The 60,948-nt window shown below is 39.6% G+C and overlaps 1 protein-coding gene across 2 annotated transcripts; it reads right to left on the reverse strand.

The window, feature by feature from the left end:
* Positions 1 to 23,738: 23,738 nt before the first annotated feature.
* Positions 23,739 to 49,519, reverse strand: LOC122662706 (junctophilin-3-like). Of its 2 annotated transcripts, XM_043858414.1 has the most exons (4): positions 49,497 to 49,519; positions 25,221 to 26,111; positions 24,195 to 24,423; positions 23,739 to 24,100 (listed from the first exon to the last, which is right to left on the reverse strand). In XM_043858414.1, exons 2-4 carry the CDS (start codon positions 26,087 to 26,089, stop codon positions 23,936 to 23,938), a joined length of 1,263 nt encoding a protein of 420 aa, XP_043714349.1. In that variant the 5' UTR covers positions 26,090 to 26,111; positions 49,497 to 49,519; the 3' UTR covers positions 23,739 to 23,935. The 2 variants fall into 2 exon arrangements, with proteins under 2 accessions (XP_043714349.1, XP_043714348.1); XM_043858413.1 differs by lacking the exon at positions 49,497 to 49,519 and having other exon boundaries at positions 25,221 to 26,296.
* Between the last annotated feature and the right edge of the window lie 11,429 nt (positions 49,520 to 60,948).

Below are 60,948 nucleotides of genomic sequence, written 5' to 3' on the forward strand. Positions count from 1 at the left end.
GTGCTTGTACTAGGTTCCAAGCCAAACCTATGCAATCTCATTTGAGTACTGTAAAGAGAATCTTTAAGTACTTGAAGGGAACTCCAAGCATTGGACTATGGCACCCTATGAACAATGACTTTGACCTTGTTAGCTTCTCCGACGTCAATTTTGCCAGATGTCATGTTGATCGTAAGAGTACAAGTGGAACTTGTCACTTCTTGGGATCGTGTTTAGTGTCGTGGTTTAGTAAAAAGAAAAATTCAGTTGCTCTTTCTACCACTAAAGTTGAATACATTGCAGCCAGACAGTGTTATGCACAAGTGCTTTGGATGAGGCAAACTCTCCAAGACTATGGAGTGAAGTTTGACACCTCCTCAATCCAATGTGATAACACAAGTGTAATTAATCTTAGCAAGAATCCGATTTTACACCTTTGAGTGAAGAACGTTTCTGCTCTCTTAGAAGAGATCTTAGGTTATGTGACCCTTTTATCTAAGCTAAAAATGTTTTCTCAAAGTTATTTCTTTCAAAATTGTTGTTTTTTCTACTGTTCTTGCTTGAAACGGTATACCGGTTTGCCAAACGGTATACCGGATCAGCTTCTCTGACAGTTTTTTAGCCGTTATTGTTTGAAACGGTATACCGGATTGGGAAATGGTAAACCGGATGTTTGGATTTCTACCCGTTTTATAACTGTTGGACCTCTTCTCAAGCCTATTTAAACCCCATGTCTTTGTCCTTTTCTGATTCATTGTTCATCATATCATCTTCCCTCTATCTAAATTCTTTCTATTACTTTAAAATCTTTTTCGCTTCTCAAAACCTCTCTCCACCATGAGTAGAAAAGGGAAGGACCCTATACCGGAGAGACAACAACCCTCCAACAAAGAAAGAGGAAGTGGATCAAGACAACCATATGCTGAAGGAGAAGATCGTTTGTTTCGGTCTAGGGAATGCCGAGCAAATTGACATCTCTACCTTGCAATAAAGATTGAAGAAGGACGTGAAGTGGATGTGTTTTCTTTCAATAGCATTCGTCTCGAAGACTGCTTTAAGGACATTGATTGGGAACCCATTCTCAACATGGATGACCCTTGCTATCCAAACCTTGTCAAGTATTTCTACACCAACCTCTACTTCAGCGGAGCGGAACAAGACTTGAAACTTCATTCTTATGTGAAGGGAACTCACATAGACCTTTCTCTTGATGATCTTGCTCGCATCCTTCACATTCCAAATGATGGCCCCTGCATCTTTTGGACTCCAAAGAATACCAATTTCGGTGATTTGATCAATCATGAAGAGATATACTCCTCCATCCTAAAACAGTTTGATCTAAATGCTGGAACTGTTGTTGTTGGTCGCCTTCGTCTTATACCTCATGTCATCTCTTACATAGTCCAACACAACATTATTCCTAGGGGTGGTGATAGAAACAAGTGTCTTACGCCACAAGCTTATATCACTTATTGCATCTACACCAATAACCCTACCAATTTTCCTTACTTCATCATGCGATACATGGAATCTTGTACTCATCCTCATAGGAGCACTAACCTTCCCTATGGTAGGCTCCTCACTCGTATTTTTTGGGAGTACAACTTCGATCTTGATCGTGAGGAAGTGGCCCCTGTTTCCTCCCAATACATCACTCGAAATAGTTTTCATACAATAGCTATTCCTCCTCCTTTCGATGTATTCATCGAAGAAGAATTGGGAGACCAAGTGCCTCCTCCTCCTATTGCTCGAGAAGGGATACCGGCATCTCTACACGATTGGGTGTCAAGCATTGATGAATACATGGATGAAGCCAACACGCGTATCATGGAACTTGAACTTGGACAACAACGGATTCAAGATGATGTCGCATCTCTCCGTGATGATGTGAAGATCAGATTTAACAACATGTATCTGCTCCAAGACAAGATTCTTAACTCATTCAAACTCTTGCTCTCAATCTTGGACATCTTTCTCTTGATACACCAGGAGCCACTCCACAAGGAGTTCCACCGCCATTCGTCGGTGCATCCAGTTCTATTTCACCTCTTCCACCCTTTGATCCTCCTGTTTGATATGTTTTGACTTTCTTTTTGATAATGCCAAAGGGGGAGAAGTATATTATATTGTATTTGAAAGCTGTAATGGATAATGATTATGGTCTTATAAATAAATTTGCTTGATTTAAAGAATTATTATTATTCTTGTCTCTTATTCCTTGTATACATTATTGCTCTCCATTATTTATATCTTTTGTGGATTATTTGTCATCATCAAAAAGGGGGAGATTGTTAAGAAAATGGTCCTACACTCTACTTCCTCCAAATCATCCCTATGATGATGTTTTGATGATAACAAATAAGACTTGGACTAATGCTTGTGTTTTAAGTGTTTTAGAGTCAAAGCATAGCATCAAGTGAGGGGGAGCATATACAAGTGTTCAAAGACCACTTTCAAAGAAGATTGAAGCTTGGAAGTCAAAGACATATGTTTAGAAGCTTAAAGCTTTGAAGAATTGAAGACTTTGTCTACAAATATGTAATTTCTATTGTTTCTTGAGTCACATTCGATGTAATGCACACACACACGCATGCATCCATCTAGAATGACCTTAGGAGGTTATTCGAACTCCTGATCATGTGACCAATTGGGTTTGAAATACCCAAAACAACCCCTGAGCAAATTAGACTAAAATTACATTGTAATTGGCCAATCCGGCATACCGGATCCCAATCCGGCATACCGGATTAATGGGTGTCTCAGAGAAACACCTCCAGTAACCCTGTTACCCATGCTGGATAAGGATCCAGCATACCAGATCCTCTCTTTGGTGTATTTTTCCCTGATCCGGCATACCGGATCCCAATCCAGCATACCAGATCAGTGCTTGACTAATTAATTATGACCGTTATTCTCCTATCTCTTAAGGAAAGTAGGTAATCCGGTATACCGGATTCCCATCCAGCATACCGGATTACTTATAGAATGTGGGATTCTCTTCTTAATTGGATTCCTAATTTGTTCTAAGTCTCTAGCCTATAAATACCCTCTTAGTTAGTGTTCTAAACACTACAACAATCATCAATCAAGAGTTCTACGCAATCAAGCACTCCCTTGTGAGATTATTCTTTCAAGATCAAAGAAGATCGAAGAAAATTCAACCTCATTCTTGCTCCCTCATTGCATACTTGCATCCAAGCTACATTGACTAAGAGGTAGCACTCATTCTACTAAGTTTTAAGGTAATCCTAAACTACTTAGTACTTTACTTAAAATTGTTATTGAGTCCTCTTGCTCCAAATCAAGAGAAGGAGTCCTCTTGCTCATTTTCTCAAGAGTAGTCATTTGAGTCATCTTGCTCATATTTTCAAGAGTAGTTGTTCGAGTTCTCTTGCTCACTCAAGATTCGTTATAGTGAATTCTCTCTAAGGTGAGAGGAGTGGACGTAGGCACATTTTGGCCGAACCACTATAAATTGTTTGTGTCTTTTTACATTGCTTGTCTTTACTCTTCTCTATCTTTATTGTTTGATTTTATTTCCGCATAGTTATTTTATTTTTCGAACCTACACCTATTCACCCCCCCTCTAGGTGAATTCACAATATTGTTTGAACAGATTCTATGAAAGGCACTATACCATCGCAGGTGTTTCTATTGGTCATGCGTACTAGACTTTTCGCACAGCGAAATACGGAATCATATGTTACATATAGTTGTGTTTTGGTATATCTATAAGTACTGTGTGTCACATACAAATCCCGATTGGAGGAATATCTTTGAAGTTGATCATGTAGACCATGTGCTCCCTCTCTGGTGTATGGTGCATATACGGAACCTTAGAGAGAGATTCTGTTTTCCTAGCTTCTAGCAAACCCTCTTTGCTTGAGACAAAATCAACAAGATCTGGCAGTTTTTAATCAACCCGAAAATATAAGCTTAATCGGATGGTCTAGAAAAGACCCTCCTATGTCGTGACGTACATAAAGCTCGCCACCGCTTGGTGAACGACGAACTATCACAAAACATTTTCGAAATGATCAAAATGCCCCTAGATTGTAGGGTTTCAGTAAAACAGGGATATCCCTTATTTTAAATTGGAATTGTGTTCCGCGAAGTGTTGCGCATTCACTGAGACGAGACCTATCTTTCTGAAGAACAAAAACAACATGTAAACTTTTTGGAGAACACTATTTTGCATAGAAGACTTATTTTTGGTGGTTTTCTTGATTCGCGTACACATGGAGATGGTGCAACGTACTGACCACGTGTCAGAGATACAATGGAATGTGGGAATACCCAGGGTGAGGTATTTCAAAGTCAAAAACCCTTGTCTCATGGTGTTGAAGGTTTTTCGTTTTTGAGGAGATTGAATACATTGTTTGTGCGTGTTCAAGCTTGCAAGTGCACATCAAGCAATTGGTCAATGGCAGGAATACATGGGTTTGTTGAATGTTGTGAAACCCTAGGTTTTTTATGTGATGGAAGGGATTTAATCTTTGAATTTATATTGTATTTCCTACCAAGTTGGGGCTTGTCTAGGGTTTCGGGTTGTTGCCCTTGTCTGAGTTGCACCTCAGATTGAAGCAGGGAATGGAGTTCCTGGGTTGTTCTTGTTGTCAAAATTTTGAGTAGTATATTGAACAATATACGAAATCCCGATTAGGGTATTGCTCGTGGACATAGGAAGTTTGGCCGAACCACGTAAATTTAATGTCTTGTCTACTTTACTTTCCATTGCATATATTAGAGTGTGTTTGTTCTGTAGAGTGGGGTGCATTATCTGGTAGACTTGGCCACACAGTGGTTGCGAGGTTGACGTGCATGTGTTTTGGGATTGATAATTACGGGATTACCTCTGCCAATTAAGTTTGCTTGGAGCCTTCTCCATTGACATCAACATATGGTTTAAATTTAGGGACTATTTTTGAAGAAATTTGAAGAACATTGATTCACCCCCCCCCATCTCAGTGTCAACCTGGGATCAACAACTTTTATAGTTGAAAAAGTCATTTCTGGTTACTTAATGCTTTTTCAAGTTACTACTACAATAGTATATTAAAGACATAATTTGAATAAGATCTTGTGTCTCCATATTTAGCGTAATCTAAATGAATAGTGCGCTGACCAACTCTAAATGATATATGCTCCAATAATGTGATCTTTGGTTTCCTTGAGGTAGTACCTTTTACGCTCTAATATAATGTGGTATTTCTGAATTCTTGCAGTATCTCCTTAATAGTATCACTGTTAAGGTAATGTCAGGTATGATATAAACCTAAGTTTACATTAAATTGTCCATAATAAACATAAGTGTGATTCATTGTATTCTTTTAGCTCCAAATCACCCACTGGACAATATTTCAGACAAGATCTATAACTTTTAATATATGGATGCTACATTTAGTAATGAATCCGTCATTTAAATGGATTCAAATCTTGATCGACATTTTTCTTTCTAAGACAGTCATAAGTTTTTATTCGTCTTGTCTATGTGAATTTTCATGTCTAATACATAGAAATCCTCACCCATGTCCTTTATATCAAATTTCCAAATCAGAAACCCTTTCGGTTCCATGTAGTTGACTTATATTTTACTTGCCAATTAACAAAATACTATCCATGTAGGGGATCTAAATAATGAAACAGCTTCATTTCAAACTTAATGTAGATCTGCATGATCCTTCAAAAAAAATTCCAAAAGAAATAATCATGTGATCCATTAGGCATTATTTCTTAGAAGCATGTTTCATTTTATACATATTGGTGTATATATATAACATTTATGCAAAGTGATTTCCATTGTATGATGAAAAATTCTCAATTTATTTCATGTGTACTTTCTCAACTATTTAATTATTGAAGAACATTGTCTTGATGTTTATTTGGTGTAACTCTAAATCATAATTAACCATCAAAGCCATGATCGTTCAGATTAAATCTTTGCCATTAATTCTATCATATCCTCCATAGCATTATAACATAAGATAAAACATTGTTGCTGATGGCATATGAAAATGATAGTGGATTCACATCAATTCCAAAATCAATTTCACTTTTCTATAGATACACATGATAGCAAGAAGAAATTGTAGATTTTCTTATTCTAGTGGATTTTTCATAACTTTGGTTGTTCATCTAAATTTTCCTTGTTATGAACACTTGATTTCCCAATAACCTATGTTATAGCCTCATGAGGAATTTCTTCCCAAGTCTCAAGTACAGAACTAGGTACATAGGGTGAAATCAAAATTCTGAACCTTTCACCACCTGATGTGGAAGTTTCTAATAAAATATCAAGTTCTTTGAACTCTATATTTCTAGTTCTCAGACTCCCACAATTGAAAGTACAAAATTGTGCTTCTTTAATTTAATCTTAAACCGGTTCAATTTTCATATTATAATCATAGTATGGATGCCAAGAAGATCATGATTCTTGGGAAAAGGTATGATATTGTGTATTAATCATTATGTTTGTTCATAACAGGATGGTGTGGTGGTTCTTATAATAACCCTTTCTTTGAAGGGTCTAATAATAACTCTTGAGAGCCTATATTTCAACCCACTTTGTTTCATAGGCATCTAGAAATCTTAGAATATTAGGGATTGCTTCATGTTCGGGTCATATGACATCTCTATCCATGAAAAGGTGTCCATAATAAAATGGATGACTCATGCTTTTCAACAAATATTAAACTAATTCTAAACTTCGTCGTTGAGTTTGACTATTGCATTTTTTTTTTTTTAAATGGAGGTCTTGATGAATGTTTATAAAAAGCAGAGATATAAATCTTGTTTTAGTCTTACTTTTTTTTCCTTCTAGACTAGGAAAGTGGTTTACAATAAAATTGTAACTGTATTTTTTAACTAATATAATTTTTTTAATGAGAATAAATTTTTTCTCCTGTATTAGATAATATAACAAATAATTTTTGGAAATAAGGCAAACATCAATTGAAAGAAAGATACTACTTCATAATTCATCATTTTGGTGACAACAAGTTAGACCCTCCAAAAATGATAGGACTTAATCACATGGACACTAGGGGTGCAAGTTTGGCCCTGTCGGCTCGAAACCGCCCAAGCCTGCCCTGAGCCCGAACAGGGCCTGGGCTGAGATATGTCCCTTAGGGCGGGTTAGTGCTGAAAATTTCTGATCCTGAGTCACTAATGGACCCTGTTTTAGGTTATACTATAAAATATATATTAATACAATATATATATTATAAACTTTAAACGTCACACACATTTTGTTATATAATATATCATATATGAAGACAATAAGTGATATAATACATTTTATTACAATGTTATTTTACGTAAAATTGATAATTTTCTCTCTAGTCCATTCCAGTCCATGCATTTTCTTCCCCTCTCCATGATTAGGGTCAATCAGGGTCAGCCCGGCCTGACCCTGAGGGCGGGTCAGGGTTGGATTTTTCTAGCCCTGAGTCAGGGTTGGGTTGGGCCTGAGCCCAACTAAGGGGACTTAGAATTGAGCTAGGGTTCTATAAAACCCGGCCCAACCCGATCCTCTTGCAGCCCCAATGGACACCACATTAAAAGAAGAGAGAAAAGACATTGATTGGATGTTTTAGTAATTTTAACGTTTCAAGTTCTATTGATTAATTAAAATACCTTTTGTTGGCCCTTCAGGGTTTTTTTTCTCTCCGCCTCAACCCTTTGAAAATTGATTATCCAAAAAGTGTACATCTAAGAGCTCCAATTTGCAACTATTGCATGCTCCTGAATTCCAAAAGACCCCCCCCGGCCAGTTTCCTTTCATCCCGAGGAAGAGAGAACCTCTTAATCCAAGAGATCTGATCCTTCGATTCAATTGAGAAAGGATAATTCACTACAACCAATCCAGGAGATCTGACCCTTCAGGGTTTTTTTTTTCTCTCTCTATAAATTGCTGATGCAAAGAAGCCTTAAGGGTTGGGAGAATAAATTACTTCATTCATTTTGAAGGTAATATTGCAATTAAGCTTCTAATCTCACAGGTTATTACTTCACTAGTTGGGCAATGGAGTCAAGCCACGGGGATCTAAAAGCTGGTCCTACCATAATCTTGGTACTAATTTATCTTTGGACTTAATTAAACAAGTCTCTTAATAAAGAAACTTACTTTAGGTACAAGTTGATATTTAACTCATGCCAAGAATGACTTTTGTGGGTAGTGAAGGAAAAGAAGAAGAGTCCTTTACTATCTTTTTCTCCTCCTAACTTCATTCTCAAGCCACTATGACTCTCTTTTTAAAATAAAGTGTTAACTTTCAATTAAAGCAAAATACCTGATGTAATGATGTAGACCAAGATCACACACTACTTAGTAGAATTCAAATGAACCTCATGAATATGTCTATTTCATGAATCTAATGTCAGTTTCATAGAGATTACAAGCATAGTAAGTGTTAGCTAATGATTTGACTAAACTAAAAATAAATATTTATAAAATGATTTGACAAAAGTGGCACCATGTCACATCTCTTTCAAAATTGGATTGGAATTCACTTAATTCACATAACCAATCTTTATTAGCATCAATCCACTTAACATCAATAACCCAACTTCAAAATCATGAATTCTTCCCTACAAACCCAACAGTTTTATTGAACATTGTTGTGATGATACCAAATTGGATCTCAGAAAAACAATTTATTTAAAAAGATATAATAAAAAATAAAAAGGGTTATTGTTTGGTTTAACCAAACTTGGCACTAAGACAGTTTTGCTGAAACTCCGTGCAATAAAAGTATTTGGATGATGACAAAGTTAACCTTAGGGACATTGGTCTTGTTTTGATTGGGACCATTGATCGTAGTGGTGCTTGAGATATGTTGGTCTCGAGTTTGAGACCCCTCCTTTCCTATCGTCTGCACAAGTCAAGTCTTTTTTGGAACAAGCTAGTGTTGGTCCTTCGTAAGACCCTGCTATCCCCTTGCAAGTCTGTTGTCCTGACCCCTTCATGGGTCTATCCCTAGTGGGCCCCTTGTGGGTCACCCTTAACTCGTTAAGTTCTAACATCAAAAGATAAAAAGACAAAACTACACTTATTAGTGGGTTTTATCTAATTTAGAATGGTTTGTCTGTTGTGTGACACATGGGATGGTGATGATTTATTGTCATACCAAGATTTACCTATAAAAGATAATAACAGACACTCCCTCTTGCTTTGATTGGAAATAGACATGTTATGTATTGCAAAGAGGATTTTTTTTTTTTTTTTTTTGTGAAAAGCAAAATACCAAACCTTAAAAAGGAATAAAGTCACTTTGTGATATAATACCCCCACGTTGAAACTAATATGCAGTAAATGATAATCTAAAAACTTTGGAAATGACTGGACAATTGTTTGGACAATTGTTAACACCTATCTTTTTTTTTTTTTATTTGGTAGAAGTTAACACCTATCTCAAGAGATCTACATTTAGATATTGTTTCTGACACATAAAAATGAAAGAGATTAAAACCATGGCTAACAGATTTTGGATCAAGTCCTCACATGGACACTTGGAGGAGAGACTGGAAAAAATTTGGCTGCGACTTGATGCTCCTGCTGCCGCCACTCGTAGGTGCAAACTTGAAATAATCCCTGTTGCGTCTGGAAATCTTCGCAGAGTCTGCTCGGTGATGAGCTTGTAAAAAATCGAGTTAGTACAAGAGAGCTGGTGTGACTCTAGTCGAAGACTCTTCGATGCCTAAGTTAGGTCTCCATTTTAGCATCAATTCAACTTAGTGAAAAGTGATCCCCCGATTAGAGTGCATACATGGGTATTTATAGAGTGCCCCTGGCATAATAAGGAGAGTCCTCATATGGCAAGAGTCGTATTTTAGGTGGGAGTCTTCTTAGCGGAGTAATAGTAGGAGAGTGACTCTACGTTTGCTAAGAGTCCTTCTTTGGATGTGATACGATCCTGCTGAAGGACAACGACCTGATCTGGCTGACACAGCTAATCCCGAGAATGTCAAGTTGAGCCCACGTGGCCCCACGATTTGCTCGGGTTATAGTTATCACTTTGGTTTATGGGTCAGCGGAGACATCCGAATCTATAGCCTAGGGGGAGATACCCGACCCTTAAGCCTCGGCGAAGACATCCGACCCTTTGTCTGAGCGTATTGGGTTCGCCTTCATGCCCGAGCCTAGATGTCTCGTCCCAGTCAATCGAGCATACTCGGTTTGGCCCATTGTCCGAGGGTGCAGGGCTCGGCCTAGTCACCGAATGTGCAAGACTCGGCCTGATGCTCAGGCTAGGATCCAAACTTAAAAGGCTCAGCTCGGTGAGGCCTTGCATCACCCGACCCTGGTGGGTCAGCTTCATCACTCGGATGTTGGTGCTCTTTAGTGGATCCTCCGACCCTACATGGTCGGTGCCTGGTTCTTTCGCAGATCGGGTTTTTCTATTCGATTTTGGATCTGCCACGCGTCATTCGTTGATTGGCGGTTGTTTTTATGACTCATCAATCCTTTTTCCCTTTGGGTTCACAAATACCCTCTTAGGTTTTAGTATTTTCCATAATACCCTTATGGGTTCAAAATCGGCACCTACAATTGGGACAGAAGGAACATAGCTACAACTCGGGTAGGAACCAATTTTTGTCCCTTGAAGGTGGGGATCATCCCATGGAAGGTCTAGATCTGTCCCTAGGTGGAAACCTGATTTGGAACTCTCGTTAACATGCGTGATCATCGTGAGTACTAAGGTTGCATTTAGTAATATTCTTGTTCGGAGAACGTACGTTGTTCTTTGGCAAGATCATCTTTCCTTATTTCTATTCTAGAAGTGTGTTCTTTGTCTTTCGAGTGTTTGATAAACCTATTTTAGAATGCGTTCCCTAAAAAAGAAAAAAAAAAAAAGACAGAACAACAATATTGGTGTTTGGTAATCCTGTTTTGGAACATTCATAAAACTTTTGCCAATGTTTAAACCTCATATGTAACCCAAAAAAGTCCCTAAATACTATTAATATCCTACTGATGAACCACAAAATTACATAAATGTCTTTATATAATGATTCACATAAACTTTTGAATGTAATTAAAGAAATGATTACAAGGATGGAATAGAAGTACGAATTTTTATATTTTTTCGGTTAAGAAGGTAATAGAAGTACGATGAGTTAGATAAATATTTGGATTGTAGATATTATGTTTAAGTGTTTAACGATTAAAGATCTTTTGCTGGAGCATGATTCTGATATTTTGGTCTAGCTTTTCGTGCATGGAGGGATACTTTTTGGTCACGTGTTAGGTTCCTCTATAGCACGATAGGAAATATAACGTACATCCAACGGTCCACGGTGTTTGAACACACTCAATCCAACACACCTGCGTGACACATAAGTTTTAGAGATATTAACTATATGGAGAACACCCCTTGTATTTAAATTCTTCCGAGCACAGTAGTCAGACTTTCCTGCTTTAAATCACAGCATTTGAATCAGAGCCAACATCTCCCCCATCATTAAAAGGGTTTATAACGTTAAGGTCAACAAGTTAGGTAAGGTGGATTAATATGGTCACGAACTTGTTCATTAAATAATACTCACAAAAGAAGTCTGGAAGCCTTAAAGAGGGGACAAGAAGAAAATTATTGGTAAATATTGTCGTCCATCTTCTTATATATATATATGACTGGATGGAGCTCTTAAATAACATTTGGCTGAGTCAAATGGATGATATATAGAGGCACTTCCCTAAGCTAAGAATCTTCAGTTATTACATCCTTGGTTGCGCCTAAGAATCCTGAAAATTTTGCATTCAAAGAGAGGGAGAGAATCTTGAAAACTTTGCATGGAGAGAGAGATATTGCACCCTTAGTTGTACCTATGTTTTGAATCAATCATCAACCCCGTGGGGTGGGGTGGGGTGGGGAGGGGAGGGGTGGGGTGGGGGATCTTTAATTATCTTCTCCAATGTTCTATCCGGCCCAGTTCCCCAATGCCCCTAAGAAGGGGGCACAATGACCATTATAACCCTATTTGAACACTCTGCCCAGGTGGAGTCCACCACCCCCTTATTAGAGGCACTGGGGAATTGGGCCAGACAGGGAACTAGAGGAGATAATTTTCCTTGGGGTGGATGAGTCTGGATCACATTCATGTATGTACGTCTTTTAATCGATGCATAGATTCCACCAAAATTTGAAACCTATGCTGCCATCTTTCTCTCTTCTTCATTTGTTTATTTCGAATCGATGGTACAATAAATAGGACAGCAACATATGGCAAAAATTGTACTAATAAAGATTACAAAAATGATCAAATTTCCATCATTCTATGATCATAAAAGTCGGTTAAACTTTTGGGATTGGTGTATGGTTTGTGTAATTACACATTTTCATCAAAAAATAAAAAAAGATAAAATTTTTAAAAAAAAATTAATGTCGTTCCCAATCAATACCAATAAGAATCCCCCTCAAAGATTATATGGCAATATGGTCTTACGACACTATGATGCTAAGGCGATACGATGATATGACGCTACACAATGGTGCTATAATGATATGGTGATATGACGCTATGACACTATGGAGATATAGTGTTACGACGCTATAATGATCGTCATGAATTGGTCTCGGATCATCTAAATCAAATGGTTCGTATCATTATCAACTGGGGATGAATGGACGATATCAATCTGAGACCAATTTTTAATAATATTTTATTATTTGTAATCTTTATTGGTATCAACTGAGACCGATACCTAAGACTATTGTGCCAGATTAAAATAAAAATAAAAATAAAGAAATAAAAAAAATTGATAAGCCAGATGAAAGAGAGAGAGAGAGTAGTAGTAGGTTGATGCAATGGGAGAGAAAATGAGTGGAGAATTAAATGGATATGGATTTTTGACCATATGTATATCCTTAAATTACATGGATATTGAGTTTTTACCATATGTATGTCTTTAAATTTTGGGAAAGATTATTTCTTTTGAGAATTTTAATTTAATTTATTGATTATCTTACTTTTTATAAAGTTCAAATTAAATGTATGCATATGTTGAATAACAAAAGTATGTTAAAATATTTTTTCAGACAAAATTCAAGCAGAATCCATCTAACAGACTCAGGGTAACCAGACAGTTTTTCATATGGATTCAGGATGAATCCAACTGACAGACTCTGGGTAACCAAACAGTTTTATGGATGGATTCAGAAGGATTCCATCTGACAGACTTCGGGTAACCAAACAGTTTTTTTTCTCAACTACGAATCCACATGAACCAGATTCTTAAGAAACTGGTCCAAAATCAGAATCCAACTCTGCCGACACCTCCAACCAAACACGCTATAAGGGGTGTACGAGAATCGAAAATCAAGTTCTCATACGAACTTGAATCGAACTCACCTGTGGGATTGGGAGCCAAACAAATGGACAAATTTAGATATCAACATAGTACGGTGAAGTTTGAACATTCACAACATATAATGAGGAGTACTAACAAAGAGTGATAAAACGTATAAAATCTCTTTTTGCACGATGCTAACTATGAAAGCTTAGCTATTTAAATGATTCTTACCAAAAAAAAAAAAAAAACTATTTAAATGACGCACCATTTTCTTAACCATAAGGATGGCTTATTTTTATGACTCAAAAGCATGGACCTTAGAGCAATCCAAAGGGTAATTATTAATTCAAAAACTTTGTGGTTTATCTTAACTCTGTGGTTATCATTTAATGGTCAATTCTGATCCAAATCGTCTATTGAATCGATCAGATTCTGATTTTAGAAACGACCCCATCATGTACATTTTGTGAATCATCTCCAAAGACACTTGTGAGTCCATGTAGATATGAGAATCAGGGTTGGAGGTAAAGGTATCAAAATCAAATTGAAACAGTTTACTGAAACCGAATTGCCAAACTGAATCGTTTAATAAATGGTTGGGTTATGGTTTTAAAATTGAGACTGTTTAATTAAACGATTTAAACCGAACCAGACCATTTAATCACAATAGACCATTTAACACTCTTAGATGTACATAAATGTATCAAAATCAAACAAAAACCGTTAACCGAAATAGAATCAAACCGTGAAATTGTTTACTAAAAGGTTCGGTTATGATTTGAAAATTGAGACCGTTTAACTAAACTATTTAAGCGAGACCATACCATTTAACACCCTTAGTTGGATCATTTATTATTTGTGTCCGGTAGGGATGTAAATGGATCGGATTCGGCTCGGATAGTGCTATATCCGCATCCGCGTTCGATTATCTTTCGGACGGATTCGGATGGTGCTAAACGGATACGGACACGGATACGGATCGGATATTTTATCCGTTTACATGTAAATATAGCTTTTCGGATAGCTATAGCCTACCGTATCCGTATCCGTATCCGTTTAATTTTCGGACGAATTCGGATAGTGCTAAATGGATACGAACACAAATACGAAAAAGGATTTCGGCTATTCATTTACACCCCTAGTGTCCGGTATATTTGGAATTCATTTATACACTCATAAGCCCATGTATTGTTATTTCCATAAATGTTAATGTTCATTAGTTCTAGGGATGACGAAGCAAACAACTGAGTTGCTTAATTGGTTAAACGCTTATCTCAACATAGCAGATATGGACCTTGATTTCGAGTCAGAGTCCTCCCCCTGCATCCGCAGTGATAGATGCTATTGCCGACCTCTTTGGGTCCTATCCCACCTTTGACGGCCCTCTTGGGATGCCATCCTAGTGGCCTATGGATCCTTGAAAGTAATGCCCTCAAAAAACCAATTAAGAAAATTAAGAAATTAGAGTATCATTAATTTCTTATTTGCTAGTAGGTGGCAAGACTCAAGAGCAAGTACCGGATTTGCTTTGTAAAGATGGGCATTGTTTGGAAAAATATATTGACAAGCCTTACAAAGGTGAACACGATATGGAGACCATGTAGAGTTTGACAAAGAGAACAATTGGAAGAGCCCATCTTTCAAATTCCCAAAGTCAAGATCAATGATCCACTATGTATTAATCTTTTTCTTAAACATCTAAATATTGACTTATATTGATTTTGAACTTGGGCTGATGTTCTTTGTGCCGCAGTGCAGCCTGTGCCCAAACACATGGACCTGCCATTCAGGGGGGTAGGGTGATCATTTTGTCCACCCTCATGTGTTTGGGCGCAGCCTGCCTCCCCCGACACAAAGAACATTTGACCTTTGAACTTTTATGATTTTATATTGAAGCTTACCACTTAAGTCAAGGGTAATGTTGACAATATACTTTCAATTTTAAGGATCTAACTACTATTCAATTATTCAAATGATAGATTTCAGGTCCACTTAGGATCTAATCTCTCCTCTTTAAAATTTAAATATCTATATCATTAGTATTTTAATGTATCACCACCGCAACTTTGATATTACATGTGGGTCCGCTAAATGGATTACTTTGCATTCATTTTTTTATGGATACTCTGTTGGAAGTGTGTTCATCAAACCCATTTATTTAAATTCAATTATGTAATTTTTTTAATTAATTAATATGATTTATTAAAGAACCAAATTAGTCCGTGAGTTTTATAACTTAAAAATGTTCACGACTAGGAACACGGGATTGGACACCTCATTTATATGGTTGTTACATTATGCATATCTAAGAATGAGGATTCCAGGACACAATTGTGAGTGTATATGTTATATATACATTGAACCATATCATTTGAGAATTTCTAATGTGGATTATTATTGGTTTAAATGGAATAATTAAAATTCTCGTTTGTAGTGTATGATCGGTCCCTTGACTTGTGAGATCCTTAAGAATGCGATCACGCGTTGTGAATTTTAGCGCACCACGGTTGATGTCTCTTTGACTATATATCGGTGTACTAGGTTCGCGGTATTTGGTCGTATTCAAAAGGGATGTCCAATATGTATCAACTGCTCTAATTGGAAGAATATCAAAGAGAGATTTTTTTTTTTAATAAATTGGACAAAAATCCGGATCCGATGACATTTTAATAAAATGTTTTGAATTGTTTTAAAAATTAATTGAATTTATTAATTTTTTTTTTCATAAAAATATTTTTTAAATATTTTCTTTTTCCAATCAGAATTACAGAATCTTTGTGATGACATCTCCAATTCATTGGGGTCTTGACAATAATTTTACACATGCCCCATAGTGTACCATATGATACTGTTCAATCGAGGATAGATGCATAATTAACTACATAAATTGGATATTAGTGCTTACACCTACTTGATAGTTTATGTAATTGTAAATATTGTATTAAGAATGTGGTATTTAATCTACACGTGGCATGCTAGGTAGAATCCTAATGGGATCCATCCTACCACTTTCCAATTTGGAATCTGTTATTATGGTACCACTTATTTGGTTGGCCATTGTCTTTGGGAGAATATTCCTTGGATTGGATTATTTGATAGATGTGATCTAATACTAAGCATTATAGAGATTTATTATTGTTCATTGGATTGGAATCTATAGACCTTGAGATAAGATCTCAAGTTTATATTAAGGTCTTAACTATGTGTGCTTGAATTTTAAAATTCAAATACACCTAAAATCTTGCCAATATGGGATAAAATGTTAGTTGTTGGTTACTTTAAGGAAACCAATAAAATTCTAATAGGTACCCATCCCCATGACTGAAGGAAAACTCTATCCTTTGCTTATAATCATTTGTCTATTATAATTAAGGATGCAAGTTTGACCCTGTTGGTCCGAGCCCGTCTTGAGCCTAAATAGGGCCTAGGCTGAGATACCTGGCCCTAAGGGCGGGTCAAGGCTGAAAATATTTTATCCTGAGTCAGGGTCGGGTCGGGTCAGGGTTGAGGTCTTGGGCTAAGCCCGGCCCGGCCCAGCCTGACCCTATTTTAAGTTATATATATATATATATATATTATAAATTTAAATGTCACGCATATTTTATTATATAGAAGATAATAAGTGATAATATATTTTATTATAGTATTATTTTATATAAAATTGATAATTTTCCCCCGACCCAATCCAACTCAATCTAATTCATGCATCTCTCTCCCTTACCCCACCCCATGATCAAGATCCATTAGGGTCAGGGGCTCAGCCTGGCCCGACTCTTAGGGTGGGTCAAGATTGGATTTTCTAGACCCTAAGTCAAGGTCAGGTCGGGCCTGGCCCAGCGAAGGGGACTCAGGGTTGGGCAGAGGTTTTAAAAAGCCCAGTCCAACCCGACCTTAACGCAGCCCTAATTACAATATTAGGCAATAGAGGGTCGAAATAACAAAAACACCCCTATTTGATGCCTCGTAACCCTCCCCTGCCTAAACCCTCCCCATGATAGTATTTTAGAACTTTTTTATTAAACTTTGACCAAACTTTTTTAACTTACTTTAAGCTTAAAATTTACCATGCATTGAGATGGATATATGGTGTTTAATCACATGGATCTAACCTATATCTATCCATGTGGTAGATAGCAAAACTATTAGATTAGAAATAGTGAACACTTTCCTAGATCTAAAATCATAATAATTAAATTATTTAGTCTCTTGTTGGTATATGGATATCAAACCAGATTAGAGTTAGGGTAGATCTGAATCTAAATTAATGTAGGGACCTGCCATGATTAGATCCAAACCGGAATGTATGTTTTTTGGATTTACTCAAACATTTTAATGAGGCAAAGGTTCATTTAGACTTAAGCCTAATGTCCAGATCCATGGTTTCAGGAAACATATCAAAATTGGCTCGATCAGTATAGGCCAATCCAGATCCCAATTTCGATTCTAATTTCAATTCCAGCTCTGACTCATGGTTTGAGGAATCGGTATCGGATTGGTTGGATTGGCCAATTTGTATTCGAGACTGATACTGATTCTTGGCTGATCTCGATCATATCGGTGGATTAGTACAGACCAAGCGTAAAAATATTTAAAAAAATATCCAATTTTAAGAAAATAGGGGTAGATCTGTCAGATCTAGACCGATACAGGACGATCTGGAATGGTATCGGCTCAGACCGGGCCGATACCAATTACTAAATCCCTCGTCTGACTAAAAAGCTAGGGTGTACGTGTACCAAATGCACGAGGCTCTCGCCACTGCGGGGTCTGGGACGGTCATAATGTACGTAACCTTACTCCCGCTTTCACAGAGAAGTTGCTTCCATACTCTAATTTGTGACCACTTGGTCACAATGGAACAACCCTACCGTTAGTATCTTAATCAGTTGTTAATCGTGTGAACACAAGTGCTAGAATTCTCCCTTCCTCCTTTAAACTTGTTATGATTGCAGTTGTACTCACACGATTAACAATTCCTTGGAACATTTTTACTGTGATGATCGGGAGAAAACTATCAAAAACATATACACAGGAAGGGTTGCCATAGAACATATAAATTTTAAGATATTTTTATAATGGGAGAAAGCACACCTCCGATCGCGCCAGAAACACTGTCCCTATGCCCTGATACAGGGGCGTGCGAAATAATTGTTGCATCCCTGGTCATTATCGGGGTTCCAGTGGGTGCGACAATCATTTCATGTGCCCCTATGTCAGGGTGCAGGGGCGACATGCGCTATGCGATTGGGTGGCATCCTCTTTCCCTTTTATGATATATACCTTTATTTTTTGAGTAATTTGATTAAACTAAGAATTATGTGAAGTAATTTGATACATTAAAGCTAATTTTTGGGTAATCTGATAATTTTCCCTAGATTTTTTAGAGCATCTCATCTTCAAAAACTTTGGAACCCTAGAAATTTACATCAAACAGATGCAACCAAGCCATTACTTGGATCCCAACGCCCTATAAGTATATAATAATAGCAGAACTTCCAATGTCATTGGGGACCAATATAAACCTACATCTTTTAAGGACAGTACTTTGAAACCTAACCATGTTGACTCAGCTTTTGGGTTTCTTTTTACTAATTATTAATTAAGATATTAATTATGTCCGAAATCCAAAGTCTTTTCAAACCCTACTCTAGTCTCTAAGACCAAAAACTATTTTATAAATTCTAAAGATGTTGGAATGACAATAATAGACATGCTTCCTTTTTTTTTTTTTATTATATGATATCAGACAGCATGCACAATGAACGATGAAATAATTACATGTTTATTAAGAAAAATCAAATATTCTATTCCATGAGAATTAATTTTTTAATAATAGTCATAGAGTATGATTCTTGTTACATTTCTTTTTAATAATAGTAATAGTATAATTTACCTAAGCATGATAAAGAAATTATAATAGAAAATTGCAACTATACTGATAAAAAAAACTACATTTATTATACACTCAGTTATTAATTTTTATAATAAAAATAATGAGAAACAAATAACAAACATCATAGTTTATTTGAATTAATTATTTGTCTTAATTTATTAGAAATAATTTATTTGATTTATTAGCATGGATAAGAACAATGATAGACGATTACATGTATATATATATATATAATCAACATGCCTTCATCCGGAAGTAGAATAGTGTGTCTTCCTATAAATCAAATAAGGGAGAGAGAACTTTGTAGAGGAGTGTGACACTTGTGCTTAGACACAGAGGAGGGCGAAAGACCACTTGCCCCTCATGAAAGGTGGAAATGTCCGTCCTGTTGATGCTTTCATGAGTGTTCTCATGGACCATGCTCTCTCACAGAGAACTCTTCCCTATCTAATAAACAGTACACTCTCGTCACTTGTAAGTGTATCTAAAGTCCTCTACCCATCTATCAAGTTTTTGGTTTAATCCAAGTTAGTAATATGGCATGTAAAATATGCTAATATTGAAGTGAAAATTTACTATTATCTTTTCATTAATTTTATCCATATTTGTATATAAGGTGTAGTAACGGTTATATAGCAAATCCCACAATTAGTTCCCTAATTACAGCTGTCTAATCAGTTTTGCAATCTTAAGGACCATATAAGATTATAAAGAATCAATTCAAAATTTTAAATTCAATATACAAAAGCTATGTACAACTATGGATGGGATAAGGTGCCAACTTGGATCCCTATCCACTATCCATAATCCACAATATGACAAAACATGGTATTGAAAAAATAGAGACTATCAAAAGACTATGATGGGGGTGCATGTACATATACAGAGAAGGGTATGCCTACTACATTTGAGAAGATATAGTGAGTTTCGATATAAAATTTGACATGTTGTCAGAGGGTGTACCCAATGCACAAGGCTCCCATCATTGGGGGATTTTGGGGTGGATAAAAATGTACGTAGCCTTACTCCTTTTATGTGAAGAGGTTATTTCTTGCCTCAAATCCACGATCAATAGGTCACAATGGAGCAACCTTACCGTTACGTCAACATATACCCTCTACATTTGACATTTTACCAATCAACATTATTTCTTAATCATCCAATGGTTAATCCTAATCTATTTCTACGTTAGGGCATGCTGAAATAATTTTTCCCTTTATGTGTATTATTTATTTTATTTACATTTAATAAATACCTAATAATATGAAAATTCAAGATATTTAGTTAGCAGGAATTAAAAATACATACCTTTGTGTATTTCTTCAAATCATGAGTTCTAAAAGTTAATATATGGTATGGTAATACTAACTTCGATTTCATTAATTATATAGCCATACCTAATATTCTTCAAAATTAATTTGAATATAAATTTTTATAATATATGACATTGTAGTTTATGTATTAGGTCTTGAATAAAGCTCCTTAGAGTTAGTATCTTGTAACCTTCATCTTTTCAACACATTTTGATAAGATTACTTATTTTCTTATCTTTTTTTTTATTATTGACTACTTTGTAGAATAATTACCATAGATTATTTGACAAAATATTTAGTTGTTCAAATATGATTTAGGAATATTATTAATTTTATTAAGTAATTTCAAAATAAGAATTATAAAATAACAATTTAATTATTATTACTAGGTTTTTTTTTTTTTTTTGCAAGACATGAAATGGTTGGCACAATAGGAATTGACACAGAGAAAAATCTTGAAATCATATTCTCTTCAACAACAATTTTAATCTGAAAAGGTATAATGTGAGAATACCTAAGGGGAATGTTTTAGAGCTTTGGTTTTTAATAATGTAAACTTGAATTATAGAAAAGTATAAATTGAACGAAAATAAATGAACCTCTATTCAAAAGAAAATGAATACAAATCTACATATATTTTTCAAAAAAATTGTTATTAACAATAGAAGAATTTTTCCAAATCACCTCTTACTCTATCCTTTTGTATTTTGCTTTTGTTTATGCCTTGATCAACAATACAACCCTAAATCATAGATTAATAGGGTAAATATTCATTATAAGGCCCCATATCGGAAGATTCTTTATATTGTCTGCCTTTTCAAGATACAAAGACAGCTTCTTTTGTCTGAATTAAGTAGTTTTGATACACTTATGACCCCATCATGTTAAGACATTTACCCTTGTATTTTAGCAGTTGACAATAGTTGAAATTTATGTTTCAACTAATTTTGTAATATTTATATGTGCATATAGAAAAACGAGACTGTGGTAATTTGCAAGATAAAATGATGATGTGAGTAACATATTCCCAAAATTTGAACTCCAACAAAACTACGATATGACACAATTGAATTTTTTTTTTTTTTTTTTTTTGGGGTAGAAACATAATTGGTTATCTATGAAAAATGAACCCATTTAACAATCTATTTTTATTAGTATACTTTGCTTAAAACATTAATATTAAAAAACATTATTTCTATCTAGGGCCCATAAGTATGGAAAGGAGGAGAGAGGGAGCAACAAACCCAACAGTACATGAAGCAAAAGCAACAAATGCATCACTTGAATTATATAATAGCAAGTAATAATTTGGTTTGGCACCTCATAACAATAATCATAGCTTGAAAATCTTTTTTTTTTTTTTGTTTTCATTTCTAAAGTATAAAATAGAAATTTTATGAGAAAAAAGGGAGGCATAAAATAGAAAACAAGGGGAATAAATTAAAAGCAATTGAGCTTTCTCATGTTGTACCCAAAAGGTCAAATTGAATCATATAACCTGATACTTCAAATGGGGAAGGAAGAAAAACAATCAATGCCACAAAGACAAGGCCTAAATAACAATACAAGCATTGTTGGAAACTTATCAAAAACAGATGAGAAACAGTAAAAAATAGAAATTAACTCCTATGATTAATCTTTAACCTTCAAGTAATTTTCTTGGAGACTACGCACTCTAAATGTTTGCTAACACAAAGATAAGGCCTACAATAACAATACAAACCTTAAATATATTCCTTTTCAAAGAAGTACCCACTAGTAACCAAATGGGAAAAAGCAAACCTTTTATTTTAGTAATAGAGGTCAAATAAACAAGTGTATCCAAAATAAAAAATTACTCAAAACCTATAAATTTTTAATTATAAGGAAGTTGTAGGGACATGCTACAGGACATAATAAAAAACAAAGAATAATATGAATGCATCTCACTAATTTTTTTTTTTATTATTTTTTTAATTCATTTGGGAACTATCTATGGAATCATATAACATGCTGGGCTTAGTCATGGTGAGGTCTTCTTCATCTCTAGGGTTTTTTCAAACCAAACCCATCTAATCTTTTAATCAAACACCCCTCACTAGTCACTACCCTTCTCTTCTTTCCATCTCCCCATTTTCCTGAATTATTATTTTGAAATGTAGGTGGGAGTGGTTGGATTTTAGAAGTTAAGAAGTTTAGATTGGTATGGCAAGATAGTCTTGGTTTCCATTTAAAGGAACATAATCTCATAGTAACTTGAGAAAAAGTAATAAAATGTATAAGAAAAGGGAAAAACCTAAAAGGCTTTTCAAACACCCAAAAGATTTCAAAATGGAAACAATGGTTGGTGTGAAAGTGGATCTAAAACATGCATGAAAAGCTACTGTTCACCCACGTAATCCCACACCTCACACCCTTAAAAAATAAACACAAAAACAGTCACTCCCACTCCATGTTCTTCCATAAGTGCAGGACTAATGCCAACCCAGAAAGAAAGTATATAGATGGCCTTCTAACATTAGTTAAACTCAGGGAGATTGGAGAATAGAGTATGTTTTCCTGCTGGTTTATGGTTCAGATCCATCCACATGATTCTCAATATTTTACATTTTCAGTCAAGCTAAGGAAATAAACTATTCATTAGTTTGACAACTTGATCTTTCTCCATTGCCTTTTTCAAGTCTGATTGCAAAAGGACTCTCCATATCTTCCTCATTTAAATAAATTTTTGTGGCAAGGCAAACCCAAACATGAGGACCCCATATTCAAAGATTGAGAGATTTGGAGATCAAGGAAACAAAGACAATTTGGCTTATATCCATCTATGGACAATGGTCTTTCCTTATATCACTTCTGAATAAAGGAAAGGAACTCCATAAAAGCTTCTTTCAAAATGCCACTGTTTCTACTAAAAATGCAGTTTTTGTTGTCATCAATGTAGAATCTTTTCTCTCATTTGGTCGATCCCAATTCCCAAACTCAGAAGAAAGTGTGAGGATGGAGAAGAGAGGGTTGGGACTTGAGAGGAGGGTTTTGTCACAAATTCAATTTGCAAAATGTATCAACTTTTTTGCTTTTCCCAGACTCAACAACCTTTAAATGGAAGCACAACCCTTTACTCATGAAATGTATAATTATTATGGGCTAGTAGTCATGAGTGAGGTCTATGGTAAATCTCATTTTACACCCTTGATTCATGAGTTCTTGAGATTTGCACCATATTGAATTTGAATTTGAATTTGAATTTGAATTTGAATGGAATTGGGAGAAGCAGACTTGTGCAGAAACAGCTCTTGAAAATTCATTTCATTGATATACATATGGATCTATGTACATGTTACAGTGTGATCAAATAGATCAGCATCTACTGTTGTTAACCCTCTCTCTCTCTCTGGGCTAACTTTGCCAACCAGGAGAGGAGATTTGTCCTCTCAAATACATAATTCAGTCAAATTACAGTGCAAGGGGGAGACTTGCATCTTAAACACCCGTATCACAAAATTTCCCGTCCATTCTGTTCTGAACAGCTTTGATGGCCGCAACTCTAGCAGCAGTGGCAGCTCTGTTTGCAGCCATGACGGCCTTGTTCATTTGTTCATCCACTGGGGAAAGATGAATTGAATTCTCTGCTGCTTTTCTAGCTGACTGAAGTTCCAACAGAAAAGTTTACAGAGTTAGAACCCAAGCATTCCAATGCACAGAAAAATGGTAAATGAGACATTAATGTGATTGATTATACCTGAACTGCTCGGAGAACGGCATCTGTAAATGGGGGTAAGGGGGTTTTGAGGACGCCAGAGTCCCATTCTCCACATCTGGCATCGCCATTTCGGAAAGTGTATATACCAAAACCTTGCTTTCGACCTTCGTGCCATGAACCCTCATAACAGTGGCCATTGGCAAATTGATAGACCCCAAACCCATGGATCTTGTCTCCGAAATACTCTCCAGCATACCTATCTCCATTTCTGAATCACAACCAGATGCAGTCATTAATAATTCGTTGCTTAAACAGATGTTTTTAATTAAACATAATACAGACAAAGATTCATTGAATTAGTACATTGATTTCGACGCTGGATTGAATTCTTCATTCCAGCAAATTAAAACTGCTCTAACAAAGTTCTTAAATAAAAAACCCAACTGTTTTTAACAGAACTCTTCCTTCACAGTGTTAGGAATCCAAATTCAGTCACAGTTCCTCAAGGCAACTCAATAGACTACTATTCCATCATTACTACTCTGAGGTCTAAACTATACCATGTCATTTCAAAGAGGATCAGGTGAAGCACTAATGAAACTCCCTCAGCCTCCAAACTTAAAAGATCGCATAATATGATTCAGTAATCAGTCAATAACAAACCAGAATAAGTATAAGAAACCCAAATATAAAACAGAACTTATCTTATAACTAGAAAAATAATTACAAATCAAACACTATAATCCATTGGGGTGACCAAGAAAATAAATAGGAACCCTAATTGGATAACAAGCAAACATTTTACAGCTCTATCCATCTAGGTACAGGATGAAAATCCAACAGCAACACAAAAATAGAATCAGTTTAGCCTCCAAGAAAACAGATTTGCTATTTTAATCCAACAAAGGACACCAAAAAAACAAATGAATCAAAATCCTACTCTCAACCATCATTTTCCATAACTTCTTCAACTGATTCATTTAACAGAATTGAAAGGCGTTACTAGGGCTAAAAGCCTATGTCTTCAAGATTAAAGAAAGATACCAAAAGGCAATGAAAATTTACCTGAAATGGTAACAACCAAGGCCATGCTTGACACCACACTTGAATTCACCAACATAACAGCTCCCATCAGAGCAGGTCTGAACTCCCATACCATGGCTCTGCCCATTAAACCATTCACCTGCATAACTATCCCCTGTATAGAACCTGTAAACACCATATCCATGTCTCAAACCTTGCCTATACTGTCCTCTGTACTTTCTCCCCCTTGCCCAGCTTTCGATGCCATACCCATCATATCTCCCATCAATCCAATCTCCCTCATACCTTCCATTCACAAAATAATAATAAACACCACTCCCATTAGATCTCCCTTTGTGAAATTCACCTTCATAGAAATCACCATTGCTGTAAAACTCTACACCTTCTCTAATAATCTTCTCATCTTTCCTTTCTTTCTTGAAAGAAGACGATCCTCCGTTGCCTATAAACCACTCAACTGATTCGTTTCTCCCCTTTGAAAGCCCCAATTTCCTGTTCTTCTCATCCCAACACTGTTTCAGAATCAATGAGGTTTGGATGATAAAACTCTTTTTCTTTCCACCAAAATAAAGGGCAACAGCGATGAAAACAAGACCCAACAACAAGTTTTCTGAAGTGGGTATCTCTTTCCTTCTGAGATAGAAGTAGAAGAACAAGAAAAAAGTTAAGCTCAAGAACGTCATCCCTAGAACAGGGACGAGACGATTCCAACGATTCGGATAACGAGTCGAAGCTCCTGAAACCGATTTGTGGGGTTTCTCTTCCTCTGCTGCGGCTTCTTCGTCACGTATAGAAGAGAGACTATGGATTGAAGATCGAATAGTTGGCGGAGAACGAAGAAGAGAAGATTGGGTTCTCGTAAGCTTCCCCTGGCTTTTCTGACCTTCCATGGCGATTTTCGTTTCTGGGTCTTCCTCTTATGTGATTTCTTTCCACCCCCCCTTAAAGACTTTCTCTGTAACGTGAGATTCTTATCAAGATGATTGAACTAGTGAAGGTCCGAGACATGGCAGATGTGCGCAAAATAAGCAGTCACAGGTGCGCAGGTTAAGAAGAAGCTAAAAAGGGAAATAAAAGAAGATCAAGAAGGCTAAAGAATAGAGTCTCTCTCTCTCTCTCTCTCTCTCTCTCAGAGTCTGTAAGAAAAAATCTCCCAAACAGAACCGTTTTTATTTCAATCTTAATAGGAGCGATCTTCATAAATTAGTGATTTTTTAATTTTAACCGTTCGATGAAATCTAACGTTTATGAACCGTTGGATTGATTGAAGGCTTTGAACAAAAAGCGTATTTTGAACGGATATATTTTGATATTATTTTTCATCCGTTAGATTGAAATTGAGAATTTCGCGCGTTTGACGGGAAGATATGGTCGTCGGATCTAGATTCTGATTCTACCTTTCCCGTTTCTTTTCTGCAGGCCGGCACGTGCGATCTGATCAAAGACTTAGTTTTTGGAAATGATTACATGTATTGGGATCCTTGTACTATCGTAGCCCGTTGGTCTTGTTTTGATAGGCTTTTTGAATTGGCAGCCCCCCCCCCCCGCCCAACGGCAACATATTTCTAGATTATCATTGATCGAAACTTTCGACTAGAGTCCCACCATGGTTTTAGTGTACGGTATCGGATCATGTATTGATCATCTTCAATATCAATACAATACGGCCATATCGAACAAATTCAATTCACTGCTTTTTTTCCTTAAAATGGGTTTTTGTTTTTTGGGAAATTTACACATACTACCCCTAAGGTTTGACAAAAGGATATTTTCACCCCGCAGATTTGGAAAATTCTGCGTACCCCCTGAGGTTTGCAAATGGTAACAGATAGATCCATTCCGTCAGTTCATGACTAACACTGTTAAAAAATAGACTTGAACTGACGAAATTGCCCTTACAAGAAAAGAAAAAAGAAAAAAGAAAAAAAAACCATCTGCAACTCATCTTCCCCAAATCGATTGGGGAAGATGAGTTGCAGGTATCCCTTTCCCTGGAGTGTAGATGTATCATCGATACCTGTAAGAAAACAAAATGGGTTTGATAAAAAGAGAAGATGAAATATCCCTAGTATCGATTGGATCTACGTCTTCTCGGTTAGATGTTCTTAGATTTTAGGGGTTAAGCTTGTAGCGATGGCGGTCATTACTCGTGGATTTGGGTTTGGTGTTCCTGTTATTTTTTTTCGTAAATTGATTCTCTTTGGGTTTGCAGAGAATAGATTTACAGGGGAAGAGAGAGATTTAGGGTGGAGTGCTTCAAGGAGAAGGGTTTTGGGTTGCAGGGGATGGTTCTTTTTTTTTTTTTTTTTTTGTAAATTGATTCTCTCTGAGTTTGTTGTCCCCTCCGGTGGGTTCTCTTCTCCTTCTACATCCACCACCACTGGTACCGATCCATCTCCCTCACCAAAGATCGACAATTTGCAGACTAAACTACAGAAAATAAAACCCTAAGACTCCAACGAACTAGGCCTAGAATTGATTAGTGATTAGTCAGACAACCCATAAGCATGACATCTGGAGAAGAGGGTGGTCGAAGGAGCAGGAGCCGGCCAAGTGATAGCTGCCGATGAGGAAGAAGAAGAAGAGGAAGTGGGGTGGGTTATGTTCCAATAGAGGTTGGGGCCGGGTGGTAACAGTAATATCAGATCTGGCAGCAAGTTATGAACCACTCTGGTTTACAGCTTTGTTTATCTAAATGGAAGAGGGTTTCAGATCTCTGCTTTGGGGGTTTGATTCGTATGTGAAAAAACAATCTATGCTTCGGTATCCTTGAACAAAGCTTCGGTATTCAAAGTTAATCAATCCAATAGTGCCACAGGTTGCTGGAAAATAAAGTGAACAATAGCAAAGAATTTAAAAGGATACCTGCAATATCCTTGAACCAGGTTCTGGAAGAGTTTTTTTTTTTTTTAGGTGAATAGTTTCTAGAAGAGTTATGGACTTGGTGAGAGAATTCTTTCAATTTGAAGTTCTAAGGACTCAAAGGAGAATGAAGAGGCAGAGAGCGAAGATATTAAGAAGCCAACGAAGTGGACATTACCAAGATTGCAACCTAAGGCCCTTGAAATTGAAGCTTCTCCATCTTCTTTCAGTCAACCAGAGTTGTTCTTCACATCTGAGAATTTCAGTTCGGAATCTAGGGTTTCTTCTTCGTCAAACAACAGACAAGGAAGACTCAATACCTTTTATGTCTTTCTCTTGTGAACCCTCAGCAGTTTCGAAGTTTTCAAGGGTCATCTGGTATTGTTGATGAATGGATACCTGCAACTCATCTTCCCCCAAATGATTTGGGGAAGATGAGTTGTAGGTGTTTTTTTTTTTTTTTTTTTTTTCTTTTCTTGTAAGGGCAATTCTGTCAGTTCAAGTCTATTTTTTAACAGTGTTAGTCATGAATTGACGGAATGGATCTATCTATTACCATTTGCAAACCTCAGGGGGGTACGCAGAATTTTCCAAACCTGGGGGTGAAAATATCCTTTCGTCAAACCTCAGGGGTAGTATGTGTAAATTTCCCTTGTTTTTTATTGTTTTACCCTTTATGATACTGTTTCATCAATATGGTATCAGCACAATATCGGGATCGATAACTAGCAAAACCGATATGATACCAATACCTCAAACAATGAGTCCTACTTAAGATTTCAATGGTAAGATTTTCAAATGGCTTAGATTGATGATGGAATCTTTATCCCCTCCAGTTCTTGCCCAGCCCAGTTCCTCTAACCGGGGGGGGGGGCTAGAATGACCATCCTATTCCTTCCCGAACACTTTGCCTGGGTGGGGTCCACCACCCCTCTATTAGAGGAACTAGAGAATTGGGCTAGGCCGGAATTGATGACTAGCAAAACCGTTATGATACCGATACCTCAAACAATGAGTCCTGATAAACCTAAATTAACCCTGACCAATCAAAGACGCCACGTGTCCAAACCCAATAAGGAGGACCGGTTAAGGACAAGAACCCAAAAATGAAGAACCAAGTAAGGATTTGACCCAACCCAGCATGGGCACCCCGGGCGCGGATCGTGGGCGCGGACCCGGACTCGGGCATGACATCCCCGGCACACATCATCTCCAAGCACAAGCTCCCTCGGATCGCCATCAACAAGACAACATCGCCAAGGACTCTAGGCCACCGCCTATCAAGTCACGTGGAGTGAACGGACTCATACACCATGAGTTTCATCTACCACATAGATGAGTCTATCCATCAAGATTACTAAGCCCACCCGGACACTACGTCCCACATGAATGCAACTTCCAAAGACACCACGTCTCTAAGGAAGGCAACTACCTAGTCTATCAAGGACACTACATCTCCCGGGAAGACAACTACCTAGTCTATCAAGGACACTACGTCTCACGGGAAGACAACCTATCAAGGAGAAGCCTTGCTACTCAGGGACTCTATCACCTATGGCAAATACTCTACATCAACTGGGACTCTCCACACTGCCATACACTGCTATAAAAGGTAAGGTACACAGTCCCGTCAGGGGACATCTAAACTCACCTTGAATATTACTATTCATCTATTTGCTCAGAGAGATCTAACTTAGGCATCGGAGATTCCTAGGCTGGAACTACACCGGTTCTCCTTTGTCACCCAGGGTCTTTTGCAGGTTACGACACTTGAAGGACCGTTGAGCTATTTCTTGACACAACAGATTGGCGCCGTCTATGGGAATGACGCTAGCCATCACCTCCACTAGCTTGTTTCCATATCTGATCAACCATGGCACGCAGGAAGACCGCTCCCTCCACCAACAATGCCCCGAGGGAGGGGAACGGATTACCTCCTCCAGAGAGCTCACGTCTCAGAGCCACTGACCATGTCTCTCAGGAGAGGGAGATCCCAGAGAACCAGCAAGTTGGGGGAGTCAACCTCAACCCCGAAGCAGCCATTGAAGCCCCTGTGGAGCTAGTTCCTGATCCTAATGCACCAGCCACTGTGGGTCAGATCAATGACCTGCAGTGTCAGATCCTCGATGACCAACGACTTTTCCATGAATACCTAAGGCAGAAGGCGGTGACCCACCGTCGTAGGCAGGAGCAAAGCCCTAGGAGATCACCTCTGATAGGTCCGAGAGGCACATTAGGCAACAGGGAGAACTCTCCCAACATCCAAGGAGAATGGCGGACCTCCCAACACGGTCGGACTGGGGGAGAACACCATCACACCGATCCATGGTACCTAACCCTGAAGGGTCCATTTGGAGGTCGGTGTTTGATGGTCGACTAGAAGGAAGTCATGTACCAGAGTGAAGCCGGACTTACCGTGAAGAGGCCCCTCGCGTTCGAGGCAAGATTCATCACGACGTGACCCTTCACCGTCCCGCCAACAGTGAAGGCGAGAGGGGACCTCCAGGAGAGGACGTGAACGAGCTCACAGTAAACGACCAGCAAGGCGTGGGAAAAAGCACGAGATGAAGAGTTAGACAAGAGACTCCGAGAGTTGGACGAGAAACTGGAAGGGTTGAAGAAGCAAACCAAGGGTAAGACACACTCAATCCCTGGACAACACCCCTTCTCAGAAGAGATCATGTCAGCCTCACTGCCATCCAGGTTCAGGCTACCCACCTTTGAACTCTACAGTGGAACCACCGACCCTAACGACCATATCAACTATTTCAATGGCATGATGACACTATATGGTGGATCGGACGTGGTGTCCTGTCGAGCATTCCCTGCATCCCTCAAGGGTGCGGCAACCTCATGGTTTTCCAGACTACGACCACGATCGATCGGATCGTTTGCATAGCTATGTGAACAGTTCGTGACCCGCTTTCAGAGCACCGCCAAACAGAAGAAGACCACAGTCAATTTACTGAATGTGATCCAAAACCCTGGGGAGTCCTTCAGGGAGTATGTCAGCAGGTTCACCAAGGAATCCCTGGAAGTCTGCGACCTAGATGATCAGACCCAGCATGCACCCCTAGTAGGGGGCATCAGAGACATGGAACTAATCAAGGACTTGGCACATCATGAGACCAAGACCATGAAAGAGCTCCTAGAGCGATGTAATGAGTTCACCAACATGGCCGAAATAGTGCAGTCACGGACGAAGGCCATTGAAGGCAAGACCCAAGACAACAAGAGGTCAGCACCAGATGATCGCAAGGAGAATAAAAGATCAAGGACTGAGTGACGACAGGACAAAGGCGATCGCCCATCGGGAAGAAGTGATCGTCGATCAAAGAGAGGTGAGAGGGCAAGCAACCCAGAGTTCACACCCCTCAACACCACCAGGTCACAAATCCTCATGCAGATACATGACCGTGACCTAATCAAATGGCCACGACCCATTCTAGCAGGACCTGAGAAGCGTAACCCAAATAAGTACTGCCTCTTCCACAAGGACTATGTGCATGACACAGAGGAATGCTATCAACTCAAGAGAGAGATAGTAAACCTTGTGAGAGTAGGGAGTCTGAACAAGTACGTGAAGGGGAGACGTGATGGCCGTCGGGCCAAGGAGATCGAGGACGTGACCGAGAAAGAGAACCAAGGGAGGAAGAAAGAAGAGCAAACCAAGATAGGGAGAGAGACCACACTGATGAAAGAAGAGATGTAGCAGAACCCAGCGGCACCAAGGAAGCCCCCATCCTCACCATACTTGGAGGACCGGGGCAAGAATCAACCAGGGCCAAGCCAGATAGCAAAGACCGAGACGGTGATCTCCTTCTCGGATGATGACTTGGAAGGTGTGAGCTTTCCACATGAGGACGCCCTGGTAGTACAGGTGGAGATAGTCAACCGACCCGTGCACAGGGTGTTGATAGATATAGGGGCGTCCGTGGATGTACTCTCATTGGAAGCCTACCGCAAGTTTGGATTCGGAGACGATCAACTCAAGCCAGAGCCCACCTACCTCCATGGATTCTCGGGCGCCACAGCCTCCATCAGAGGTACCATAGAGCTTCCCGTCATCTTTGGAGAGCACCCTCGACAGGTAACCATCATGGTGAACTTCATGGTCGTCAGGTCCGTGGTGTCGTTCAATGGCCTCCTAGGGCGACCTTCCCTGATAGCCCTTAGAGGTGTGGTGTCTCCACTCCACCTGAAGATGAAGTTCCCCACTGGCAACAGAGTGGGTGAAGTACGAGGTGATCAGAAGAAGGCCAAAGAATGCTATGCCACCCTCGTAAAGAAGAACAATGGCAACACCCGAGGAATGGCACTGTGCATGGAGAACCTGGTCAGTGACCAGAGAGATGAATTGACAGAGAAGAAAGGAAGATCGGTCGAGGAGTTAGTTCCATGGCCACTCAGCAAGGATGACCCTTCCAAGGTAGTACAGATTGGCACACTGTTGAGCAATGAACAGAAAGAAGAGCTGGGGGACCTCCTCCAGGAAAACATAGATGTCTTTGCATGGTCAACTACAGACATGCCAGGCATACCCAGATCAATAGCAGAGCACAGACTACATGTAGACCCAACCAGGAAGCCCGTCCAGCAAAAGCGAAGGAATTTCACCCTCGATCGATAGGCAGCTATCAAAGAAGAGGTCAAGCAGTTGAGCCGAGCAGGATTCATCAGAGAAGCAAAGTTCCCTACCTGGCTCGCAAATGTGGTCATGGTACCCAAGCCTAACGGGAAGTGGAGGATGTACGTCGACTACACTGACTTGAACAAGGCATGTCCCAAGGATGATTACCCACTACCCAGGATAGATCTGTTGATCGATGCAACTGCAGGACATGAGATGCTGAGTTTCATGGATGCCTACTCCGGCTACAACCAGATCCTCATGCATGAGGATGACGAGTCTTACACCGCCTTCCGAACGGACAAGGAGAATTACTGCTACCGTGTCATGCCGTTCGGACTAAAAAATGCAGGGGCCACCTACCAGAGGATGGTCAACAAGATGTTCGAGGAACAGATTGGGCGCAACATGGAAGTGTACGTGGATGACATGCTCGTGAAAAGCATCCAAGCTCATCAACACCTGGCCGACCTGGAAGAAGTATTCGCCGTACTGAGAAGGAACCAGATGAAACTCAACCTGCGAAGTGTGCTTTCAGAGTAACGTCCAAAAAATTCCTAGGGTTCATGGTCTCAGTACGAGGAATAGAGGCCAACCCCTCCAAGATCAAGGCCATCCAAGAGATGGCACCCCCGAGGACACTCAGAGAGGTACAAAGGTTGAATGGAAGGATCGCCGCCCTATTAAGGTTCGTGTCACGATCCGGAGACAAGTGCCTGCCATTCTTCAAGACGCTGAAGAACCTCCGAAGTCCTAAAGACTTTGCATGGACGAAGGAGTGCCAGAAAGCGTTTGAAGAATTAAAGGTATACCTCCAGAACCCACCATTGCTTGGGCGCCCAGAGCCCAATGAAGAATTGTAGATCTACTTGGCAGCGACCCCCGTCGCAGTGAGTGCAGTGCTACTAAAAGAAGAGGGCAAAATACAGAGGCCCATCTACTATGTGAGTCATGTCTTAATTGATGTAGAGACCAGGTACACGAGAATAGAGAAGGTAGCATACGCACTGGTAATCGCAGCAAGGAAACTTAGACCATACTTCCAGGCCCATACCGTCACGGTCCTCACCAACCTACCACTAAAGAAGGTATTGCACAAACCAGATGTCTCCAGATGGTTGATCGCCTGGGCAATCGAGTTAGGTGAACATGACATCAAGTTCCAACCCAGGACGGCCATCAAAGGCCAAACTCTGGCAGACTTTGTAGTTGAGTGTACCCTGCTTGAGAACGAGACAGAAGCACAGGAACCAGAGGAGCAGGATCGAGGATCGTGGGAGATGTTCGTGGATGGTTTGAGTAATGCCACAAGAAGAGGAGCTAGTTTCATACTTACTAGCCCCGAAGGATTCCGAATACAATATGCTCTCCGGTTCGCCTTCCCAGTATTTAACAACGAAGCAGAGTATGAAGCACTGTTGGCTGGACTCCGGGTAGCCAAAGCAATCCAAGTCACACAGCTATCCATCCGGAGTGACTCTTAGCTTGTAGTGAACCAAGTGAACGGAGAGTATACGATGAAGGATGAGCGCATGGCATCATACCTAGCACGTGCTCAGGAATTGATCGAGCAGTTCATGAAGTTCGAGATGGTTCGAGTACCCAGCATCGAGAATGCTACTGCTGATGCACTGTCTAGGCTAGCCAACGATGAACTCAAGAACCTAGCTAGTGCAGTATACGTGGAAATATTGCATGAACCGGCATACCAGGAGAAGCTGGTCAATGAGATCGAGGAAGGGCCTACTTGGATGGACCCTATACTCGACTACCTGCAGAACGACGTCTTACTAGAAGACAAGATCGAGGCAAGGAAGATAAGGATGAGAGCTGCAAAGTACACCATCCTGGACGGGGTGCTATACAAGAGGAGGGCCACGGCACCACTACTTCGGTGCCTAGGACCCAAAGGATCCCAATATGCCTTAGCAGAGGTACATGAGGGGATCTGTGGAAGCCACATGGGAGGAAGACATCTAGCCTATAAAATCCTCCGCCAGGGGCTCTACTGGCCAAGAATGCAAGAGGAAGCCACACAGTACGTCAAGTCCTGCGAGCAATGTCAGTTGTTCACCCCAGTACCCCATCTACCCGCCACCAAGCTGATATCGATCATCAACCCCATTCCCTTTGCCATGTGGGGGGTCGACATCTTAGGGGACTTCACAGCAGCATCAGGCAACCGCAAGTACTTGGTGGTTGCCATCGACTACTTTACCAAATGGGTAGAGGCCAAACCATTGGCCAAGATCACAGAGAATGAAATGGGGAAGTTCGTCCGTGACGACATCATCTACAGGTTCGGCGTGCCAAAGATCATAGTCTCCGACAATGGGAAGCAATTCAACAACCCCAAGTTCAGTACCTTCTGTCAGAGCTACAACGTTGACTATCGGCCTGTTTCGGTAGCCTACCCACAGGCCAATGGTCAGGTGGAGGTCACCAACAGAACCCTGCTGGACGGAAGAAAGAAAAGACTGGAAGGAGCCAAAGGGAAGTGGGTCGAAGAATTACTGAGTGTTCTGTGGGCATACCGCACCACAGTAAGGACACCCACAGGAGAAAGCCCATTTCGCCTGGCATATGGAACAGAAGCATTGGCACCGGTAGAGGTCCTCGCCATGCCCCACAGAGTACTACACTTCAATGAAAGAACTTACACAGATGGACTTCGAGCGAACCTAGACTTCCTGGATGAGGTACGAGAGAAGGCACTGCTGAGGAACGTGGCCTACCAACAACGAACAGCCAAATACTACAATGCCAGGGTATGTGAACGATTATTCCATCAGGGAGACCTAGTCCTAAGAAGGGCAAGTGCATCACAACCAAGAAAAGAAGGGAAGCTATCAGCAAATTGGGAAGGACCCTATATAGTTTCCAAGCATATACGTCTAGGGACATACCGCTTGAAAACTCCAGGGGGCAAGAAGGTAGACCGCACCTGGAACTCAGAACACCTGAAGAAGTATTACCAGTAGAAGCGACAGCACCATCGGCAGTAGCAGTCAAGTAGTAGCAGTAGCAGTAGCAGTAGATGGCATCACGGTTTCAAGGACAATTTAAAAAATTTCATTCAAAATAAAGAGGTGTTTCGGGAATACTTGTCTTCTTCTACCACTCAATCGAATCACTGCCACTACACCAAGGCGTTATGCCACCGAGGCTTTATGCCATCGAGGCTTTATGCCTAAGTCGTTATGCCACCAAGGCGTTATGTGATCGAGGCTTTATGCCTAAGGCATTATGCCACCCAGGCGCTATGCCACCAAGGCGTTATGCCACCAAGGTCCATGGACCATCGAGATAAGACATCCCTATGGACTGCCAACTACATGGGGTTGCACAGATACGAGAACCATCAAAGCAACAAGGATCAAATGCATGTCATATCAACATCACCAGAAGAAAAAGTCAAGTACATACAAAAGACAAAGAACAAACATCCCAATCCAAAAGTTCTCATCCAAAAAGTTATCATCCAATAGGTCAACATCCAGAAAGAACATCTATGAAATCATGGGGCATCCAATGGAGGAGCAACCTCTGAACCAGAAGGAGACATCAAATCAGCATCAACAGGAGGAGCAACACTCTCCTCTGGTGCGATCGCACCCTCCTCTATAACTGTAGCGCCATCCTCGGGAGGAACACGAGCCACTACAGCAGTCTCAGGAAGCAATGTGGTAACCTCTGGGAACCCCGAGAAATCATAATCAGGGGTCCTCTCTAGGACGCGAACCGCCAAGTCCTTGATGCCTCCATCGTATATCTCCTGGTTGTACTGATGAAAGTACGCAGTGATCTCGGGAGACCGCTGGTATGCCTCTACTGCCCGCTCCCCAGCCTCAGACAACTCCACCTCATGCCTCTGCCTCAAAGCGCGGAGCTCCTCCTCCAAGGCCTGAACTCTAGAAGAACTCTGTGCTGCTGCAACGGTAGCCACCTCGAGCTCCTCCAACACCCTCCCCTCACGTGCTACAGCCTCCTCACGGGCAGCCCTAAGCCCCTGGACCTACCTCTCCATGTTTTGCAGTGCACGCTTTATCTGAAGCTCGCAAAAAGCATGACCCTCCAGTCGAAGCACAGCATCAGTAGCACGGTGCTGGACCTACAAGCAACATGGCAGACAATAAACATCCCAAGCACAAGAGAAGCAATGACATAAAGAGAATGAGAAGAATAACTCACAGAAGCCATGTCCTGATAGAGACTCTGCGAGAGCGTGGCGTTACTGATCCCCCGGAGGGCTGAACGCTCCGCGGGAAGCCTACCCAGGTCCAACCACTCTTGACTCATACCACGAGTGGCCAAGGTCGCTCCCTCTAGAAGATCCCACGCCAACACCAAAGGAGAAGAGGTCGGCGGATCGGCGACAGTGCCAGCAGGAGCAGAGGCCGCCCCTTTCCCCTTAGAAGGGGGTGGAGCAGCGGACCCGGGGTGGAAGCAGGAGGAGACGTCCATGGAAGAATAACACGTGGCCCAGTCCTCACCGAGCTGGGGGGATCAGGACCCCCCTTCCTCTTGGTCCCAGTGACCGCAGGAGGAGAGGAAGAAGTTGGGGGTACTACACCAGAAGAACCACCCCTAGAAGCAGCAGCCTGAGTGCTCCTCTTCTACAGGTTGGAGCGGAAGATGCTAAGATCCGGCCTGATGTCCACCGCACAACAACATCCACTCAGGGACACAAGGCAGGTCAAAACAAGAATACATAGAAGGAAAGTACATAAGAAAATATCAAAGAAGTCAAGTATCTTACCAGGACTCAACTTCCAAAGATACAAGAAAGCCTCAGTATGACCCTCCAAGAGTTAGGCAACACCTGCCCAGGGGTAAGGCACCAATGCTCCAACACAAGCTCCACAAAGCGGGAGACAGGGAAACAAAGACCATGAACAAAGAAAATGCGGTACAAGCAGACCTCATCTCCTCGGTGGGAGTAAGCATGGTCATCCGGTCCAGGGACATCAAGCAAGACCTCAGGGGGTATATGGAACTCCTAGCGGAGGGACGCCAAGTCTGAAGAAGTCAAGATGCTAGCAATATGGGCCAACTTGCTCCTAGGGTCGCCAACAAAAGTGGAAGCTCAGGAGGCCTGACGACCTCTACTAGGAGTAGAATCTCCAGAAGCCTCTTCCCCATCACTAGCAATGGGGGAAGGCAAGGAAGCAGAAGTATCCGTGGGGGAAGACGACCCCGAAGAAGATGCCTCAACAGATCCAACCCCAATCGAAGTCGGATCAGAGTTGTCAGAGGAAGACATGAACAGACAAGGAAGACAACTTACTCAGAATGAAGACCTCCCAAGACCAAGCAACTGCGAAGAAGAGAAAGGAGATAACTTGCAACCACCAATGCAGAACCAATAAAAAAATAAAAAAATAAAAAATAAATAAAAAAAAAAAGAGAAAAGAAGAGCGACACGAACCAAGGCCACGAGCAGGCGCGGATTGAGGTGGTTGGGCGTGAATCACCAGGCTAAGGTCGATGGACGGTCAACCCCTGGGCACGGATCGATGGACGCCACCAACCCCTAGGCGCAAATCGAAGGACGCCAACCCTTGGGCGCGGATCGATGGACACCAACCCCTGGGCGTGGATCGAAGGAAGCCAACCCCAGACGCGGATCTAGGAAGCCAACCCCAGGCGCGGATCGAGGAAGCCAACCCCAGGCGTGTATCGAGGAAGCCAACCCCTGGGCTCGGATCGATGGACACCAACCCCTGGGTGCAGATCAAAGGGCGCCAACCCCAGGCGCTGATCAATGGAAGCCGACCACAGGGCGCGGATCGATCACCTGGATCGTCACCCTCCAAGGATCGAATCGTGGGCACGAAAGCGGCTTAGCCACCCACGAGTAGTACGCACCCAAGAAAATGGCAGGCACAAGCAAGCAACACGTAGTGTAATGAGCAAGACTATGGGCACTACACCAGGCAAGCACAAAAACAAGGCTAAGTGTCTAAGAAGAATCAAGAAGGCTTGAGACAAGCAAGGTAAACCTCATTGTGGCAAAAGATCAAACATTTGGGGGGCACAATCAAGAGACACAAAAGCCAAGACTCAAGTAAAAATTGGAAGAAGAAAAAGCCGAAGGGGAGAAAAAGTTAGAAAGAGAGAGAGAGAAGGTGAAAAGCAAAAAGTAAAAAGTGAAATGAAGGCAAAAGTATATATGTCTACAAAAAGAAAGAAAAAAAAAGAAAGAGACAAAAAGATGAGAAAGGAAGGACTTGAACCCATAACCTCTCCCTCACTAAGTCAATTGCAAGTACACCCTCTACAAGAAGATTATTCACAACACACCCCTCAATTGATACAAGAAGACAAGGAGTACTCTCTTGAGCACGTTGTTCCAAGAGAGTGGGGGGCAAGTCATAAACCTAAATTCACCCTGACCAATCAGGGAACGCCACGTGTCCAAACCTAATAAGGAGGATCGGTTCAGGACAAGAACCCAAAAATGAAGAACCAAGTAAGGATTTGACCCAACCCAGCATGGGCACCCCGGGCGCGGATCGTGGGCGCGGACTCGGACTAGGGCATGACATCCCCAGCACACGTCATGCCCACACACGTCATCTCCAAGCACAAGCTCCCTCGGATCGCCATCAACAAGATAACATCGTCAAGGACTCTAGGCCACCGCCTATCGAGTCACGTGGAGTAAACGGACTCATACACCATGAACTTCATCTACCACGTGGATGAGTCTATCCATCAAGATTACTAAGGCCACCCGGACACTACGTCCCACAGGAATGCAACTTCCAAGGACACCACGTCTCTAAGGAAGGCAACTACCTAGTCTATCAAGGACACTACATCTCCCTGGAAGACAACTACTTAGTCTATCAAGGACACTACGTCTCACGGGAAGACAACCTATCAAGGAAGAGCCCTGCTACTCAGGGACTCTATCACCTACGGCAAATACTCTACATCAACTGGGACTCTCTACACCGCCATACACTGCTATAAAAGGCAAGGTACACAGTCCCGTCAGGGGACATCTAAACTCACCTTGAATACTACTATTCATCTGTTTGCTCAGAGAGATCTAACTTAGGCATCGAAGAGTCCTAGGCCGGAATCACACCGGTTCTCCTTTGTCACCCAGGGTCTTTTGCAGGTTACGGCACTTGAAGGACTGTTGAGCGATTTCTTGACGCAACAAGTCCTACATAAGATTTCAACGGTAACACTTTCAAATGGTTTGGATTGATGATGGGATCTTTATCCTCTCCAGTTCCTGCCCAGCTTAGTTCCCCAGTTCCTCTAACAAAAGGGGCTGGAATGACCACCCTATCCTTGTTCGACCACTCTGCCCTGGTGGGATCCACCACCCTTCTATTAGAGGAACTGGAGAACTGGGTCAGATAGGGAACTGGAGGAGAATTTTCCTTGATGATGGTACTTGTTGTATTGGGTGAGGGCTACCGTATTATTGTAGTCATGGGAGTATATTAGCTATGGAACTGCATTATTGCTACTTGTTATCAAGAGCGAGGGCTTATACTATAGAGAGAGGGAGAGAGATTTGGAATCCATGGGAGTGTTTTTTTGTTTTTGTAACTTTCACAGCTTATACATGGGGAGCATGTGGTGTGATTCTAGTGAGAATGATGCTTTCTTGTTTCCAACAAATATTATTAGCTATTGGGTATGGCAAGTGGGGTTGTCAATGGTACACCCAACCAGGTAATAAGGCATCAAGGGCGGATCATAGGTCGGGTCATGGAAGTCCGAATTAAAATCCAAGATCACATTTATCCGGATCTAATTTGAAGTTGTGGTCAAAACATGGAGTCAAAAGATACAGGTATTCCAAAATGTATAAAGTTACGCTTTCTCAGCATGAGAAGTGAGTTTCCGTGCTAGTGAGGCAGTGTTAATATCATAGTTAATCAAAAAAACAAAATTCTTGAAGTTTATGATAACATCAGATACTTGAAGAAGCAGAGGTCAAGCTAACCAGGGCCAAGTGGTATCAATTGGAGCTGGTAAGAGAAAGCATATATCTTTATTGTTACACCAAACTTCTTTGATAGTTAGGTTTTTTTTTTTTTTTTTTTTGGGGGATTTTTATAATTATCATCCCAAAAACTTTAATATTTACTATTACCCCCCCCCAAAAAAAACTTTCAAACAACTGCTACCCTCCCCTATTGCATACTAATCATTAAGTGACCCCCACCGTTATAGACCCGTAACGGAGGGGGTTAGTAGTGATACTGTGCTGTTGTCATGAATTTTTTAGGACCAAAATGCCCTTTTGGGGTGGTAATTGTAAAAGACTCCCACCCCATCACCTTCTCCTTCTCCTCCTCCTCCTTCTCCTTCTTCTTCTCCTTCTTCTTCTTCCTCCTCTGCAACCCCAACAGCCCCGATCGATGACACCATCACCACCTGACGTACTCCGGCTTCCTTCGTCTCATTCACTATGCACTTGATCCCATTCACTGCCGGTTCCACCATTTTTTCCTGATCAATTAACAAGGATTTACATCTGATGAAGGTTTAAAATTTGAGATAGGAGATGCGTTTCAGTCTTCCTTGAGGTCTGCAGGAGGTATGCCTTTGAAGGTAATGATGAGTAAGTCAATGAACAAAGTATTATATGCTGAAACCGGGGAAGACATGGTTGACTTTCTCTTCAGCTTACTTAATTTCCCTCTTGGATCCATTTTACAACTCTTTGGGTGGGAATTCAACACTGGGATCCATGGACAATATTTACAAAAGCGTGCAATGTTCAGGAATTACAAGGGATGGGAGTCTAAGGAACCTGCTGCTGCAACCCGTGCTCTGCAGTGGTGGGTTTTGGTTGTAAGAGCAACCCACTTGGAGTAAAAGAATCTGAACAGCCTCCTCCTTCCGTGTGGTGTAGAAGTTATGCAAATGGACACAATTATACTGCTTACCTGTCTATTGAGAAGCCTAATATGAATACATATGAATCAGGGTATCTTTCACTATTACAATTTGTAAATCCCAAGTCTCCAACGCATGAAACAGCATGTCAAGGAGGATTTCTCAAAGGACCGACGATGTTCTTCATAACAGACAATTTGGTTTTCACTCCACTAGCTTCTTTCTGGAATCTCTCCTTTCTTAAAAGCATGGAGTTTCCCATAAATGACTTGGAGGTTCGTACGGTTAATGTGAGCAGGAAGAAGATGAAGGAGAAGAAGGAGGAGGAGAAGGGACGGTGATGGGATGGGTTTTTTTTTACAATTACCACCCCAAAAGGACATTTTGGTCATAGAAAATCCGTGACAACAACACAGTATCACTACTAACCCCCTCCGTTACGGGTCTGTAACGGTGGGGATCACTTAGTGATTAGTATGCAACAGGAGAGAGTAGCAGTTGTTTGAAAATTTTGGGGTGGGGGGGGGGTTTAAACAAATTTCTTTGATGTTGAGATATAGGCTTTTTGCATGTTTTAACCCTAGCAAAAGACCAAAAAGTTTGGCCAAAGCATGGTTTTAGTTTTTTGTTGTTTTTCAGAAAAAAACATGGTTGTAGTTCATGGTATCAGATCTGATATTGGTCGCAGTCAATACTTATATGATTGCATCAAAAATAAAAGGTCTACGCTGACATGATATCAATACGTATCGGACAATATCAATCTAAATCAATTCCAAATTAAAAAAATAACATACTTTTGCTCGATTCCAATGATACATATTTGAATCGGTTTACAAATTCAAAAAACAACATCTTTTTTTATCGATACTAGAACGGTATATCCCATGGTAAAGAAGGATAAATAATTGAATTTTGGTCTAAAATTTTATATATGGCTATCCAAGAACCAAACAATTCCCTACACATGTAATAGAAAGAATCACCAAACCAGCCTTCCTTGTGGTAAAGTTAACCGTGTTTGTCCATAAAACCTCTAGATCATGATTTCAAATATTGGTATACATACGTATTGGTGTCGGCTGAAGTCGATACCAATTTTTGGCCAATAAAACATCGACATATTGGTCTTATGGAAAGAGAAAAATCATTTAAAATTCAATTTTAAAAAACAAATGGAGGGAAAACCGTCTGATATAAGCCGATCCAATCAATCCATATTTTTACCCCAAAAGAAAAAAAAAATCAATCCATATTGGTATTGGTAATTAGTCAAGAGGCCGAAGATCGGTATTGTACCTGATACCTATATTTAAAAGCGATGCTGTAGACCTGCCATAAATTTTTTAAAAGGGGTTAAGGATCAGAAACCAGATTTTCATTTTAACCTTTTTACCTTTGGTACGTGTTGATGCCGAAATCCTCCTTTCGTGGCCCGATCCCGGTCCAGCGCAAATCCTGCACCACAATAGAGCCACAAGACAGGGAAGGTCAGCACCCCGGGATGTGTCCCCAAGGGAGGTCCCTCCAATGCCTAAGTCAGAATTCGGGGCAAATCAACAGCTAAGAGAAGGGGCCGGAGATAAGGAGCTGAGTTATGGAGCGTCGTTGTCCGTTGGTCAGAGCTAAACCTCTCCCTATTGTTGGGATTCTAGAAGAACTTACCTACATTCCTTCTGTCTTTCTTCATATATATTAGGTCCTATCTTTCCTCAAATGTCCTTTTTATCCCCTTTTAAGGGTTACATAGTCTCCAAGGCAAATTGGTGACTTGTTCTGGGGACCGTTTAACCGAATTGGCAGCATTTGTTAGCGATGTGTGCCCCTTGTGGTCCACGTGTAAAGCTCCTTTGCGTGTGCACTTGTTGTAGAGCCTTGGTCGAAGGTCCGGTTGGACCGTGGGCGCCTTCCTCTTCTAAGCCGGTTCCTTGGTCCGGCCTAGTCATGCGTGTCTGACTGGCATTGGAAGTTGAATATGGATCGTATCAGTACAGTCCTTACCGATATATCGATGTCATATCAGCGCAGAATCAATATCACCTTCTGCTGATTCCAATACGAATTACTAGATTTGGACAATCCAATACCAATCCCCCATTACGAATCACCTGATTCAGGACATCAAACACCAATTCTTTGAACCATGGTTTAGGGAACGACTTGGTATTTGAAAGAAAAGTTGGTGCTCCAACTTGAACTGCCCCATATTCGGGTAGGAGGAGCGGATGCACTTTTAGGTCATTAGTTTGCAGATAGCAGATAGGATGAATTTGGTGAAAAAGGATCTATGCAAGTTCCATAGCAATATGAAAAGATTTCTATTGAATAACTATAGTTTTTTGTTGGTGAGAGAGAAGGCTCTTTGGTCGTGTGACTCCTGCACCAGCGCAAGATCAATGAGAGTGCACAATCAAGCATCCAACATGAGGTGGGATGAGGTACTAATTTTGTCACCCCTATGTCTGAGCGTAGGATGCGTGATCAAACAATATTCTTTTTCCCTTTTAATTTTGTTATGTAGACCAGAAATTGAGATATTAGTATCAGTATCAGTCTCTATCGATATTGATCTGATACTAATTTGGATTGATCAATATCGGCATATATGATCTGATCGATTCGATACCGATACCTCAATCCATGATATAGACTGATCATTTGATATTAATTATTCTTAGATAATTGGATAATACTCTAGGCAGGCCTTGTATTAAATTTATTTTTGGTGTTCATATCAATCTCTAATTGTCACACCATGTTCACTAAATGATTTAAAAAAAGTTAGGGTTTAGGTCTGTCAGACTCCCTGACTCACTTGAGTTTGACAGTTTGTGTGTATATTGAGCAACAAAAGATTATGTTGGCCATGGGAGATCTGTAATTGAACCTCTTTAGGACTTGGGTGCAACTGAGTCATTGTCAAATCAGGATAAGTTCCTTGACAAGTCTTATCTTATCAGTTGTGTTTTTTTAGTTATTTGTTAATAAACAAAACCGCACCAGTGCTCCCCACAAGAAATGTTTACAAACCTAGAAAAACATAGCCCAACAAAAAATTAATAATAACAAAATAAAAAACAGAAGAAATAGATCTGCTTGGAGGTTAAGAAAACTTCCTAATAATATATAAACGGGATTTAAGGGTCTCTGTCTTGATGGTTAAGAAAACTGAGAAACCGTAATTAGGTTTACAAGTGTAAAATTGACTTCTGACATTTACCAAATCTTTTTATTTATTTTTTTAACAAATGGATCTTTTATCACCTCTAGTTTATTGTCCGGCCCAATTCCTCAGTTCCTCTAACAAAAGGGGACTGGAATGACCACCCTATCCCTATCCAAACACTTTATTCAAGTGGGGTCTACCACCCCTTATTAGAGGAACTGGGAACTGGGCTTGGCAAAAAACTAGAGGAGATAATTTTCCTCAATGGTACTCCTTGTATTGTGAAGTACCAAAATGAGTTACACGTATCGCTCGTGATCTTACTTATTTGGATCCCTGAATTATTCGTTTATTAGATTCAAAATATGTTTGTCAAGGCATAGACTTGTTTTTATTTGGTGCCTTTGATCCATAATCGGGCTCAAGTAATCAGGTTTTAAATGGGTTAATTGACTAATTGAGTTATAAATAGGCTTTAAACAGACTAAATGGCTAATAGGGCTATAAACGGGCTATATTCGAGCTAAATTAGCTTAAACAAGCTAATCATAATAAACAATCAGTTCTCCATCAATCACAGTATTTGGTCGGGCCATTATCTTGCACCGAAAACATCCTGCTATTAATCGATCAATGCTCGAACCCGACCCTTTTACTAATCAATCATGCCGATCTTCGGCTTTTACCAATCAATTTAGATCTGGTCTACCAATGCGGGCCAACTTTTGACATCCCTATTGAATTATGTTATGTAGAAAGGTAAAGTGGGAACTGTGACCATTGAAATATAAGGAATGGTCCTGATTGTCAATATGTCAAATCTGAACTTGAATCCAATTATATTATTTTAGGTAGTCTTAAGTATTGGCATGCATTTTTAGGTATTGCCATGTATCTTTTAGGTAGTCTTAAGTATTGGCATCATTTTTTTGTAGTTTTATATTTTCAATGTTTTATTTTACCACTTGATTTGTTCATTTTTAAATTGAAACATGATGTTTACCAAAAAAAAAAAAAAAAAAGTTGAAACACGATATGTGAGCGAGGACCTTGAGGATTGGATGTGGAACACGTGCATTTCACAAATTTCATGCGGATGTGCTATCCAAGAAAACTTCTCCATGACTTTTGAAGAACAAGTTCACCCCAAGAAGCAAAATGCGAGCAATCCAACTAGGAGTTGAGGCAGCTGCACTGGAACTTCAAGAAAAAGAAATTTGAATAAATTTGATCAAGAACCATGGCCATTAGAAAATTTTTCTTCTTTTTGATTTTAAGGTTTTTTTAAACAATTCTAATTTGTTCTACATTGTCATTATCATTTCTAGTTTTTTTAATGAAGTTTCTTTTTTTATCAATGTTAGGGAAACATGCATTCCATTCCATAAACATAGAGGTTTAGATATTATTTGAACGCAATGGAGACGCAGTGGAAGTGATGATTGAACACGGCTTGCAGTTACGAGCACTCCACGATCTCTACAGACTTCTCTCTCTTAGAGAAATCCACACCACAAAACACTAGGCTAGGATGGAAACCCTAGGAAACACAAAAGTTGAAGGAGAGGGAGAGAACGGCTTTTCAATGATATAAAAATCAAAGTGTCTAGGGTTTAAGCATAATACTCATTTATAGGCAAAACCCTGGGCGCCCCTCTCACTTGGTCGACTCCCACTAAGGGTCTAGACCGATTAAAAAAGGGGGAGAGGTTGGTCACTTAAGTGATCGCCCCCTCCAGAGCTCGGGTCTCGCGCGGCCAGCTCCTTGTGGGCGCACTAATTGGGCCCAACCCATTATCGTTTTACAATCAAAAAAGAAAAAAGAAAGAAACCCTCCCTCATGCAAATCACATAGGAAGCATTTTGCCATGTAGAAATTGAATGTCATAAAAAATAAATAATATATACTTCCAGTTTTTTGGTGTTTTCCTTCTATTTCATATCATCTATTTGTTTTTAATGTATTTTATATGTTTTATGAAAAATAAAAATGTAGCATTATGAGAATAAAACTATTGTAATCCACCAAAATTTTATCCTTTAGTTTTAAAGACCTAGTCTTCTTGGCCAACCTATGCCTTATCGAAATTATTTGTCTATCCTTTTTAACAATATTTACAAGACCAGCACTTGTCAATAAAAGTAGAAACATTATGTAACAATGAAAATAACTCCTAAGGCCAGCTAGAACCCATCTAAAAATGATATGGATAATAAAGAGAGGATTGTGGTTCATACGATAAAAAACATATTAATTACGAAACAACCAAATGTAGTAGAACATGATAGGTGATACTGACAATATAACATGGTTTTCAGATTTTAACATAAATGAGTTGAACAGAAAACATTCCATCCAATTGACAAAGATTAAAATTTGGAGAGATTTTGTATGTAGTTCTAATAACCTGGCAACCTAAATTCTCTTCGAAAAGTCACAAAATAAAAGTAGATGTCTACCCTATTCTTATTCTCTATGACAAAACACACACGATGAATCCATATTTAAAGAATGAGATAGCCTCCCCCAAGCATGGTTCAAGGAATGGGTATCGAATCGCCCGAATTAGCTAGTACATGTAACCGTGCTCTTCAGTATTAAGACCACCTATGAAAGTTTTCCATAAAAATAATTTAAAATTTGGGTGAATCTTAAAACTCCACACAATATTCCAAAACCTAATATAAATGATTTATTAACCACACTTCTTTGGGGACAAATTAAAATTTTGCTGTCACCCTAGGCGTGAGAGAACCATTCTTATTAAGGGAACAAATCCAAAAATCATGATGAGACCTACTTAAAAAAATATATAACCTTAATAACATTAGCAGAAAAGAGAGAAACAATAAGATTAGAATTTCATAAACAATTTTCAATCGTTACTTTTAGTATTATAAGGAGCATGCATAGGAACACTGAAACTATCAAGACATGGTATCCATGGGTCATACTATTTCTCCATGGGTCATACTAAATAGATATATTACATCAATCTCCTACCTGCCAACAAACCTTTTGATTCAATAAGGCTAAATTTTTACCAAATCATTTCACACTAGAGATTCTTTCTTGAGCAATGTAGTTAAGTCAAGTAATTCAGAGTTATGGAAATATCGAACCTTTAAATTCTTTACCTATAAAACATAGGCAATCATTGCTTGTAAAGTTTGTGGTCTCTTATTTCTTAGAGTTAAAATCATATTAATTTAGTAAATACACATATTATACGTGTATTATTCGCATACAATATCATTTTTTTTTTAAATATTCTATACATTTTTTTTTTCAAAGATATGTAAAAAATGCATATTGTATAGTTTTACGTATTAAACTTGTATAATTTACATACACCAATTGTACATTTTTAAAAGCATAATTTTAAGAAGGTAAAAGACAAATAAAAATAAAAAGGCTTTTAAAATAATCAAATTTTCTTTGTACACTTACACCAGACTCCCTCTTCCTTCATCTTTGATGTTTGAGCACCCTTTCCCAACCCTATGCCCCCTGAATTGGACAGATAGAGAGAAATTGTTGCTGTTTTGTGTGACTGCCACTGCAATTACAATCGCCTTAGTTTGTTAGAGTTCACCTAATTTCAAGGTAAGCTCTCAATCCTTATCTACATAAAGATTGTCTAATTGACATCTCTATATATACATGTATTTATAATATTTAACAATCTTTTGATGTCCCTATCTTATTCCCTAAAGTTCTTTAAGACAGAAAGTATAAAAGATTTTCAAAATAATTTGAAAGTGTATTTAACCTTATGTCATTACCAAGAGATGTCATTGTCTTGAACACTTTTTAATTATATATATATATATATATATATATATATATCTGTGTGAGCAGTACTTAATCGTGTGGCTTCTACGCTCAGATATAGGAATACGTGAAAGTACCACCCTACCCCCATAAAATAGAAAATCAACATCTCTATCAACATGGGTCCATAGATATTAATGATGAGAGAAGAGACAGTATGTATGAGAAAGCACATATATAAGATATCGCGTACACATCATTTTCCCCTCTCTCTCTCTCTCTCTCTCTCTCTCTATATATATATATATATATATATATATATATATATATATATATTCTTAAAAGTATAATTTTAAGAAGGTAAAAGACAAATAAAAATAAAAAGGCTTTTAAAATAATCAAATTTTCTTTGTACACTTACACCAGACTTCCTCTTCCTTCATCTTTGATGTTTGAGCACCCTTTCCCAACCCTATGCCCCCTGAATTGGACAGACAGAGGGAAATTGTTGCTGTTTTGTGTCACTGCCACTGCAATTACAATCGTCTTAGTTTGTTAGAGTTCACCTAATTTCAAGATAAGCTCTCAATCCTTATCTACATAAAGATTGTCTAATTGACACCTCTATGTATACATGTATTTATAATATTTAACAATCTTTTGATGTCCCTATCTTATTCCCTAATGTTCTTTAAGACAGAAAGTATAAAAGATTTTCAAAATAATTTGAAAGTGTATTTAACCTTTTGTCATTATCAAGAGATGTCATTGTCTTGAACACTTTTTAAGTATATATATATATATATCTGTGTGAGTAGTACTTAACCGTGTGGCTTCTACGCTCAGATATAAGAATATGTGAAAGTACCACCCTACCCCTATAAAATAGAAAATCAACATCTCTATCAACATGGGTCCATAGATATTAATGATGAGAGAGAGAATGTATGAGAAAGCACATATATAAGATATCGCGTACAGATCATTTCCCCCCTCTCTCTCTCTCTCTCTCTCTCTCTCTATATATATATATATATATATATATATATATATATATATTCTTGAGTCTCCTCTCCCCCCCCCCCCCCAACCTATCTCTCTCTCTCCATCTCCACTTAGACCTTTCTAACTTCAGCCTCCTCTCCTCTTTGAAACTGTTGCATATTCTTGAGTCTCCCTCTCCCCCCCCCCCCCCCAACCTATCTCTCTCTCTCTCCATCTCCACTTAGACCTTTCTAACGTCAACCTCCTCTCCTCTTTGAAACTGTTGCTTGATGAGGAAGGCATTGTACAAGCTATTAATGGTCTTAACATTTGACATAATATTCTGACAGTCCTCAAGTACTTTTTCCTCTCTTCCATTTCTTCTCATGTAGTAACAAAGAGAAGGAACTTTTTTTTATTGCTTTTGCTTACATCAGTTTGAAAAGTGGGTCAGGGCTTAGTCAATTCTCAAATGAGTTTGTGGACTTCCCTTTAGTTTATATCAAAGCTAAAAAATATCTGATGTACATCTTTTCTTATGTACATTTACTGAATTTTTTTTGTTTTGAAGTGGTTATGAATTGATTAAAATTTTTTTTTTATCATTCTATTGTATTTTGTTGACCTATGTATTATATTTTTTAATAAACTGATATTTTTACACTGATATTGTGTTCATTGTATAGTGTACATATCATTTATGTATAAAATATATTATGTAAAATAATATAATAGATGTAAAATATTTTCTTCACTTTATCTTACTTCTATATTTTATGACAATATAAACTAATCCTTAAGGTATTTGGTTATATTAGATGGGATGCTTTATGGGTATATGGACTTTTTTTTTTTGGGTAGAAAGACAATCTATTGATTCCCACGGATTACACGTCTGTCACCGTATCAACTGTAACAGTTAGACAAGGATTGGAATTAGGCCACACAATCCTATTTGCAATAGACAGAGCGCTCCTGACAAGGGAATCTGCAACAGATTAGCAGCCCATTGGAACATAATGAAAAGTACAATCATCAAAATAGGAAGTTAAATATTGAATATGCTCAATCACTGGCCTGACCGCTAAGACTAGATTCTTGTAAGGAAGCTGCAACCACGAAACAACATTCTTGTTGTCACTCTCAACAACCAATCTGTAGGCACCCTTAGAGATGGCCTCCAATAAACCTTCGTGAATTGCGATTGCCTCCCCAAGTTGAATGGCGGTGAAAGAAATAGGATTAGAGACAGCAATATGAGAGACCCGATTGTGATCACGAAGCACAAACCCAACACCACTTCGTTTTCCACAACTACTGAATGAAGCATCACAATTGAGTTTAAAGGATCCAACCACCGGTGGAGCCCAGGTTGGGGGAGCTGCTTTATGGGTGTATTTACTGAGATTAGGTTGATGCAACATGTATGTATGTATGTATGTATGTATATATGTATGTATGTATGTATTTATGAATATATGTATATAATATGTATACTAGATTTGTTATGTGTGCTACACATAAATAATATTTTAATTTTTTTATAAATAAAAATTCTTAAATTAACAAGAATTAATTTGATTTTTCTATGATTGAACCATCTAATATATTTCAGAACCGTTATCAAACCCACCGCTGCAATAAACATGCATGGTGCTCAATAATTTTTAGATGTAAGGTGGTGGGGCCGGGTGGGTACCCAAAATTTTTTAAAAGCCAATCTTGTGTTACTTGCCTACTTGCTATCCCTAGTTGCTTCAAAAAGTTTTTAGATGAATATGAATATATAGATGGACAGATAGATAGATAGAGATATTGACAACAACACTCATGCCAAATTTCTCAGATTGTTCATTACAAAAAAACATACAATTAAAGAAGCTATGAAATCACATCACAATTAGTTAAGATGATGTGTATATCATCAAGAATGAGATTTTTCTTGAGTTATAATCTACTACATCTATAGTCATTAATTACAAATGATTCCAAAATGGTGGTTTCAATAATGATGTATAGTTTTAATCATGGACCTTGAACGTATACCATAGTCTTTACTAAAATCATTATTTCCTTTTATTTTTTTGTCTCTTTAGGGATGAATCTTGAGTGGGTTAACGGATCTTTATCCTCTCAAGAGCAGTGCATCCGACGGTGGCCAAAGGTGAAATGGTAGATTTTAAAGGTGAATAATACACCATACTTGAGAGGATAAAAATTTGTGGGTCGTTAACTTGATTTATTGAGCAAAGTGTTCGGTTATTGGGCAAAGTATTGTCATTGTTAATACAGTCAGTTGATCAATATAATCTCAAGCAGATAAGAGGATTGCCAATGTCGACAAGGAAAGTGTAGTCTGCTGGAAAAAAGAGTGGACGTTTCAATAAAGTGGAAAAATGTGACATCCTGGCAAATTTGCTGTCGAATTAACATTGTTCAACGTTTGTAGACCCTGGATTTTGTCACCCCTCTGCAGTGATGACAACCGGACGTGGATTGATGAAGTCTCTCTCTCAAGAAGTGCTCGACCTCCTAGCCTACCTCACCATAATCCCGATAAGGTTCAAACAACTGTTTTTAAGTGCAAAATACTATGCTAGGCTGCTAGCCAAGGGTGCAGAAGCAGTGATTGGAAACATTATCAGGAATTCCCCCGACATCAAATTAGGGTTAACTACTTTGATCAAAATTAATAAGTTTTTTTAACCAAACTTGGACCAACTCTTGAACCATTGGATAGTGCTTGGAAAGACGAAACCAACAGTATATTACACATCAGAATCCAACACCCGGGCACAAAATAGGACCCAAAACAATCAAAGATGCCAATCGGAATGATCCGGATCCACTTGAGGATCCATGGATCCTCTTAACGATCCACGGATCCATGGAACTGCATGGTGGTCTATGGAACACTCTGATTGGCCACAAACCACCAGGCGGTTCCATGGATCCGTGGAAGCCTTGTTGATCCATGGTTTTTTTTTAATTCCATTTGTGTCCTAAAATATCCTATAAAAATCTATCTTATTAATAGGACCCCTCTTTCTAATTCATAACTTACAATTCCGAATCCTTAGATTCAAACATGATTTCTCTCTTTTGGCTTTCATTTTTCAAAGTTTTTTAGTTAGTCAACTTGGTTTTGTCACCCGATGTCCCATCACTCTGCGGAAAGTCCCTCAATAAGTCCCGAATCCATAAATAACGGGAAGTTTTCTAAACCCTACCCTGTGGGAGGTATAGCCCTTCAAGTGAGAGAGAAGAAGTCTTTTCCCCTCCACCTGAGCCGAGGTTTTGTCCCATTTCCGACGGAATTCTTCCAATACGCTGAGGTTCTGCCCGAATTTCATCAACAAAAGTTCTTTTGACAAGTCGGGTTTCTACCTGAATTTTATCATCGAGTCTCATCTGATAGAGTGGAAGTGTTGCCAAAATTTATGCATGGAAGTTCTTCCCTTTCCAATCCTTGCGGAAGGTTGTATCCAGATATTTTTCACTTACCTACTCCATTTTAATTTGGTATAATGTAGGCCATTAAAGTAGCCTCTTTATTGTACATATTAATGTTATTAAAAATTCTTTATAAGGTTTCCATGCATAGATATGCCCATCTTGTATGTTTTATGCACATAAAATATCATTCCTACCCTCTAGGGGCATTTTGGTAAATATTGTTATTTTTATGCTGGATTGCACTTCAAGTATTTGGAATATCACACACACACACACACACTTATTTAGTCATGTTTAATATCAGTGGTGATATTCAAATATGGTTTTATTCACATAAATATCAATCTGCCCTCTAGGGGCATTTTGGTAAATATTGTTACTTTTATGTTGGATTGCACTTTAGGTGTTTGGAATATATCACATTTATATTATTGAGGGTTTTAGTCATGTTTAATATCAGTGGTGATGTTTAAAGATGGTTTTATTCATATAAAATGTCAAATTATGCCTCTAGGGGTGTCTGTGTAATTATTGTCAATTTATGCTAGATTGTACTTTAGGTGTTTAGAATGTCTCACATACATGTTATTAATGTATTTATTCATATTTAGATCAGTGGTGATGTTCAAATATGACTTTTCAACTCTTTATACATTTATGCCCTTTAGGGGCATTTTGGTAATTTTTTTCATTTTAGGCTGGTGTAGACACCTCATTTTGTCTTTTTTCCTGGAGCTTTCCCGTAACAATGATGAGTACCCTACAAGATCTAAATCCGGTGTATCTGTGGATGTAGTGTCAGTGTGCACTGCCCGAATTCGTTTATCGATCAGCCATTCCCTTGCCGAAGCCCGAACCAGAGCCTCCAAACCCTCCAAGAATCCCTGGAAAGGCTAGCCCTGACCCAGACCCCTTGGAACCAGTCTAGCCCAGCTCAAAAACCTAGCCCAAACAACCCAAGCCATTCCTGTCGACACCGAAACCTGGATCGACACTCAAAGGCCCCAATTCGACACCGAGCTTACCCATCCTCGACATCGAACCATATCGTTCCACTGTCGAACAATGCATTTTACTGTCTATCCCACTTTGACATTCAGTTAATGACAATCGACACCTAAAAACCAACCCTCGATGTCGAGTCCTGTTCATCGATAACCACTCGATGTCGAGTGTACTCCACTTCGATGTCGAATCGGGCAATTTCACTGTCAAATATCAGTAAATCCATGAAGCCCAAACTTGCCATATTTTGCTTCGATTACGATACCTTTCGCATCCCAGCCTATTTTTGGCACCTTGGATCTCAATCTTGGCTCCCTTAGGCCCCAAGAAACACTTTCTAAGGCAACTAAACACTTGCCCACACCCCATTGGTCCTTACCTTGACTTTACACCCACTGTCAATGCAAAGACACCTCTGTTGGACGATCCGGATTAACTCAGCCATACCTACACGAATTTGGGAGTGCATACACCCCTCTACATCTATAAATACACCCCCTCTCGTGTTGTGGAGTGTTACATGAGAGTCATTACATTTACATCATGGGTCCTAGACCCTCCTCTAGGTGGCAACTCCAACACACCACATTTTCATCTCTCTCTTCTCCCCAAAGAGGGATGAGGTGGAGGACATGTGGCGATCCCCCGCCATGTCATTGTCTTCACAGCTGGTTGGTCTTTTTGATATTTGAAATATCTCACGCATATGTTGTTAATATATTTAGTTATGTTCTAATCAATGGTGATATTCAATCATGATTTTATTTGCATTTTATGCATTTATGCTCTCTAGGGGTATTTTGGTAATTTTATCACTTTATGTTGGTTTGCATATTTAATTTTTTATGCCGCATGATATTTTGATCGTAGATTGACCTGACCCTTCATGTTGTTATATAAGACTTTATTTCGATAGAACCTTTGAACCCTAGAATCTAATACGAAGGATTGGCTCCATCGGGCGAAGTGGAGTGCGTAAAACCTTCCCACCTCCGTAACCTAATCTCTTATCCATTTTTTGGACGTATCATATAGAATCAATCATAGCCCTATCCTTTAAGCAGGATCGGGGCTACCGCTTCAGGGTTCTAGGCCCTTCACAACCTAGGTGGCGACTCCCTTCCTTTTATTTATTTTTTACTTTCACCTCACATTTTGTGTCACGCCCCCATTCCAATAAGGAATATATTAGTAATAATGGAGGGTGAGTAGGACAACACACGTCATCCTACAATGCTACCAGGATCACAGAAATTGTGTCCCAATCCATAGCCTTAAACCAATATTAAATACAATAATATCAGAAAGCGAAAGACAAGGAAATATTACCTTCCAACATCCAGGTTTATGGAAGCATAAATCAAATAGTTACAAGGTGTATTTTGGCTAATGGTAATAAGTATTGTAGTTACAAAATTTCCATAACCAATAAGTAACTACAAAAGATATAACATAAAGTTTATACAAAGCACAAGGCCTACAAAATAACACAACGGGACCAAATCCTGAGTATTAGTAGGGCCTGTAGGCACAACCATCACAGGGGCAACCATCCATATGTTCCTCTATCACGGCCTCAGGTTCCACAGTACCAAAATCATCATAACTCGAAGATTGGACCTTAATTCCCACAAAGTATCCACCAACTTCATCAAAATCTAATAAGAGTGTGCGCATGGGGGTTAGCTCCACTGAGCTAGTGAGAGAGCAAAGGGGAATGCACAAACACACAATTATAAACAGCCCATGATGCATGTACATGTTAGATTCATTTTACACCAAGCAATCAATCTAAGTCAATGGTATATGTTACTATGATAACTCGGGTAAACACCGTGGGTCACTTAACTTATCGCCACAGTGAAACCTCCGTTATCACAAAGGAGCCTACGCCAGTCGAAGCCTTAATACCACCAAGTGGCAGACCCCAATAACCATTACTACCTCTACCCTAGCTTCTCTCACATTCCATAGGCGGCAAGTGCTCTGGCTATCCAACACCTAAACCCCTATTGGTAAGGGTTGTAGCATAAAGGAACAAAGATCCTAACTGCAGATATACTACATGCAAGTCCTATCGTCCCGAGAGGTATTCTGGGTGCATCAACGTCCCAGACCAACTATCACCTAGGTACTAGCATGGCACGGCACATATAGACCAATATGGCAAGCAATAAAAGATGACATAAATATATCTGGGGTTTTGGCTTACTTCTCGACACCATAACCTGATTCAAGAAAGAATATATTTCACAATAGTTCTCATATCAAATCATATTTCAAGAATAATATGCAAGTATGCAATAGATATTAAATCATGATGCAAATAACATATTAGATACAATTATCATAAGCAAGCCCAAAGAGATTGCCCAAAACCCATTGTCCAATAGTTCTCGCACGGTTTGATATGTCTATTAGTGTTCGCTTTGGTACATGCTCTCTCATACGAGCTAGACGGCCTAAAGATGCAAGAGTAAGTGTTAGAATAGGTGTGGAGGGATCCCGTGAGGAGTCCCCATGAGTTACTATTGGGTATAGCAAAACACAGCACGAACGGACGTAGGGGCAGAGGCAGAAGCCTGGTTCAGTCCCTGGTTTCGTCTTTAGATGTGTTAAAACAGAAACAAACAGAAAATTGGGCGGAAGCAGAAGCTTGGTTCTGTCCGTGGATCCGCCCACGTCTGAACAAGAATTTATTAAGTTTCACACTTCCAGACTTCAATATTGAAGAAAAAAAGGCCATAGGACTGCAAAATGATCACATTAAGGTCTATTAAGGTTGCCATGGCCTAGCCTAAACCTTAGCCATGATGATTCAAAGATTTGAAACCATTTCTAGGTCAAGGTCATAAGTGTTACATCCGCACCCGAAATATATCCTAATACCCCAGGTCAAGTTAGACTTTTACCAACGGGTAATGCCACGGTGGCAATGGTCAACACCAGTGACCTTGAACTTTAAATTACCATTATAAGTGTCCCCTCGAAGTCCTGAAAGTACGGGTCAAAACCCCACAATTTTCCTTGAGGTTTGGGCCCTGACAGTAGCAACGGAGTCACGAATGGACTCATTGAGACTGGTTCTGTTCATGGATCCGCCCATACTGTTTCTTGCCCTTTTGATGTATTTTCCTGTCGAACCCACATCCCCGTGTCCCGGACACCATAACTAGATCCCCAGACCAGATGGACTCCCACCCTTACCTTTAATTAGCTAATTGGATCATAAAAATAGGCCCACAAGACTTAACTTAAATAAATAATGAGTTCTTCTATTTTAGCATGAACCAAACAAACCCTAAAGACTAATATACCCTTATAGGACTTAGGGGAAACCCAAACATTTCCTAACTAGATAGACTTAATAGGTTATGACTTTTGCCAAACAGGACTTAAAGCCCATTTAAACCTAGAAGACTATCTTATGTCTTAGAAACACTTAGGCAAACAGGCCCTAAGGCCTCTTTTGACCCTTAAAAGATAAGGCTTAGCCTTCATATTCTCCTATCTCTCCCCTTCCAAGCCAAAACGTGGAGGAGAATAGACAAGGAAGAAGAAGAAGAAGTAGGAAGAGGAATGAGAGGGGAAGGGAAGAAGATGGAAGGCATGCCAAGGAGGTTGGCTGCCCTACCTTCCCTCCTACTGCCCGATCAAGGCTTGAAGAAAAGAAGAAAAAGGGAAGGAAGAGAAGGAGGAAGAGGATGTGGATCTTCAAAGCTGGCTAGGGCTGGGATTGGAGCTCCACTCACCAAGGTAAGCTCTAACGCTTGGTACCTCCCTCTTCTCCTTGTACATTCTTGATTTAAAGTAGATTCCTTGAGCTTGAGCTAACCTAGGGTTCTATTTGGGACTCAAGGTGAAGCTCAGCCCTTAAATAGACTCTAATGGTGATGACCGAACCCTAGTTGAGGCTTCTATAAGCTGTTTTGCAGCCATTGTTGCTGAATCCTTGGTTTTAAACCATCAAACCCTACGTTTGGACCAAATGGAGCCAAACCCTTATGTGATCTTGGATCCATGAGGTAAGCCTAGGTTCGAGTGACCCTAGGGAGACCTAGAACACCCCTCCATGACCCTGAGTGCCATGTGAACTCCAGGTTCCAATCTGGAGGAAAAACCCTAAGAAATCTCGGAAAAGAACTTCGACGGACGCACGAACGGAGTCACCGTCGTGGTTCTGCCCGTAAGTCTACCCAATTGATCCTAGTGAAAATGATTCGAATGGATGAAGGAACAGATTTACTCTGTTGCCTCCGTCCGCGGGTCAGTTCCCTCTCGGGAATGTGTCAGGGATCGAACAGATGCAGGGTCGGATTTATAAGGAGCTTCCGTCCATGGTCTCGTTTGCTCTCGGGTGTGTCTCAGGGTTCGAACGGATGCAGGAATGGATCTAAGTACAAGTTTCATCCGTAGATCCATCCCTCGTGTTTTGACCTGTTGGCCTGAACGGAGTCAGGGACAGACTCATCCTGTTGCTTCCGTCCATGAGTCCGTCCATGCTGTCCTGGTTAAAACTCAATTTTAACTTTGGGGGCATAAGATGGGACCCCTCTATACATCTTTTAATGTTTGATTTTTTATTCTTAGGCTACCCAACTCGATGGATAGCTGGTGCACCAGTGAGATTCATGTCAACCACGCTGGGTGACACCCAAGTTTGGTAAGTGGGTTTTGGGTGATTTTGTTGGGCTTGAATATATATATTAAGCAATCATTATCATGCTATTATATGAAATATAAGCATCTTACGCATTGCATTATTTATCTCAGCTGTGAGCTGTTATGAATGTGATGTGACATTGTTCTCACTATTGTATCGGGTCACGATGCCGGGTGTACCGGTACCGAAACCCCAAAATTTAATTATAAAACTTGTTATCTGTCATCCTGATCTGTATGTGTCGTGCCATGCTGGTACCCGAGTACTAGATGGAATGGGACATTGATGCACCCAGAATACCTCTCGGGATAATAGGACTTGCATGTAGTATATTTGTGGCTAGGATTCTTGCTCCCTTATGCTACAACCCTTACCAATAGGGATTTATGTGTTGGATAGTCTGAGTACCTATTGCCTGTGGGGGAGAGAGGCCAGGTCAAGGGTAGTGATGGCTATCGGGGTCTGCCACTGGGTGGTCTGATGGCTTCTACTAGCGTAGGCTCCCTTGTGATAACTAAGGTTTCATTGGGGCAATAAGTTAAGTGACCCTCAGTGTCTCTCGAGTTATCACAGTAGCATACACTTGACTTAGAATTTGTGTGCTAGGTGGAAAATGAATCTAACATTAGCATGCATCATAAATTGCTTGAAATTGTATGTTTATGTGTATGTGCATTCCCCTTTGCTCTCTCACTAGCTTGTGTAGCCCCATTGCGCAACCCCTTTTTAGTTGATATGCAGGTAATCTCTTGATGCGCACTTATGGATGCAAATCGAGTGGGGCCGATGGCTGTGACTTGGATGTCGATGTACACCCAAGAATGGTGCTCTAGTGGCATGATTTATTTATTTATTTTTGTATTCATTTTCATACATGTATAAACTTTATGTTTAAATATACGGAGAGAAATGGATGGTTACGAATATTACAACTGTACTATGTGTTATTATTAGAGAACCGATGCTCTATATTCACATGATTTAAATGAATTTCACTTCCGCTAACTCTGTATTTGAAATGATTTATTCTATTTAGCTACGTTCCCTGCTGTTATCATGACTTGATAACAGGGTGTGGCTCGGGACACTGTATCTGTGATCCTGGTAGGTATTGGGATGACACTTGTTGTCCCAGCCACCCCCTTTATTGTAAAATATCTTTTATCGGGATGGGGGCGTGACAATAAGTATCTTAGGACAACAAGGAGGTTGCAATGGAGACCATACAAGGGCTGTAGGTCAGAGATAGGACCCATTAATGAAGCTTATTACATGGTTAAGCTCAACCTTTGGTCCCAAGTAGAACCCTAGATCCAACATCAAATTTCCAAGATTGCCAACCCAAAACCAATGAGGGGAAGGGGGGTTTAAGGGCATCAAGGGTAGACCTTGGCACCATAATAGGTCACTTAATTAGTATACTTAGGGGGAAATTTAGGTGTTAATTAACCCCCATTAAAATTTATCAAGTCTTACACAAGTAGCCACGATGTGGGCGAAGTCACCAAATTAAGGTTATGTTCTAAAGTCGCTGTCAAAACATAACCTCAGTGTTTGGTCTCACTTTTGAGGGTCTTACATTTGGATTGGGTCTAAGGTTCCTCCATAAAAATTGTATCCCTTTGAGTCTAGTTTACAACTTAACTTGAATCGCATCAATATGATATGTATAGACAAAGTTATGGCCAAAATACTAAGTAGAGGTCAAGTAGTCAGTAACAAACGGATTTATGGATGAAGGCACTTATGTGAATCCGTTCATGGTTCCATTCTCAGATGTAATGAAATAAAGGCAAACGGATTAACAGAAGGAAGCATGATGGTGAGTCCGTCCATAGTAGAAATGAGTTTTCAACTTCGAATCTCCTCCAAATTGGTTCCTAAGGCCATTAATGGCTTCAAGGGTTTGTAAGGGAGGTTCTACAGTTCATTAGGGTCCTATTAACCCTAATGGCACAAGGAATCAAAGCACCTAAGGTAAAATCCCATTTATTCACCTTAATTTTGGGTTTTGGGTAAAAAAAACCTAGGTTTTTATGGATTGGATCATATGGTACTTCAATGGGATGAGTAAGGGTGTGCAATGGCACCCAAAGGGACTAAGATCAAGCCCCAACACAAGAGCATTGAGTCTCAAATGGAAACCAAGCTAATACCAACCTCAAGATCCGAAACCCTAAGCTAACAAATAGAGAAATGGAGAGGGAGAGTTAGGAAGATTACTCACAAGCAAAGGGGAAGTAAGAACCAAGGCTAGGTGAGCCCCCTTGACCTCCTTCTTTCTCCTTCACCTTCTCTACCTTTCTTTCCTTTTCTGCTTCTTCTTCTTCCTTTGGC

Source organism: Telopea speciosissima, chromosome 5, assembly GCF_018873765.1.
Source record: "Telopea speciosissima isolate NSW1024214 ecotype Mountain lineage chromosome 5, Tspe_v1, whole genome shotgun sequence".
NCBI classification, from domain to species: Eukaryota; Viridiplantae; Streptophyta; class Magnoliopsida; order Proteales; family Proteaceae; genus Telopea; species Telopea speciosissima.

Excerpts from the sequence above, each read along its gene's own strand:
- LOC122662706 (XM_043858414.1), bottom strand. The coding sequence starts at position 26,089 with ATGGAAGGTCAGAAAAGCCAGGGGAAGCTTACGAGAACCCAATCTTCT. Across the intron at positions 24,424-25,220 it reads CTTGGTTGTTACCATTTCAG|AAATGGAGATAGGTATGCTG; the intron begins GTAAATTTTCAT and ends GTTGTGATTCAG. Across the intron at positions 24,101-24,194 it reads CCGTTCTCCGAGCAGTTCAG|TCAGCTAGAAAAGCAGCAGA; the intron begins GTATAATCAATC and ends TTGGAACTTCAG.